This window comes from Scardinius erythrophthalmus, assembly GCF_964197995.2.
Source record: "Scardinius erythrophthalmus genome assembly, contig: HAP1_SCAFFOLD_232, whole genome shotgun sequence".
NCBI classification, from domain to species: Eukaryota; Metazoa; Chordata; class Actinopteri; order Cypriniformes; family Leuciscidae; genus Scardinius; species Scardinius erythrophthalmus.
In genome coordinates, this window is record NW_028296379.1 from 959 (window position 1) to 73047 (window position 72089).

The window sequence follows — 72089 nt, forward strand, 5'->3', positions numbered from 1 at the left end:
AAAGCATTTATTTTATGTTAAAATATACAGTCATGCTCAGAATTAATCATACCCCTGGTAAATATGATCAAAAATGGCTGTAAAAAAATGGGAAATCACATTATGAAATAAATGTTTTTCTCCAAAACACGTTGGCCACAATTATTGATACCCCTTGAACTTTTTATGAATAAAATATCTCTGGAGTATATTCCCATTAATATTGACCTTTTTAGCACACCAGGGTGACTAGGAACATGAAATTTTCCAGCTATGACTTCTTGTTTCACAGGAGTTTATATATGAGGAAACACAAAGGCCAAATCCCCTTAAACATTCATCACAATGTGTAAAACCAAATAATACAGTTCTGATTTGCAGCAAAAGATTGTTGAGCTTCTCAAAATAGAAAGTGACTGTAAGAAAACAGCTAAATAATTGAAAATCCCCATCTTGACCCTCAGGGCAATAATTAAGAAGTTATAATCAACTAAAGATGTTACGAATCTGCCAGGAAGTGGACGTGTGTCTATATTGTCTTATTGGACAGTGAGGAGGAAAGTTTGAGTGGCCAAAGAATCTCTAAGGATCATAGATGGAGAATTGCAGAGATTAGTTGAGTCTTGGGGTCAGAAAGCCTAAAAAAAATATCAAACAATCCCTACATCCCCACATGTTGTCTGGGAGGTTTTCAAGAAAAATGCTTCTTGCTCCTACAAAAACAAACTCTAGCATATTCAGTTGTCAGACACGACTGGAACTTCAAAAGGCACAGGCTTCTGTGGTCAGATGAAACTAAAAAAAGAGCTTTTTGGCAGCAAACACACTAGATGGGTTTGGTGCACACAAGGACAAAAAGTACCCCATGTGTACAATTTAATATACCATTGGATCTTTGATGTTTTGGGCCTATTTTTCTGCTGGAGGTCCTGGACTTCTTATTCAGATACATGGCATTGTGGATTCTATCAAATATCAACAGATAAAAAATCAAAACCTGACGCCTTCTGCTAGAAATCTTATAATGGGCCGTGGTTGGATCTTCCATCAGGACAACGGTCCAAAACAAACATCAAAATCAACACAAAAAATGTGTTAGGGAGCACAAAATGAAGCTTCTGCCATGACCGTCTCAGTCCCCTAACCTGATGAGTGGGCTGAACTGAAGAGGAGAAGCACAAACATGGATCTGTGAATCTGAAGGATCTGGAGAGATTCTGTGTGGAGGAATGGTCTCTGATCTCTTGTCAGGTGTTCTCCAAACTCATCAGGCATTATAGGAGAAGACTCAGAGCTGGTATCTTGTCAATAGGAGATTGCAAAAAGGTATTTAATAAAAGGGTGCCAATAATTGTGGCCAACGTGTTTTGGAGAAAAACATTTATTTCATAATGTGACCCCCCCACTTTCAATTCTTTTACTTAAATGAAAGGTAAGGATTTTGCCCATTTTTTGAATGAAAGATCAAAAGGATAAACGATGCAGATTTATTTTTTACAGCCATTTTTGATCATATTTACCAGAGGTATGATTAATTCTGAGCACGACTGTATATTAACCCTTAATCTGTAATAAATTCAATGTTCTTCAGGTGTGTGTGCTGACACAGATGCAGTGCAGTCAGTGTCAGTGATGGAGGGAGATTCAGTCATTCTAAACTCTGATCTTACTGAAATGATGAATGATGATCTGATTCTGTGGAGGTTTGAAAACACTTTAATAGCTCAAATCAATGTACTGGCCGGCAGCATGACTCTATATGAGGATGTTCTTGATGGGAGATTCAGAGACAGACTGAAGCTGGACGATCAAACTGGATCTCTGACCATCATGAACATCAGAGCTGAACATACTGGAGTTTATAAACTTCAGACCAACAGTGTGATCAAGAGTTTCAGTCTTACTGTCCATGGTGAGTTATCAGTTTCACATATTTTAAGTATTACACCATTGAAAGTGATGAATCGTAACATTTAGATTGTTTTGATCTTTACCTGTTGGTTTGGGTGCACACACACACACACACACACACACACACACACACACACACACACACACACACACACACACACACACACACACACAATCTAATTTTCAGTCATTGTAGATCATCTTATCTTTTATTTAACTTTAAAGAAGTATACACTATTGACTTTTTACCTTGACTAATGGTGATAACCTGTAGGTGTGTCCCAATTCGCCTACCTATACAATGCCCTAAATGTATCATCTTGTGAAGAAAAAGTACTTCCAAGAGGAGGCAATCTTTAGTAATGTGCATCCTGTCCCTTTTTTTAAATGTCCTGTAAATCATCTTGTCACAGTTAACCTCGTTAATTTATTTGAATTACCTGTATCAGAGAGAATAGTAGCTCGTTGATTTGCCAGTAGTATGTCTGTCATATGGAGAACTCTCCTCGTGTTTGCATAATGATGCATTTAAAAGGTAATGATCTTTATAAAAGTTATTAATGTTGTTGCTGATAAAATATAACATGGGTAACTGAATATATATTTTTTAAAACAGGTTATTTATTATTAATCATTCAAACCCCTTTATCTAAAACTCTCTACTTAACCACCAGTTGCTCACATGCGCCATGTTTGTAGTTTTTAAACACTTTTAACCAGACAGTTGATGTTAGCCAGGGCCGGAGTGGGGCCACTTTTCAGCCCGGGAGTTTCAGGCCCAAGACCGGCCCACTTTTTCCATGGTGGAATTCCAAATTAGCACTTTTTTAAAATTGGATAAATGAAGCAACAGTTCAGCTCGTACTATTGTGTAGTTAGTATTAATACCATGGGTTAACAAATAATGTAAAGGTTAAATAATAATTCACTTAGACTTTATAAGAAGCATAAGAAGCAATTGCAACTTTTTCACACAATTCTGACGTTATATTTCGCAATTCTGACTTTATATTTCGCAATTCTGACTTTATATTTCGCAATTCTGACTTTATAACACGCAATTGCTACTTTATATCACACAATTCTGACTTTATATCTTGCAGTTCTGACTTTATAAGCAATTGAATTTGCGACTTTATTTCACACAATTCTGACTTTATAATTTGCAATTCTGACTATAACACGTTTTATGATTTTATATCACACAATTCTGACTATATCTGGCAGTTCTGACTTTATAAGCAATTGCGACTTTATATCACACAATTCTGACTTTATATTTCGCAATTGTGACTTTATAACACGTTTTATGACTTTATATCACACAATTCTGACTCTATATCTTGCAGTTCTGACTTTATAAGCAATTGCGACTTTATTTCAGGCAGTTCTGATTTTATATCTTGCAATTCTGACTTTATAAGAAGCAATTGCGACTTTATATCACGCAATTCTGACTCTATATCTCACAATTCTTTATAACACGCAATTGCAACTTTATTTCAGGCAATTCTGACTTTATATCTCACAATTCTGACTTTTTAACACGCAATTGCGACTTTATTTCAGGCAATTCTGACTTTATATCTCGCAATTCTGAGAAAAAAAGTCTGAATTGCGAGATGTAAACTCGAGATAAAAAGTCGCAATTATCTTTTAAAATGTTTTATTCTTTGGCGGAAACAAGGCTTCCATAGCCTACCTCCTGGCCTCTTCCTCCCATCCATCCTCCCTGACGCGTACCGTTACGGCCGGCCCAGCTATCAGTAGGCGCCGGCGGAGCCGCGGTAGCCTCCCTGAGAAAACGTTTTGAAAAGACGGGCTATGGACCCAACCATTTCTATAGGAGGGGAGGGGAGAACTCCCTCACATGGTACAACCCATGCTGAGTTGCGCGCTGTGGTGGCAGAATGCGGAACGTGTGTATCCTAATGTAACTAATGTGACATTGAAATGTAAAAAAAAAAAAAAAAAAAAAAAAATTTCCTCGACCGGCCCAAAAGTGAAGCGGCCCACCGGGAATACTCCCGATTCTCCCGATTACCCACTCCGGGCCTGATGTTAGCCATTGATTTTGGAAGATGGTGCTGCCGTGTTCGGACACGGCCCTGGTCACTCCGCTTAGAATGTGTTTTTACTTACAACAACTCTCACGTTTTGCACACATGACATCTGCACTGATCCCCTGTGACAGCAGAACACTTTACCTATTCTGCAACGTTTTATCCACCGATCCAACGTGACCAACTGAGACACTTTGCGCAACGGACAGGAACAATGGCCATGAGAGAGAGCCTCCGAGGCGACAGAACAAAAAACACAGAGGGAAACGTGCTGGGGTTTGCAACAGACTGAGGACCAGAGCCCACAGTCAACCTCTGGCCAGGATCCTGCTAGCCAATGTCCAGTTGCTTGAGAACAAGATTTAGAGCCAGGATAAGATTCCAGCGGGACATACGGGACTGTAATATCCTCTGTTTTTTTTTTCCCTTTGTTTCAAACCCACTACCCCTGATTTGGCAGGCCTCCGCTGTCCTGTCCATCCGAAGAACAGAAAAGTGGGTCACCACCTGTGGGTTCCTGCTCGCCTCACCTGGAGCATCTAACGATCATGTGACATCTGTTCTATCTTTCTCGGGAGTTTACCTCGGTCATCACCACGACTTTATTTTTTTATCACGACTAGTATTATATATATATATATATTTTATACCACGACTAGTTTATTTCCCACTTTAGGAGGACCCTGTCTAAGGTCCATGATGTGCTCAGCGTATGTCTAAACAGTCATCCGGACTCTGCCTTCATTGTGACAGGAGACTTTAATAATGCAAATCTCAGACAAGTTATGCCGAACTTTTATCAACACATCTCCTGTTCAACCAGAGGGGAAAATTCACTGGGCCACTGCTAGTCTCAATTCAGGAATGCTACAAAGCCAACTCATTACCGGCTTTTGGAAAATAAGATTATGCCACTATCTTCCTCATACCAGAATATAAACAAAGGCTCATCTGTAAAGCTCTGAAGAGGTGGGAAGCTCCACCATCACGGTGAGAGCAGACTCTTCTCCGTCCAACAAATTGAACACTTTCTATGTATGTTTCGAGGCAAACTTCTCTAGTGCTTACTACCAGTCTGCTGTTGAGCACAGAGGGAAGAAACAGCTGTGTCAGAGATGAGCGCACGATCACTGTAATGGAGGACGAGGTTCATAAAGTGTGGGAACATCAGGAAAGCAGCCAGCCGGACAGCATCCCTGGTCGAGTTTTAAGATCCTGTGCTGATCGGTTGCCTGACTTATTTACAACCATCTTTAATGAGTCCCCCACTCAGTCAGGGGTCCACACGTTTGAAAAAATCTGTCATTGTTCCTGTGCCAAAAAAACAATAAGCCCTCTTGCCAAAATGATTATCGACCTGTGGCACTTACATCGCTAATGATGAAGGTCTTTGAAAGACTTACCCCTTATTTCCACCAACTGCGGAATGGCTGCGGATCCGCTCCGGAATGGCGGCGGAGTCAATAGGTTTCCATTAAAGTCAACGTGTGTATTTTCACTGACTGCGGAGCAGCTGATTTCCGACTCCGGCGATCCGCAGCCCTCTGGAGCAGATACGCAGAACTTCTATTTTTGCCGGATGCCGGAGAGCCTCCGCAGCAGTTCAGCACTTATATCGCGCGACCATTCGTGAATTCGCAAGATCTCGTGGGTCCTTGTGACTTCAGCTGTCAGTCATGGCCACAGCCGTTTCGCAACAAATCTGGACCTGGTGAGTATTGAAGGACGGCGGAGCACGGAGCCCACAATGCAATGGAGCCGATCCGCAGCCGTTCCACAGTTGGTGGAAATTCGGGGTTACTAAGAAAATCATGTGCTACTCATGCATCCCTAACAACACTGACCCACTCCAGTTTGCCTATCGCCCCAACAGGTGAGGCTGCTCTCTCCCATATTCTGCATGCCACTTTCACCAACACTGACAGCAATAAAGCAAATAATATGAGGCTACTGTTTATAAACTATAGCTCAGCCTTCAACACTATCGCCCCCCAGAGACTGATCTCCAAGCTCAGGGACCATGGACTAAATGCCCCTTTTTGTGACTGGGTTGATGAGCCTCATTTCTGACAACAATGAGGCTACCCTACCTTGATGAGATGGAGAAACTGACATGATGGTATCAATCAAAATCCTTAACATGGACATGAAACAAAAATCACTTTAAGGACTTACTTGTATGTGACAAATACAATTTGATCTTTTTATTTGTGTTTGAAGTTCAAATCGAATCGCTGTCTAACAGGCAATGGTTTGTGGGCAATATTAGCCCAATTTCATGCATTGATCTGCACTTCCAATATCCAACGGAAGAACTAAACCATCTGGGTATTTATGGAATACTCATTTCAACATACCATGATGTTGGAAACACTAATTTTGAATACTATGTAAGACGGATATAGTATGCAGATTGCGAAATCTTAAAAATGCTACCTTCAGATGATGCATTCTAATGTAGGAAGGCATCATGGCACGTCTGAATCCAACGTTCAATTCCTGTCTCCTGAGAAACCTTCATCTGATAAATTTTAGAAGGCAGCATAAATGTATCCTTCGCTGCCTTTGATATCCCACATTCCTGTGCATTCCATTGAGATAAAAAAATAAAGATGGCTTCTGAAAGTTGGAGGTCACTAAGTTCTTGGAAACTTAAAACTTGAAACTCATGAAACTCTAGATGGCGCAGGCTGATTGGTCCTTAACTCAATTTGGTAGCGATCACAATTTGGTAGTGTTTGGTAGTATTTGGAATACTCTGTTAGTCTTAATTATCTCAACGTTCTCTTCCCGAACTTTGTTAAACATCATTAAATGTGACACGCATAAAATCTTTGACGTGCATAAAAAATAAATAAATCATGTGACTAGGCGATGGGATGACATAACTGGACTAACCAGCGGACCAATCTTTTTGCAAAGCATCTGAAATGCTGTTTTGGTTGTTTTGAAATGCCTGAGCAAAGTCTGTCATCAAAGTGGTTCGGTGTAATTACCTGCCAGAACTCTCTTAACACATTTATTGTGTTTCGTCTGCGTGCACTGGGATGCAAGTGGCTTCTTCTGCTTTTCTTATAGTGAGATTTAGTGCCAGTTTATCAGGAAGTGACCATTTTACTCTCTTCGACTCACTGGATGGAAACGGTGCTTTATTTGCAAATGTTTTATGCAATATTCCAATTTTGTTATATTTGCAACTTTGGATGAAAGCTATTGCTATAGCTATAGCTAGCTCAGAAGTCCAATCAGTATTGACCTCATCGTTGAGTGTGTAATGACACACACACACATTGTCTGGCTGATGTTGGAATAAACACTTTATTCTGATTAATTCTTATTTCTCTCATGTTTTATTTTTTCTCATGATTATCCTCATCTTCATCATCAGGATCAACAAAATATGAACATCTTAACATCACTGAACTCTGTCAGGCACATGCAGGTACGTCAGTGGCGATATTAGTTTTTTTTTCCAAATATGTATGTTGCTTTTACCAGACTGAACCAGACTTACCAAACTTTTAAGATGCCATAATGTTTAAAGGCATAGTTCACCCTGAAATGAAAATCAAGTAATCATTTACTCACTCTGGTGTTGTTTTAATGTCATATGCCCTTCTTTCTTTTATGGATCACAAAAGGAGAATAAAAAAAAAAGAAAAAAAACAATTATTGTTTGTGTTCGTCCATATAATGTTAGTGCCATTATTCACTGCCATTATATGGACCAGTGCGAAGCAAGACATTTAAAAAAAGACGTTTAAGGAAATAGTTCACCTTAAATGTTCTCATTCAAAGTGAGAGTTGTTGTGTTCCTGACTAAAATCAGACAGTTGAAACACACGGTTATTTTTTTTATTTTTATTTTTTAATCTTTGCTCATTTGTTTTTTCAGTCCACATCTGTGGTTGTGATTCAGTTGAAGCTGTGCTCCGATTGGTCGCCACTGCGCTGATGGGCGTGGCTTCTGCGGCTGCTGCTGTTCTTCTGGTCAATGACGTCAGAGCTTCAGGAGGTAAAACGGAGAAAACAGAAGAGATGTCATGAATATTGTGGCATATATTGGTTTTAATATGTAAAGATGGATCTATGTGTGGTATAATTATTTAGTGATGGTAAAATGTAGCTTTGCTTAACTAGTCTCTCCTCAGAACTGGTGTATTGGGGCCATCTGGTGGTCAAAACGATAAATATTCTTTAATATTTCATCCTATTCTTTAATGCAATCCATTTAGCAATTTTAGTGAATTACATTGTTTTCATTATTTCTTAAATGATGTTGCTATTTTTATTTTGTTTCTTAATTGTATGCAGGAACCCCACAAATATGAATGTAATATTTGTCACACCAATAAATCCCTGTAGAATTGAACTAAAAACTGAATATTACCGAACTGATATATCCTATATATACTTATATTATAACTGAAGGGTTGTCATTATTAGAATAAACTATGAATTTAGATTCAGACTGAATGACGGTTGAATGAAAACACATTTAAAGCATTAAACAGTTTATTTAAAACACACACCGTGTAAATGTACACATCATAACACATGGGAGCAAATACAGTGTAAGAGACCATGTTTTCAGCAGACTTATTAATTCTGGATTATATTTTTTATTTTAGTTTTTTTTTTTTTTTTCATAAGTATTTCACCAAAATAGTTATAAGCCATTAACCAAACCACCAACCTTCAATATGAATCACAGCAGTACAAAGTGTGGATTAAAGTAAAAAAAATAAAATAATAAGAAATATATATATATATATATATATATATATATATATATATATATATATATAAGTAATATGCAAAATTTGCAATGATTCTATGTTTTGTTTTTTGTTTTGTTATTCAAGAAAATCAATATTTACATAGTATAATAGTAGAACATTGATCTCTCTCACATTGTCCTGCAAAATCACATCTACATCATGCAACTGAGCGATAACCAGTCGCTGTTCTTCTGATCAATGATAAATGAAAAAATAGAGCAGATAACACTGAATTTATCCATTTATGTTTGGATAGATTTAAACTCAATATTTCATATACCTGTGAATTTTGAACTATTTTGAATCTGTTTACCACATATTCATGATATTCATATTTGTGATAAAAATGTGTGTATTTGATGTTCTTCATGTATTTATTTTTTTCTCTTTCTGGCAGCTAATGTAAATAATGTGATTATGTTATCTTGTGGCATTGAATAATAAAACAGATGAGATATCATAAATATTGTGAGTTTTAATCTATATTAATGTATGCATTTTGAATGAATGAATGGCTTTATTTCAAACATATAAAAATGATAGAATAAAAGTCAACAGACGAAAACAAAGACAAAACTAAACAATATTAACTTATACATGTCCAAAAAGGACATGCATAACATGTATAAACTTGGCGCCATTCATTTTCACATGCTTTTCTCTAAAGAAACTATATAGGAACATCGCATTCCCTAGGCCATATAGATAAAAAAAAAAAAAAAAAAACCAGTACTTGACAAAAGAAGTGTGTCTGATTTCACTCAGTACTCATTAAACAGTAGGTAAAAGTACCAGGATGAGCTACTTCTTCTGATGACACTTTAATATCCCATGAGGCCACAGGAGAGGATTTATGAATGACAGTGAAGTGACGTAACTGACGCTGGTAAATCACATGATAATGTCAACATGATGACTGTTACAGTAGTACATTAGGATTACATTCATAATACACACATTCATGCTATCTAGAACATACTTTTTTTAGTGGTTGTGAAGTAATTACTTATTCAAAATACATACCTACTCTGTAGAAGCCAATGTGTATGTTGGGTCCATCTGGTGGTCAAAACTATAGGATATTTATAAATATTAAATTTCATTAAATGAATCCATTTTATATGTCTTTGCCAGTTACACAGTTTCTTAATTTATGTTTCGTTGCTTTGCACATTTTCACTTTGCTTTGTTTTAATTGTACGGAACAAATCTGCAAACGCTTTATAAACACAAATGTAGAACTATCTGTCATGCCAATAAAACACCATCAAATTTAAACTGAGAATGGAGTAGCACCCATCTGATACACATCATATAAGCCTATGTTTTTAATTGAAGAGTTTTTATAAAAAATTCAATATAAATTCAGACGGAAGTTTGCCTGTACCAACTGACAGTTATGAATTGAGATTTTTAAAATGTAAAACTATTACATAATAGCTCCATGAATTTGAATTACTGAATTAAATAGAAATACACTAAACACAATTCGATAATAAAAACACGAGCAACAATGCCACAGGAAATCTGAAGAGTCTTTTTATTATAGACATAACATTGTAGTTTTTCCTCATGAATAAATATGATAATACATGTGTAAACAGAGATCGAGTCACTTTTGTTCTGGAAGTATTTGTCCCATTAATTTTCATCATATTTCACATTCTCTAGCAGCAGCCGTCTTCATGAATAACAACATTGATAACTATGATTTGAAGCAAAAGAAAACAGAAAATCAAGACAGAAGTGAAACATGAGGGAATGAACCCATGATTCTCTGACTGATTTCTCTTCAGGATTATGGATATTGCAGTTCTTCATGTGGAATTTGTCAATTAAATACATTTTGTTACTGATAGATCTATGGTAGATTTATACAGAATCATTACAAGTTTCTTTATGGAGAAAATTAATGGGATTTTAACTTCTAGAACTGATTTCCAAACGTTCAGTAACATTATAGACATTACAATTTGTATAAGCTTGAAAGATCATTTCACCCTCTGAGGCCTGAAGACAGTAATATTTCTGAACAGTGACTTCATGTTTTTTTTCTGATGGTATAACCAGCTAAAGACAATGTGGAGTGAGTGTCACACAGTTAACATGTGGTTTATTAAATAATCTTAGTTGTTAAGTTTTATAATACCAAACCAAAAGCAATGGAAAATGACTGCTTCACAACATGATCCTGTGACGTCACAAACAGTAAATTACTGTTGTTCTATGGTTTGTTGCTGTAAATTACTGTTAAATTACATTTCACTCAGTTTTTCAACCCCACAAAAAAATCAACAATTCCTGAAAAACACATTGAAATATGTACATTTAATTTCTCTAACTTTACATTATTTAACTGCCACACAATTTTAGGAGTCATTTACCACCACAATGGCAACAAGAAATGTTTGATTTTGTCTCATGAAAATGGTAAAAGCTTAATTTTTTTTAAATATTCTGACACTGCAACTGAGAAGCTTCTGTTTTTATTTGCTCATTACAATTTACAATTGTTCTTCCATAGTATCATACATTAGTAGATCATGGTAACCCAGGTAATCATGCATGGCTCTTCACTACCACAATAAAAAAACAAACTGTAGGTTCTCTATAAACCTCTTCTATTGTGTTATCAAAAACGGTGTGTATACATGCAGTATAGTCTAAATATAAATACAAAATAAATAAACAAATGCAAAAAAATTAAAATAAAATAAACACATAGTGTAATTACATTGCAGTACTCCTCTATGACATTTAATACTATTATACATGAATATATTAATATAACAGCATTCATTATGAATACCGGCACCCTACTGTCAAAAAAGTTTGTTTTACTACAGTAAATTTATAAGTTGTGGAGTGAAATGTCTTCTACTGGATTGTATTTGGAACAATATTTCTACCAGAAAGACTCGGGAGACTAAATACCGTAACAATTATACATTTATTAACAGCCCAGCAAGCAAAATTATGATATTAAGTTCTTTGGTGTATAGGCCCCATCCATAGCTTGCAATCCGAGGGTCCGGACTCTGCAATGGAATTATAAAGCTTGGAAGATCCAGGACATTTTTTAATATAACTCCGATTGTATTTGTCTGACAGAAGAATGCCATATACACCTAGGATGGCTTCAGGGTGAGTAAATCATGGGCTCATTAATTTTTTTTGGTAAACTATCCCTTTAAAACAACCACCCCCCAAAAAAAGAACTGTTGCAAAACTGGACTACACCGTCAACACATTTCACACATGCTCACTCAGCCGAGACACAAAGACAGAAGTAGATGTAGATTTTTTTTTTTTTACATAACTTAACTAGAGTCCACATCACTCTCAGATAATCTTTCTAAACACGCATTTCAAACCTCAGAGCTGTTGGAAGAAAATGTTTAAAGGAAAAACATTAGTTTTTTTCTGGCTTTGCTTTTGCCATCTGGATGGTGAGTTACAAACATTATTTGGTGTTCTGGTAAGTTAGTAGAGATTAATAGTACATCAGTACACACAGTCAGAAGAAGTGCTCTCCTTTTTATTCTCAGATATTACTATGAGATGTGGACTGGATTCATGTTTCAGATACAGATTTACTGCATTAGTCTCATTAACATAATTTGTATTTGTATTAACAATTATTTGTATTGATCAAATCTAAGCTATAGGATACCAGACACAACATATGTTCTTTCAGTCAGTTATTCCTGTTTGAAGGAACTATTATGTTTATATAATTGAAGTAATTTCAGTTCCACCATCAATCAAAAAATAAATGGAGATTGACACTGTTGTACTTTCCTAATCTTACTGAAACTAAACTTAAAATGTAAAATACTGTATATGAAGATGAATTCAGATATCTGTATTTTGCACCCGACCATATATTTCCCACACTGTTGTTTCATTCTTTTACTGTTTCTATCTTTCTACCTTTCTAAAGTTTGTAATCATTTCAAAACTACTTCAAACTTTAGTTAAATAGTTATTAAACCTAACGTCAATATGTGTGTCTGAGAGACTGTTTGTGTGTGTTCTCCAGGTGTGTTTGCTGATGAACTGAAGTCAGTGTCAGTGATGGAGGGAGATTCTGTCACCCTAAACACTGATGTCACTGAAATACAGAGAGGTGATGTGATACTGTGGAGGTTTGGAACTAACAGGTCTCTTATAGCTAAAACTGATGGAGTGAACAATACGATCTATGATAATCTTGATGAGAGATTCAGAGACAGACTGAAGCTGGACAAGAAGACTGGATCTCTGACCATCATGAACATCAGAACTGAAGATGCTGGAGTTTATGAAGTTAAGATCAGGCGCAAAAGCCCATCGTCTACATACAGATTCAATGTTACTGTCTATGGTGAGTTAAGAATTACAGCTCACTCTATTATATATTTCAGAATATGCATATTTATTGACACAATTCTTCTTAATACTGCAAAAAAAGTTCTAAATAAGTTAATCTCTGACACTGTAATTCCATCTCAAAATGCCTGACAATGAGAAATGCCTCTTACTTCTGGAAGTGTCATTAATAATTCCTCACAAAATTCGTCTTACTTTTTTCATACTATCATCATTTTTTATATCAAACTCATTTTTTATGTCAAGTTAAGCTCACTCTAAATGAACCTGCAATGCAATAATGGTGAGGTGCATTTATGATAAACCATCTCCACACAAAAGAGTTTCTGCATACTGAAGCATCTCCTCCATTGACTTCCATTCAAACAGAAATACTTCTGGTCACTCTGCAGATCAGCTGACGGGGGTTATGGTCAGAATTTATCCTTAAGGGAGTCATGACAGGACACATCAGATCGTGCTTGATTCAGCACAAAAAACGCGTCGCATTCTTAGTGCATATCGGCACCTTTTGTCCTGTTTCCTGCCACTCCTTTGTTTCTATGGTTACTGTCATGTGTGTTTTTGGTTGTTAATTTGATCCCTTTCACCTGTTGTCTTGTTAATTACTCAATAGTCTTGTGACGCTTGTCAGCTGTGTCTCGTTTCCCTGATCTATTCTCTGTGTATTTAAGGCCTGTTTCAGTCTGTTTCTTATCTGTAGATTCATAGGTTGTTCTCTTTCTTTGATCCTGTTGGAGTTTTTAGTTTGTTTAAATAAACATTACTGCATATCAATCCTGCATCCGCTCTGCGCGTGACAAGGAGTCCATAAATGTTTTTTTGTGTTCAGAATTTATATAATGGGCGAGTACATCATGAATCCATTTTCCAAACCGTGTTTTTGTCTTATCTTGCATCATACGGTACGCCTATAATAAGTGTTTATATTCAGACTATTTTATACTGGTCAGGTCTCCACGGCTGCGGAGTAGTGGTTCTTTGTTTTTATAATTACAAAGAAAAAAAAGTTAGTTCTGAGAAAAGATTGTGCAGCACATGTCTTTAACAGTTAAACAGGAAGTCCACCAAAACTCAGATTGAAAGAAAATTAGTGCGAAGCCAAACCTCTTCCACAAGCACTTGAGAACAGTTTCTTGTGTGTATACCTTTGCTGAGTTCAGGATTTAGGCAATATAATCACAGAAAATGTATATGATGTGACCTCAGTCAAAGTTAATTAAATCAAAAAGCCTGAATGTATTAATTTTGCTGCCGGCTACATGTAATATGCAGTTGAGGCAAGTGTAACGGAGGCAAGCTACAGTAGTAAGAGTTGATCAGGTAAAGCTCAACCTCTTGACATCAAGATCAGCACTAGCGACTAATGCTACAGGCTTTAGCATTGTTGTTAGCATGCCCACTTCCCATGCTGGAAACACCAGTTTGAATCCTGATTGGTATGGTGTGAGTAGAACTGGACCCAGTCAGCCCAGACGGGTTTGACCACTACAGGCTGTTAAATGTAACATTGAATCAATGTTGGAGTTAATGAGATAATTAAGTGATTACTTGAGTGATGACTGAGCATTATTGAAGATAGCTGATGATAACAAGGAGAATCAGAAGAAGACAAGAACTAAAACTGACTTCCAGCCACAGCCTTAGATCCTGATCTTAGAAATCAGCTGAAGATAAAAGAAGATATTAAATCTCTCAAGATGATGGCTCCCAGAATGCATTGCGGCATGAAGCATGTCACCGTGCTGATACTTGATGTCTGTGTGTGAGTGAAACTCAAACAAAATTTGGAACATTAAAAATAGCATAACAGGGCACTTTAAGAAATACAATCTGCAGAATGACAGCACATTTAATTTCATGACATTTGTAATGTATTTTTACAGTATTGTATTCTACAGAAGGCCCCATTTTCATGGAATATGAATGTTGTTTCATATGATGTTTTATTAACAAGGTTCGGGAGGAGCACGTTCAGATAATTAACACAAGTGGAAAGCACTCAGCAATCAATGGTGAGAGGTATAAATATTCAGCAGTCTCACCTCATTCCATTGACAGTTTTTGCAGCATCCCTCCACCACCCCTTCTCCACGCTTCTAGTACTAAACACTTACATACGGGGGGAGTACTCTGGGTTCGGGCTGAATTCCGAGCTCGGAGCCCTCCCTCTGGACAGCACGCCATATACGCATTAAACTTACCCATTCAAATTATATGTAAGTGTGAACTCGTGAACTGTTGGTTAGAGAGTGTGTGCATGAGAATGTGTTTCATTACTGGACGTTTGTGGTTAATGTTAATTGTGTGGGGTTGAAGTGACTTCCACAATTTAACTTCATCTTTATGAGAAACAGTTTTACTGTGAAAAAAGTACAGAATCAGTGAATGATAATGTTTGACAAAAAAAAAGAAAGAAAAAAATCTCTCTGTGAGATCTGTGAATGTGAAATATTAATATACTGTGTATCATTTACTATGTGTATGTGAAGTATAAGATTGATGTTTTCCATGATTTGCATATTAATGCTGTGAGCTTGCAGATAAGCAAGTTTCAGTAGAAGTTATTTCCAGCTCTAGCGACTGTTAGAAATTATTTCTAAGAAGTTGAAAAATATATCATATGTTGGTCTGTCAATGACAAAAACAAGTGAATAATTTTAAGAATTTATTTATACACAAGTGAAGATTTTTTTCATCCATTTTGAGGGGGTTCTAACTAAATGTAATAACATTTTCTTTTAGCATATTTTTTTCTAAAACAGTGATGCTTTTCTAGTAACAAGCTTTGTTGCAACTGCTAGCGTGTATCATGACAAAAGCTAACCACCATCATCATGTCATGTGACTGATGCTCTATATTAAAACTTCCTTCAGCAGACTGTGAAAAACACATGATTATCTGACACTATTAAAACCCTCCAAGAAACTTTACCACTTTTATAAGTCATTAATGGAAAGAGATGCTTTTGCCTGCAAAAGTTTATAATTACAGTATTTTTTAAGGCTATGCTAACCAGCTAAACCGTGAGCCTCTGTTGATATGGACGATTCTTTGAGCCCTGGTCAGGGATTGACACAGTTGTGGTTAAAAGTGATGTCTGGAGGGGATGTTTGCACAATATTTGCTTTTAATAACACTTCAGGTTTGATTAAACTATCAAAATATGAGGAGTATGTGATTGTATTGTATTTTCTGCTAAGATAGAACATGAGATCAAACACCCTGCAATAAAACTATAATTAATCTGGAGAAAAGCTCCAACACAATCTCATGAAAGAGCACATAGGACACAGGCTTGCCCAAACTTCCCTTTTTGTATAATACAATTTATTTGTGTTATTTGTTAATAAAAAACACAACATGACATAACATTAAAATATTGTGAATTATTGCACTTGTATTATTCCCTGCCATTACAAATAATATAAAACTATGTATGTATAGCGTTCATTTTAAAATGTTATGGATATAGTCCTGTGACGTTTGTTTTTATTTACATTACATATTATCTGCATCCATCCACTAATCTTACTGACTAGTGCTGGCTACTTGACAATTCATAATTCATAATGATAGAACTGCTTTCCTGTCTCTTTTCGGGGGATGTTGCATGACTAAGAGTGGGCTCATTTTTTAACCTTGTAACCCAATCTCTGTGTAAAAATTAAATAATGATGCTGTTCTAAAGTCATTTTTATCTTTTTCTTCACAAAAAAAAAAGAAAAAAAAAGAGTACATACTTTTAGGGCGTAGTATAAGTAGGCGAAGTGTCACTGTAGAAGCTCTGGTTGCCATAGAAACATGAAAAGCTTTTTGAAATATGAGCTTTTTAACACAATTTAAACGTCATAGAATATCCACATATGCATGAAGGATGCCCAGACAGAAGGAGGTTTAAACTCTTTATACTCATTCTTTTTTGGTTTTCTTCTTACATCGCTAATGAAAGCGTTTATCACCATTATCGCTTGCATTAAAGGGACACTAAGTAACTTTTTAACCTTAAATGAACAGCTTCGGAGTCAGTGGAATGGTTATATTACTTATTTCGGGTTGAATGGTGGTGGTTTCGCACCCCCCTGGTGCCCGAGAGCGGAAAAAACTCACTTGCAACTTTGGGCCGGCGGCCTCGCCGTCAGGAAGTATCGCGTGATATCAGGTCTCGCGATGTAACGAATTGCTTGATGGTGTTACAATATATTCGGTTCCTGAAATATTTGGTTCCAATGGGTGGAGCTATCATGAATATTCACGAGACCAAATTGTGGGTGGGGCAAGCAATACTAACTACAGGCGAGTGGAACAGAAATTATTAGCGTGTGCGCCTCAGATCGCGTTTTGTCCTAAACTACTGCTAACTGTTCGTTTCTCATGATGAATGACTGAGATTAAGCTTTTTAAATGTGTATTATTGCATGTTTAAATAAATATTTACAAATATATTCTTGTGTATTTATTCTGTCTCACAAAGTTGTCTGTATATTATTAAAATAGCTTTTAAATTATAGGCTGATCAAGACAACATGTCATGAACTTGGAGTTGCATGCTGCATGCTTTGAATGTTGCTTTACACTCAACTGGAAATATTTTTGATATACAACTGTAGGCTACTTTATCATAAATGTTAAGCTTCAGTTGCTTCAGTTGTTTTCAGCAATGTTTTAGAACGTTGGTCAAATTAAGTGATAATTATTTAAATTGTATTTATACAAAGCAAGGTCCAACTAAAGTAATGTTGTAGCTACTTAGTTTGTGCAATTTGTAGTCTTGATAGTAGTTTATTGTTTGCCTTTCCTACTGTAGTAATATTTCCCTTTTCTGACCTCAGTAGTCACAGCAAAGTTTGGTGACACAATGGTTACTATATTACATAATGGGTTAGGATATGCTCCATTAATGTAGCTCTGAATTCAAACTGAGCTGTACGTATTTTCCCATAGGCTATATAGGACGTTGTGGTTGAAAATGAAAATTAGAGATGTTCCTTGAAGGCATGCTCTGTGCATTGAACAGCAATCGAAAACAAAGAAGAGCCCACTTTTATGTTGTAGGCCATAAGGCACCCAGGGCAAATAAAAACCTCACTGTATAATATAGTATAAGACCTCATCTAAAAGTAGTATGTTTTGATCATGAAGATACTATCAGAGAAATCACTAAGTGTTACTTAACTCACCTTTGATTGTGAAGTTCTGTGCCCTTCTAAGAAGGACTTTTTTTTTATATATTTACTATATTATATATATCTATATTGACAGCCAATATGACAAATTCAATAAGTATGGGTAGGTTTATTTTGATGAATTGTGGTTGAGACTCACACACCCACAATTCTTTTAAAACATCACCATAGCCAATTGAATGTGGATGTTGAATGCTCCACAAACTATGTAATGAACCAATTATTTATTGGCCAGAGGTGTGTACAATAGTTAATTGCAGGTCAGAAAAGAAGTTTCTCGGGTGTGGTGGGTCATGGACATATAATTAAAAAGTATTATCATTTAAAGAAGAGCATATATGTTTATAATATAATATATATAAAATTATCTACCTATCCTTAATACTATCTAGACTGTTTAAACTTGAAAAACAAAAACATCTGCCTCAACATATTTCTGTGTAAAATTTATTGAGGTTTTTTAAAGCCTTAAAAGTTTTTTAAATGAATTTTTAAAGAATTCATTAACTCAAAATTAGTGTCTTAAAATTAAATATTTTATTCATATTCATCATCTGTAAAAATGAGAATGTTAGACAATAGAAAAGCATGGGATCAAGGACAAAATTACTACAGCAAGACCAATAAAATATTTACTATAATATTATTTTTCACATAAGAATTTATAACTATACCTTTCCTTCATTTTTAGTAGACCCATGCCTACTTCACCAGTGTGTTTTTGTGTTAACTGATAAGATGTAGGCCTAATTTCTATGATTAATGGTTAGTCATTATTTTCACTTAATTTGACCAATGTTCTAAAGCATTGCTAGAAAAAAACAACTGTTAATTCATCTGAATCTTAACATTTATGATAACCTTTGATAATGATGGTTGTGATATAAAAAAAATATAAAGTATGACGGTATCAAAAAGATTTCCAGTTAAAGGTAAAGCAAGATTCAAAGCATGCAACATGCAACTCCAAGTTCGTATGTTGTCTTGATTATTTTAAAAATATGCAGACAACTTTGGGAGACAGAATAAAAACACAATAATATAATTGTAAAAATTTATTTAAACATGCAAAATTAAAAAGATTAATCTCAGTCATTCATGAGAAACGAACAGTTCTATAGCATAGAATGTCAACAACAAATCTGGGAGAAATTTGGAAAAATATGTCTTTATTGTAGGACTTCCAATGTAGGTCTTCCAAGGTCTGTAGCTACTAGTTCAGGTAAACAAAGTACTGAGAAACACATGCTACATGAATTATTTATAAAATATATAGTTCACGCTTAACTTCGTTCAACTTTATTACCTGTTTGAAATAAATAATCCATAAAACAAATCGTGATCTGAGGCGCTCACGCTAATAATTTCTGTTCCACTCGCCTGTTGGTATTCGTCGCCCCCGCCCACGATTTGGTCTCGTGAATATTCATGATAGCTCCACCCTTTGGAACCAAATATTTCAGGAACCGAATATATTGTAACACCGGCACTGCACACGTACACGCCCCCATTCAAGCACCGGCTATGTATAACGTTAAGCAAAGGGCAACGATAGATTGAGTTATGGCTGAGCCTGTAAAAAAAGAAGCAGAAAGCTAGGAAATCTTTGTCGGAGGACCAACAAAAGAGGAAACGGGAGACTGACCGAGCAAGAAGTCAGACTCGAGTAAATATATCGGACCGGCTTTTTCAGAATGGTGAGAACTGAGAGAAACAGAAGCCTGCAAAACGGATGCTGACCTGGCCTTCTTGCTGTTGCACTTATAAGTATCTTTGGAATAAACTGTGTTTAATATTTAAATTTCAAGTAATTGCGACCTCAGGTTTTTATTATGATCGCTGTCTGTTACGGGCTTACTAGTACGCTAGATACTATAACTTTGATGTTGGTTTGATTGTCATTAGCAAACACGTTTGATTTCTGTAGTTGTTTGGCCGTTCCTCTGTCGGTTTTATATGTGTAACTTACACTTTTATTTTATGTCACTAAGTCAACGCGTCTGATAATAGGCAATATCAGACGCGCAAAAATGTTGCACATATCATGATCGAGCTAGAAAAAACGTTCTGATGTTTTCTTAGACAAGCAAAGGTAAACCATCATTCTACCAGATGAACTTATAGACCTTGCTAATATAACTTTAGACAAATATTAGCCTCCGATATATATATATCAGACATGGGGACTTGTGACTTGGTGACTTGGACTCGAGTCGACTCGAGTCGCTATTTTTATGACTTGTGACTTGACTTGACAAAAAATAAAATACTTGAGACTTGACTCGGACTTGGAAGTTAAAGACTTGGGACTTGACTTGACTTGAGACACGATGACTTGAATGACTTGAGTGTTAATCACATAATTTTTTCAGTTTGAATATAAAATATATAAATTATTTTAAAAAAATAAAGTTGATTACCCAGCTGGAGCGCAGGCTGAGAATAGCGTTGTCATGACTGGATCACTACACTATCATCAGTCGCGCCCTCTCGTAACTTGCACACCACGCCCACTTAGATCAGATATCACAGCAACATGTCAGCCGGAGGGGTACTGAGGGTCATCGCTTTCGGCCTCGAGAATTATTCACAAGATGACAAAAGACGAACAGCGCTTTGCAAGACATGCACCATTAACATCGCGGGCGCGGCCAACTCTCACGCATTCACCGTGAGACACACGCGACACTGACTTTTCACACGCTCTCATTCATTTTCTCACGCACAGAAAAATCGTGACACAAGAGCAGGTTACGATATAAAAAAATCTCAGCTCTCAGATTCTGTCATTTTTATTACGAAATTCAAACAATAAATACCGTTTTGGCGCTTGTAAATGTGACGCAGATCCCTAGCGCGGCACGTGAACCGATCATCTCTAGCTAGTAAATAAACACGAATGAACAATGTTGAAAGATACAGTACAGCTGAACTTACCGAAATGTATATTCCTCATACATAATATCGACCAATCAATCAAACAAATGGGTCAATAAAACAGCTGGAGAACAATTATGTCACATAACATTTACCTCAGGAAAGCCATTTGATGACCATATAGGCTATAGCACGTTAGTTGGCTAGAAAAAGTATTTTGCTAAATATGTGTACTATATTACATATTTATTATATTGTTACTTATCATTAAATAAAGTTGTTATTGTAATAAAAAACGCATTATATCTCTCTGTATGATTACAGGCTGCATTAGGTGAGTTGTTTTTTTCTTGAGAAAAATTAGTGCCTATCTTGTGTAGCCTATACCTAATATTTATCCAAATGAGTCAATATTAAGTCAGATCATAATAATTGAATTGAAATAATAAAAAAGCGTAGCTTACCAGAAATTGTACCATGTAAACATTGTAACATGTTGTCACTAAACCGAATACAATTCAGTTTAGTTACTAAAATGTTTTGACAATCACAATACACTTATTGTAAACAGTTTACGTACAACATTAAACTTTGTTACATTTTAAACACTGTTGGCAGAAGTGAAAAATAATTAATTTTATGAAGTTACAATTTTGCTTGATTCCATGATGTATTTTACTGAACATGAGTATTTACAATGCAAATCCAAATTATTGTAATTTATTGACAGTAACTGATATCTTGTCTTATCACTTTATTAAGATCAGATTCTGCAGGTAAAATTACAATAATAAGGTGACTTGACTTGGACTTGACTTGACCTACTACAGGACTTGACTTGACTTGACTTGACATAGCCTGTGACTTGACTTGACTTGACTTGCCCAAGAAAAAAATACTTGGGACTTACTTGAGACTTGAAGGTTAAGACTTGAGACTTACTTGAGACTTGCATATGTATGACTTGGTCCCATCTCTGATATATATATATATATATATATATATATATATATATATATATATATATTTTTTTTTTTATGCTCATGCCCATTCTCCCAAAAACAAACAAACACGAAAGCAGTAGTTCGCCTCGTTCATTTCGTTCGTTCCCGGTTAAAAATACTAGTATGCATGACAACACAATAATAATAAAAAAAAAAGTCGCCATCAGATGGAAAGAAAGTATTGCTTTAGCCTACTTGCCTTGGTAGATATAACTGGTTTTGAAATAGCCGGTTCCTCTGCTCAGCTGGGTTGACAGCTGATCAGATGGGTTGCTCGTGGCGAGTGGGGAGGGACAACAGTTCGTTTTTACGAGAGAGAGGACGCTCGTGTTTTTGTTTGTTTTTTGTTTAAACCTTATTTCCCAGCTCACTCTTTTCTTAACCTAATTTTACCAGTTACAAAAAATACACAAGCAGTGCTGACTGACTGATCACGGGTCCGATCGACTAGGGTATGTATTACATTTACACACGATGTTAAACAGACCCGGGACCCGAAGTAATAGATTGGGGGGACCCGACCTGGACCCGACTGACCATTTAAAATATAGACCTGAACCCTACGGGTCCCGGGTGCTCCGTGTAGACCTCCGGATATTACATAATTGATATGCGACAGTGAAAAGGGACGAGCCATTATTTTAAACTGGAATTAATTTGGATTTACAAAATCCTTGGGAACTTTTGGGATAACGTACACAACTGCATGACATATATCACACTGTGCAAGTGGTTTTTGAATATTTTATTACAAAAAATCTTACATATTGTACCTTTAAGCTAATAATAGAACATTGCAGTTTAGTTTTTGGATTCTATCTATCAACCACTTAATTAAACTATACAGAGCAACAACATTTTCAAACATTGCAATATGTGCATGGGAGTGTGTGTCCCAAACAAAGAGCAAAAACAAATATAGACATCTTGCAGAGAATAAATGTGAACAAAACCAAAAGGTCATATAGATACAGTTTTTGATCATAGTCTTTTGGGGACATTTTCATACACAGCCTCCATCTTTGATTTCTGCAAGGAAACAAACTCAATCAGGAACATGCTGGTGCAACAGATAATTAATAACAGACCAACTGTTTCTCTCTAAAAGCTGAATCTACAAATACTGAGACTTTTGTTTGTTGAAGAATTAACAGATGCGAACATGGAGCAGCAACATAAAAATGACATCAGTTTATCACACTTTTTAAGCCGGTAAATAATCAGACAGATTAAGTTCTGAAGGTTTAATGTGATGTCAAAATACATCTGATTTGTCTTTGAATGTTATATTTCATTTTTTTTTTTTTTTTTTTTTATAGTGTAAAACAAGACTTCATTCTTTGTGGAACAGACTTCATTCTTTCTTATATGGTTGTGTGTAGATTGAACTACATGTTTGAAAGGAAGCTGACAAACAGAGGGGGTAGGCATATTTTTGGATACTGAAACAGCATGACATGCTTTGGAAGGAGGGGCTGTGAATGAGGTTGGAACAACTAGGATTGAAGGCAGAATTTTTAACTGGATAAAATATTTTTTTTTGCTTGATAAAACACTCCAAGGGCTGGATCATCATATTCCAAGATATATACAATCTCAAGGAAGTGTGAGCAGTCCAAGATTGTTTAATATCATGATAAATTATGTTTTCCAAAATGTCAAACAAGATATAGGAATCTCTCTATGCTGATGATGGAGCGATATGGAGGAGGGGCTGTAATGTCACATACAAACAGTGGAAAAATGGCCCAACAAATGAAGTTTCCGACTACTAAAACTCAACTACTGTTTTGCAAAGAGAAATCATATCCACGAAATAAAAAGTTAAATAGAGGGTATACTTAAACGAGTTAAAGCTATAAGATATATGGATGGATTTCTGGATGACGTTCAAGACACACATACATTGTTAGATAAGTGTAAAAAAGAAATATTATATTAAGATGTTTATCAGGAATGGAATGCAACTAATATATTGTGCATTGATCAGGTCAGTAATTGATTATGGATGTTTTATTTATGGATCTGCATCGAAATCCTTAATTAAGAAAGTTGAAACAGTTCAGGCACAATCATTAAGAATATGTTGTGGGGCTTTGAGATCCTCTCCAATATCAGCGTTACAGGTAGATGCACAAAAGTATAAATTAATTGAAATTAACAATGAATTATTGGATTAATATGAAAGGGCATTCAGAGACACAATCTAGTCAAGGAAATACTAAAAGAGTGAGTATGGGAACGATAACATCAACAGTTTTTGGTTGGACAGCAACTAAAGGTGCTATGATTTCAGTCAGTCCCACTATTGTAATAATATATGGTTGTTTTCCAAGTCGGAAACAAAGGACAGACACCTCTACAATATCCAAAATCTAGTTGGAAAAAGGGAGAGTATATGCTTCAATTGTAGGAAAGAAGATTTAATTATTCCATGACTCTGAATGAGACATTCTGGTTTAAATTATTGTTCACTATAGGAAAACATCAAAATGGTTTATCATGTAGTGAAGCAGAGACTATAGAGCGTACTTCTACATTGTGTTAACCAAGAAAAGAAAGGAGTTAGTTAAGAAATTGAAAGATAAAAGTGTAATCAATTTCAGTCTATCAATCCGTTAAATTGTGCCTCATGACAGTCAAGAATACAGAGATAAATACTTTCTCAAAATAACGGGATTCGCATTGATGCTTCACACTGCAGTCCAGTTGGTGGCGGTAATACACCATAAATTGTTTTCATAAACTGAAATCACGTGAGTCACTTTGATACGCGCTCCAAACCACTTATTTACAACAAATGATTCGCTCACGTTATGAAGCGTCACTAGTTGCAGGCAGCACAAAGCAAACAAGCTGAAAAAACAACAACAAACATTTCAACTCAGAATAATCATGAACCGCAGAGCAGCTGCTGCTATAGGCTTCAGAACAAGTGGCATGGCATGGCTTAACAACTTTGTGTCCTACTTTCCTTCCAATGAAAATCTAATGGTACGAAACTGACGTTTTTAGAATAACAAAAAATAATAGTTTCAATGTATTGATTGCTGCTGTCTGTTGTAGGCTAATATTGTTTTTTCATAGTAGCCGTTCTTTCTGTTTTCAAATATGGCGACGTTTATTTACTCTTGCTGCGTTGACCGTCACTGAAGGATAAACTGGATGTAATTTATTTAAGTTCTGTTGCTTTTATATGAAAATAAGTATAATGAAAAAAAAAACCTAAAGTAGCCTACTGTTTACTGTTTGTACCTATTTATTTCCATTCGAAAGACGTGTTTATCAATAATTTTTACTTTCAGGCATGTTATATTACAACATGTTTTATATTACAACAATCACATGACACATATAGAGATCGTAGTCCTACTGTCAGAGTTTGAGGATATTCACATTTAATTTATAGCCTACACATAAAAACATAATATCAGAGTTTCAAAAACAAACATTTTAAAAGAGAACAAATACATCACGGTTGTTTGAACCAATGAGCAAGAGTCAGCTTGTCGTTTCTCATCGTGCTTTCAACTGCGGACATATGTCGGATTCTGTAGTTGCTCTCCACCGACTGCGCTGATCAAAAATGTCTTGTTCATCATATTTACTTTCATATAAAATCAACAGAAATTAAGGGTGCTTTCACACTGGGCTCGTTTGCTTGCTGCGGTCCGAGCCCGAGCGCGAATGTCCCCGGTGCCCCCAGAGGCGTTGGTCTGGTTTCATACTCAACTTGGCTGCGTTCCAGTCCACTTTTAGACACGCACTTGTGAACTTCCCTAGCACTTCCCCTCGGGGGTATCCCTGCTGCCATTTTGAAGTGCGTTCCACTTCGCGAAGTGGACGAGGGAAGTTTATGGACAGACCCTCGTTCCCTCGATTTTGACCGAGGGAGAGAGTCTACTTCATAGCCTACACGTCAGGCAGCTATATGTCCCAAAATGCAGTATTGTGACGTCGCCACATATCTCGTCTAATCACCCCCACAACAAACAACTCTATGATTATGAATTATATATTTTTTTATTTATTTAAAGCAACACAAACACACCTATATACATTTGGATGCTGCATTAAACAAATTCTTAAAGGGGAAAAAATAAATAAATAATAAATCAACTCCATAGCTGAATCCAATGCTGCGTTCCAGTCCAAAATTGTCATGCCCTTCACTCTCAAACTTCCCTCCGTCTCGTTCACTCGGATGTACGTCATTGCGAGTGCCCACTACTGGCGGAAACTGCAATGGGCTGAATTGGAACGTCCTAAGCCCTGATCACTTGGAATCAGCTGTGGAGTTGATTTATTATTTACATTTTTTTTTTTCCTTTAAGAATTTGTTTAATGCAGCATCCAAATGTTTATATGTGTTTGGGTTGTTTTAAACAAAAAAAATATATATAATTAATATATCATAGAGTTGTCTGTTGTGGTGGTGATTAGATGAGATATGTGGTGACGTCACAATCGTACTGTATTGTGGGACATATAGGTGCCTGAAGTGTACATTTGAAGCAGACTCGCTCCCTCGGTCAAAATCGAGGGAACGAGGGTCTGTCCATATAAACTTCCCTCGTCCACTTCACGAAGTGGAACGCACTTCAAAATGGCGGCAGGGATTCCCCCAAGGGGAAGTGCTTAGGGAAGTTCGCAAGTGCGTGTCTAAAAGTGGACTGGAACGCAGCACTAGTGATCAGGGCTTAGATTCCAATTCAGCCCATTGCAGTTTCTGCCAGTAGTGGGCACTCGTGCAACGTAAGCAATGACGTACATCCGAGTGAACGAGACGGAGGGAAGTTAGCGAGTGAAGGGCATGACAATAGGTGTGTTCGACATCGGCTGCGGCTGGATGCAACCGATCGGCGAGAGTAGCCGCGTGCAGGCGGGGAGGAGCTGCAAATGGAGACGTGAAGTCGGACACTTTCTGGTTCCCGTAGTGACTGCTCACGTGGCGTTTGCATACTTTACCACAGCTGAAGTGAAATAAATGCAATTTTTGCCAAATAATGTTTCAGAGATATTTTGATTCAATACTTTATGTAGGCTGCTGCTTCACACAGCGTCTGTTTTAACAAGAATAAAGTTCAACATAAGCTACTATCAATGAAGTGGAGTCTACGTTTTTTAATCAGTTTTATTTTGATAAACATGACACAATATAACATCGCAACTACATGAAAAGAGTGTTTACTGTTATAAAAAACTGATTTGTGAGCTTTAGAGGAACTAAAGGGGTTCGAATAAACACGAAACACATGTGATCGTTGTCATGCAATGGATCTGGCCAATCGTAGAACAGCTGTGTCGTCATCAGCCCTCGTGCAGCCGCTCTTGAGAAGCTGCACTGGCTGAGTTCTCCGGCTACTCTCGAATTGCTCTCGTGGTACTTTGATGGCACACGTCACAGTCACGTGGCGTCGGCGCTGCATCAAGTCGGACAAAATTTCTAACCGGCATGCACTGCTTCAAGTCAACCGCCGATCGGTCTGCGCAGAGCTGCGTGAAGTCGAACAAGCCTAATTTTGGACTGGAATGCAGCACTAGTGCGACGCTCTATGCACGAACGCTTCTGACGTATTTCCGGTAGAATCTCAGCCAGCGTCTTTACTTCCGCATAGCACATTCTATAGCGAAGTGTACAAGCGGCAACACTTTCATAAAATTCATTTTCTCAGAAACGGAGACAAAGATTTTAAAAACCAATTCGCTGGTCGGATTTCGCATGATATAAGAGAATACTCACCCTCAAAGTTGTCAATGAAGCTCGAAATATATCATTTAAAGCCCTTCTCTGTCTTACTCTTAGGTGTGACAGCTAACTGCCTCACAATATTGTTAACATCATTCACGTTAACCGCTGGAAGTGCTTGTAAACAGTAAGTGTAATTTCCCATTATCTCCCCCGAATGCAAAAACGGTTTCCGACGCAGCACCGGATGTAACTGGGCGGGCTGAGACAAAACGCAGAAGCGATCATGCATAGAGCCTATTGCGTGCATCTTATGTAGGCTAATTGCAAAGGTGCACGGCTCATGATAGCAAACAGAACGCAGATCAATATGTTGTGTTTTTATTAATTTGCTGCTATTATGCAGAGCTGAGTGAACAACACAGGTTTACTGTGTGTGTTGCATAGGTGGCTTTCTGCTGCTTGCAACGTACTCTTTTGAAGAGACAGTGGATTTCCATTAACGTGTTGCCCTGATTACACGTGCTATGAGCACTGCAGACTCACTCTCGCTTGTATCCAAGGTAAATCATCAACACTATCATCCCTTACATGTGCTTAATTTAACTAAATACATCATAATCAGCTAAAACTCATGTGCAGATTACTTTACTTCCTGAACAAGTGCACACCCGAGTCTGTGTTGCTTTCACATTCACGTGAACCGCTGCATGGTTTGAGTGCAACCGAACTCAGAGCACCTTCTCCAGGTAGTCTTGCGTTCTGTACCCCAGTGCGCACCCGGCTCCGCATGACAGCGTCACATTAGCAATTTTTCAACTAAACTGCCAGTGTGAAAGCACCCTTAATTACAGTTTATTAGCAACACCGTGCATGAGTGCTTCAATCAGACTACTCCAGTGCAACAAACTCAGTCATGAAGTATCTTACCGTTTTTCGTGATTTTGGTTTACACAACGCCGGATCCATCCTGTTGTTTTCCCGTGTCTGGACTGCATTAATAAAAAAAAGATGTATTAAAAGGACAAAGCTTGTAATCTGTTATCTGTATATCTGATTCAAATACATTAATTGTAGTTAATGTTTGTAGTTCATATTTAAAATTCCTGACTGACCTGTTTTTCTACATTTCTTGCAGATGCAGCACATCACGACCACAGCAACAATCATCAGAGATCCAGCAGCAGCAGAGATCAACACTAATAAAGGCAGGCCCAGATCTGTAATAGACAAAAGGAATGTCAGTCTTACCACCAAGACGACTGAGATCTGTGATGTTTTATTTTTGAGTCAAAAACATAGATCATCTTAATAAATAATCGTACCTGAGTGATTCTGGTAGACATAGGCGGAGTGTGTAAGGATGGAACAGGCTTAGCCTTCTCCTGGCACACAGACTTGAGACTAGCATGAAATGTTCTTACTCAAACATCTGCTTCTGATTGCATTTAGATTAGAATGAAGAGCTGCCCATTATGCTCCGTAATAATTGCATATTGGCGAAACAGATTTGGTGTTTGTGCTCTTGAGAGTGTCAAAGCTTCTATTTACAATGTGTTTTGTGGCGTTGAGCAGTGTAGCCAATCACAAACATATCCGTTGATTTCTTGAATGCAATGGCCAATCAGAAATGATTAAGTTAGAATACACTCACCGCTCAAAACTCTAGAGTTTTTGTCCAGTGCTGAGTTCTGCATGCCCGCAAATCTTCTCTTTATAAGTTAACTAAGTAATAAACCAAGTGTAGACTTTTTATGTAGGCTAAATTAGAGATTAATTTTGCAGTCAGCTTCATTGACTATAGCAGAAATTTGTGAGATTGCATTGAATTGAGAATGAGATGAGTGACTGGTTTTTAGGGATTAAAAAGGAAGCACTCTTCTTTTGAGACAAAATAGAATCCATTCAGAATTTTAATAAAACGTTTGTTTCCTATTGATTTCGGTTCTCTCTACATTGCGTCTTCTGGGGCTATGGGGAAACACCTTTCACAGAGAAATACAGTGAAGCCTGATTCAATAATGCCTTTGTTCCACAACAGCCAATGGTGTTCAACTGTGCAAAATAGCCGTGGGCACGATCCCTAAGCCTCGTTGAGCGACATTGCCTCAGAACCTACTCTTTCAAAAGAATATATGCAAGAATATAATATAATGCAGTATATAATGTATAATATATGCAGCTCAAGCTGACCACACTGTGGCGGTCTGAGCATGTGGATTCCCTACCTTCAGATAGCCCTCATCATAGGCGACACTCAACTTAAAGGTAGGGTAGGTAATCCTTTTTCTAAAAAAAAAACATTCCAAATTTGTTTAAACTGTCTGTATATACCAATACATAATTAAAATGTAAGTACTCTGAAAAAGAAAATATAAAAATCGAGTGACTGTAGACCTTTTAATCTGCAATAAACACAGCTCATTATTTCCATTCACTCCCACCCCCTCCCTTCTGAGCTCCTTCCAAAGCCACGCCCCCAAAACACATGAACGCGCGACGCCAAACGCTCAGGCTGGAACAAGACGCATTTATTACCTGAGACGAGTGGAGAGGAAGGAGCGCAGTACATACAGTGACATCATGTCAGAATCACATGTAATAAAATACCTAACTTTATCACTATGAATATAAACAAATAAGATTTATTTTAGTACTCACTATCAAGCTAGCATATCGATAATGGTAAAGTTTCATTCGGTAACGAGCTATATTTATAAGGCAAAACTAAAAACAGGTTGCATTGATACACGTTTTTCCATTACCATCAGTTACACTGTGATGAAGGTGAATTTCGTGTAAGATTCATAACATATACGGTGTTTTGCATGTAAGAGTTTCCATGATGAAAACATTGTTGACTCTAATGAAGACTAACGTACACTCCGAGTCCGGAGACAAGTACCGCATCGTCGGTTCAAGGACAGGTCCGGGGTTGAGGGCGAAGCAGAGGAGGTCGTTCAAGAGTGCGGGCAGGGTCCGAGGAAGTAGTTTTTGCCTTGTTTGCCTTCGCTGACTGCATATGCAGGTGCTTTGAGCTGAATATTTCCGGGAACGGTGACATGTGATGAGTGCACGCAGGACAGCGCGCGCAGTGGGGCTCGGGCACGAGACATGAAGGCATCTGATTGGTTCTTTACATTCGCACCGAATGGCAGTGATTGGTCAGAGTTTTTACTGTCCTGCAGCTGCTACAGAGGTCTGATTTTTTTCATTCCTTTTTCTAAACACATAATGTATTGACTACTATCAGGATGGAAGGACCATTTCACCCAGTATAAAAAAAGTGTTTCTGAACAGGATTACCTACCCTACCTTTAAGTAACAAACCTGGATTCTTATGCTCCCCTCCTGCTATTAGAGCTGTGAGCAAAGCGAGAAAATTACAGCAAGGGATTTCATATTTTGACATGGAACCCACATACCCCCGCTCTCTGTGTGTGTTAGAGACACTGGGGAGTCCGCCGTCTTACTGTAAACGGCATAATCAGAAATCCCCTCATCACAGGCTCTTTCCAAGGTTTGCCTTTAAACTGAGAAAGTATATTGATTTGCAGTTCTGCCATCCGGTCTGTCACGCACATTCACAAAATGTCTTCACAAAGTGAGCTGTAGAGGTATTGCCTATCATGGAGCACAAAATAGGGTTTTACAGCTGTTATTTTCAGGTCCCCATTAAGGATGGCGGACTCCACCCAATTCTAGTCTTAAAGCTACATTGTGTAAGATTTTCTCCCATCTAGCGGTGAAATTGTATATGACTACTGTAGTGGGCTTTTCCCTAAAACCTGACTATCTAGCGTCTGCAAACCAACACTTAATAAATAAAATCTGTCGCGTCTACTGATCGACACAGAGCGTCTACAAATTGACACTTAATAACTTTTATACTCTAACTCTTTGCATCTACCGTCGACAACTGGCTGAGTCTCTTACTCTAACTTACTTGCTTCTCTAAACTGACCTGCTGCGCAGCAGAAATTAACAGACAGAGACAGACATCAGCAAATGTCCTCTAAATGCTCATAAATTTAAGTCTTTGAGAGCTTGTGTATCTCACAGAGTGTGGATCCTGTGAATTGTCGCATCTCTTGCAGGAGCATTTGGACGCCCTCCATGCTCAAAGTATTTTGCCGCTTTATTGTTCTTCCATAATTCGTTACATTTATATAGCGCTTTTCTAGGTACTCAAAGTGCTTTACATGGAAGGGGGGATACTGGCCTCACTAACACCTCTTCTAACAGCAATCTGGTTTTCTCAGGAGGTCTCCCATTCAGGTACTAACCAGGCTCAGCCCTGCTTAGCTTCAGTGGGCAACCAGTCTTGGGCTACAGGGTGTTATGGCTGCTGGCAATAGTGAAATAGATAATCCAAGTTTGTACGAATGACTTGGGCTGCATTTACACTGCAGGTCTTAATGCACAGATCCGATCTTTTGACCAGATCCGATTTTTTGGCCCGACTGTTTACACTCACTTTATACAGGACTGGTATCCGATATCTGTGTTTACATTAATTCCCGGTCAATATGATTTTCGGTGACCGTTTTACTATCCACATATAGACTCTGGTTTGGAATGGCCGTGCTATTAAAATTAATGTCAGGTGGTCATGATTATTTTCCAGCATGGACAAGATAACGATTCATGAATGTTTTGCAGCTCAAAATCTGACTGAATAGATGCATTTGTCCGGAAATAATATATATATATATATTACGTCTGCCTCATAATACAACATCAAAAAGCTATCTTTGTGAATAAACGTGTCGTCCTCGCCTTGTGGTGGCTTGGAATTCAAAGGGGAATCGGATATGCGTGTTTAGACGTAGATCGGATGTCCAGATATCGGATATGTATCTAATTTAAAACCATATTTGGAAGTGGCTCAGATGCGAAAAAATCGGATCTCATGCAGATTGTTGTGTTTACACGTGCAACCAATTCCGATCTGTGTCAGATGTGAGTAAAAGATCGGATTTGTTGTGCCAGTGTAAACACAGCCTTGGTGATTAAATTTCTATGTGGTGCGAGGAAAATTGTAACCTGCCGTGTCCTTATACTGCCCCAGAGACCTGGCTTTGGTGTTAAAAGGTTTCCCATTTGAGCAGCTCCATTTAGCATCATTGAAAGCACTCGCATTAGTCAAGCAAGTAGGTGACATTGCACCAGAGCCGTCGCTTAGACTGTGCGAACTGTGCAACCGCACAGGGCCTCGCGCCACTAGGGGGCCTCGCAACCCTGCTGTTGTCAATTCTACAAATAAATAAAACATCTCCAGTTAACTGGCAGAGCATTCATTTCGTTCGTTTTTTTAAATAAGAGACGATCTAGCGCTGAAAGGTTTTTTTTTTTTTTTTAATCAAGTGATCAAAGTGCACGTTGCCGCTGCGATCACACAGATACAGTGTTTTCTCCTGTGGCTCGCGCACACACCGCACTGTCTTCACTCGGACGCGTGCTTCAATCTGTTGCGGATAATCTCTATTCGTTCTGGTGAAATGACAAAACATCCCTGCTTGATATACAACCACTGATGAACATAATCGGTTTTGATGAGAGAAAAAAACTAAACGAAAAAAAAAAAAAAAAACCTATACGATATGGAATAGAACCTTGAACCTCTAACACGCTAATATAAGCGAATGTTCTACCACTGGACCATTCAGATACACGTTGGTAAAGTAGGCGGATCTATGTATTTATTCACACGAAAATTCTCGAGCTGACTTGAGTTGATGTAAAGCCACTCGTTGTTGCACAGTTGATTTTTTTCCCAATGAAATAAATAGCAAAAAGTCATAGCTGAGACTATGTGCATGATTATGCTGTATTATTCTACTTGATAAAAACGTATTGCAGCGAGATTATGCGTGCAATAGAACTAGAACAGCTACGTCCGTGTGACTGTAATTCATGCGCAATTGAGCATCCACATCAAAGAGCAGGGCCTCGCATTTCAAGTTCGTACAGGGCCTTGCACCCCACTAGAGTTCTCAACGGGTCGGGTCGGCCCGACAAACCCGACGGGACCCGCGGGTTCGGGTCGAAAATATAAGCAAATGACTCGGGTCGGACCTCGGGCTTAATATTTTCCGCTCAGTGAAAAAAAAAAAAAAAACATTTATTAATCATCGCTGCTATTCACCGTAAAGAAAGTCTGGCTGCTGCGTGCAACGTGCATCATGGAGAGGGGCGGGGGCAGACCTGACGCCGTTGCATGCACGCCTTTAGCCTGGAGAAGAAGATGGAGTTGGTGAAAAGTAAACTTGTCGCAGGTGAATTCACCGTCGCTACTACAGGAGTGGGAAAATCAGAGGTCTGGAAAGTTGTTTGTATTGTTTGTATTGTTATAAGGCGTGAACATTAAAGGTTGATTTGAATTCCCGTCTGCTGGTCATGATAATACTTGTAGCCTATGAGAGAAAAAAATAAAATTATCGTCGGGCCGCGGGCCGGGTTCGGGCAGATAATTCATGTTGAAGTGTCGGGTTACATCGGGTCCGGGCTTTAAAAGCCACGGGCCGGTTCGGGTCGGGTTGTAATTTTCAGGCCCGTTGAGCACTCTACACCCCACCTGCGACGGCACTGCATTGCACGCTCTGTCAGTTAACGAGTCTTGCAAGGAATTTGGCCCAAAAGACACTAGAGTGGTGCTCAAACCAAAAAAGGGTTATGGACCTAAAGTGTTCTCGGCCAGGTTATAACTTTGTCTACTTTTGCTCCAAGTGAGCCAGCTACGGTTAATCATCTGATAAATTGAGCAGTGCTTACTCTATTAACATTGCTTCCCTTCCCCAAAAGCGAAGTATGTATTCTGTTTAAATGCTGGCTTTTGATGCTTCCCTATAATTTTTTTAACTTAAAAGAGCACACCCATAGTTTTGTAAGGCTCACGCTCGATCGGCCCAAAGCCGGCATCCGACCAGCGCGGAAGGTCTCTACGTGTTACTGTCTTTTCTCGAGGCAAAGTATTTTTTGATTAAATGCAATACATTTGAATATGTATTTTCTCGTTATTTCATCTGACTCAATAGATGAAAAGGTTTTAATGACTTAATGAACCAATCATATTGAAGGTGACATGTTAGTCTTATTTGTTTTCTCAATTCTATAAAAACTGTTGTATCTGTGTTTTACGGTGGGATTCTCAATGGAATTTGTCTGAGATCCTCCGGCCTTGCTTCTTGGGAGAGATTCCCTGAGAACTGCTCGGGAAGATCTCCTGGCCGTGTTTAAAGCATTTAAAGGACATTTGCAGGTCTGCTTGTTGATTTATTCCTGCGCAGGAAGCTAGTTTAGGAAGTAAGTTAGTTTAGGGGAACAAGTTAGTTAGGTGACTATTATTGAATGGGGACGTCGATTTGTAGACGAGACGAGACCCAGATAGACTAAACGTCGACAGTAGACGTTCGGGGACGTCAATTTGTAGACGAGACCATTTGTCTAGGGACCACCTTCCTTTGTGTGCAAGTTAGCCCTAAACTCTTAAAAACCTTATTACCTTTTGTTTTACTTATTTGGACATTTGTACCAGTCGCACTGAGACATTTCAAATGATACTAAATATGTATAATACTCGATGTTAATCATTCTCATTAAACCATATTCTTGGGTGAGTTTTTGGTGATCTTCGCATGGGGGAGAAGGAGAGGGGGGATGAGGGAAAGGGATGTAGATTAGGATGACACAGATGTGAGACTTTCGTCTCAATAGTGCACGAGGGGGAGTTCAAATGTTAATTTCCATCGAGGTCCTTTGTCCTCTCAGGGTCTGGTCGCTCTTCAACCAGACTGTCCGGCATCTCCTAATTTCTCAATTCTTACAGTTTCCAGGCACGCACCGTCCCCTCTTCTGTGTTTCAACTAGGTCCACTAGACTTTTGTCACAACAGAGCCTCGCAAGTGCTACTGGAGCCTCACAGACCTCATTTTTGAACCTCTGATGGGCCTTCAATAGGCCTCACTGCTTACATCAGTGAAACTATTGTCGCTTAGGAAAGAGCTCTGTCTATACGACTCATTTCTAACATAATGCCATGTCTGTTTATGAAATACCTTCATTAGGCCCTATTTCAAAGATATACAAGATATCGCCTGAATATGGATTCTGTCCATATAACTTATTTGAGCTAAATGTGATGCTTTCCTGACTATGAAGCAGCTGTTTTGAACTAGGTCTGGTAGGGGCCTACCAAGATATATGGGTCTTTTATATGAAAGTGACACAACAATTATTCAAGATATGTACTGATTGTGCAACTTAAATAAATTAAAAGGTTTGTAAAGCAATTCATATTAGCCATTAGCTTTGCTTATACTAAGCAACTCTTCGCAAGTAACGCAGTAGTATTTTATAATTACCCATAGCGTCAGAAGAAGCAATGTCAAGAGAACCCAAATTGATAAGGGAATGTCTCGGTTATTAAACGTAAGTTTGGTTCCCTGAGATGAGGGAATGAGACATTGCATTTCATGCAGTGTTACTATTACTCAGTTTTTCTTTCTGAGTTTATGCTCATTTTCAGTCGAAAGATTCTGATGCAATGTAGCTTGGTGCCACTTTACAAAGGGATTGAGCCCTATTTTTGAAACTTTTTTATGACATTCTATTTAAATGTGTTTTTAAGAAGGAAGTGCATCTAGCCTTACCCTGGAGTTGGTTCACGCTCCGCCTATGCTGACAGAGTTGTGTGATGTTGAGATGTTTCATCTGCTTGCTGATGGGATTGTTCAGCACACAGCTGTAGGAGTTTTTATCCTGATATTCCACCTCCAGAGGTAGAGAGAGACTGATGCTGAGATCACACACACTGATGCTGGACAATACACTGATTCCTTTGTACCAGGAGAGAGTCGCATCACACACATTCGCCACTGAACACAACAATGAACAGTTCTGGCTTGATGACGATGTAAGATTTTGTGAATAATCTCTGATAATGACAGGAACAGGCAGATGAGCTAAAAAAAAAAGACAATAAAAAGAAATATGGATAAATCTACAGCAATCTCTATTTTTAGTGTAGTATGTTCTAGTGAATCGTAGTAAATTTTGTGCTGCGTTAGTGTTTAGTGTGTTGATGGTCAGCGAAAGTCATCTCAAACTATAATATAATCAAACCTTTAATATCTAAAGTTAAAGGAATATCCAGAGTTCAGTACAGCTCAATCTAAAGCATTTGAGCATTTATTTCCAGCACAAAAGCAAAAATGAGTGCTATATAGTGAAACACTTACAATGGCAGTGAATGGTTCTGATCTGTAAACATTACACTAACAACTGTAGTACAGCCACAAGATTTGGACAATATGCATAACATCATTTTAGCGTGATAAAATCACTTACTAACCTTTTCTGTGCTATATTTATGTTTATAACTTTGTCGCATTGAGTGACCCTGTATGAACCCTAAAACCGCTGTAGGGTCATTCCGTGTCACTCAATTAGAGGTCCCCGGCTAAAATAATTTATTTTGATTTTTTTTTTCTGGAGAAAGAAATACCTAAATGAAGAAGTCAGTCAAAATATTAAATGTTATGGATGTATATTTACTGAGTAATCCACTGTTTTGTAGAGGGGGTCAAGATGACAATTTTCACATGATTATTTTATACACAGAGATTAGTAGGTCTGTAAAAATCTGTTTACTTTAGCAATCTTTGTGGCATTATATGCCAACGGTGACAGTGCAGAAATGGCAAAAAGCTATTTTTTTTTTTTTTGTTTGCATGTAACTCAAGAAGTATTCAAGATACAGTATCTTTAGTATTCTTTAAGATTTTGATTTAACAAACATTTTTTTTGGTATCTTCATTTTAAAGGGCCCATATGGTTAAATTTTTGTGGTATATCTGAAGAACAAATAATGTTGAAACTAGAAACGCATCTCGTTTTTTTCTATCAACACAATTGCATAGAATGTAGTGCCATAAATACTTTTTTCTAAAGTTTGTGTGCCTGTCACTCAAAACGGATTGAAATTATCTCAATATGATTTTAGATGCTGGTTATTAACTATTGTTTTGAAATCATTATGGTTTAATCCCATAGATATGGAGATCTCAATGTTCAGTTTGTTGAATTTAATCCATTTTCAGTGATCGAAAACCGAATGTGGGTCACTTTGCACACAGCTGATACTTACTGCATTTAAAGGGGAATGTATAACAAATAAATAATGTTGAAACTAGATATTTATCTTATTTTCCTCTATGAAAACACTTACATACAACATACCTCTCTGAGTGAAAAATATAGAATTAATGTAAGTTAATATATTTATTTATAAAAAATGTCATATTTCTTCTTTTAAAACCTAAAAAATAAAACGAGGGACGAGCCAAAATATTTGTTTGTAGAAGCCTTTGCCACAAATGCTGTGAATTAAGCTTAATTTGTATTCAACTTAAACTATTTATTTAATAAAACAAGAATTGTTGACTGACCATAGACAGAAACACTGAATGTTTTTGATGACCACATAGCTCCATTTATCTCTACTTCATAATGTCCCTCATGTGCAGTTGTGATGTTTGTGATGATCAGAGATCCAGTTTGATTGTCCAGCTTCAGTCTGTCTCTGAATCTCCCATTAATACCATCATATGTGGAGAATTTTCCAGCAGCTCTACTGATTTCAGCTATCAGAGAGTTTTCAACTCCAGATTTCCACATTATCTCGTCGTCTTCATGTATTTCAGTAACATCAGAATTTAGAGTGACAGAATCTCCCTCCATCACTGACACTGAATCACCAAACACACCTGATGAACAAATACATGTAACATATTTTAAAGACTTTTGTTCTGTTTTGTTTATCTTGTTCTGTTTTATTTGATCTGGAAAGAACATTAAATCAAATTAAAGTAACCAATTGTTACAGTGATATGGAAAGAAATTGAATTGCTTTATAACTTACCTATCAGTCTCCACCAGCACAAACAGAACAGAACAAATATGTGAAACATTTTCTTCAATAGTTCAGTGAACAGTCTGTTCTAAAACCGTCTGCTGAAAACACTTTGTTCTTCTGATGTGTAAATCCCTCCCACAACAGAGTGTGACCTTATACACACACACACACACACACACACACACACACACACACACACACACACACACACACACACACACACACACACACACACACACTCACACACACTCACACTCTCACACTCGGTTTTGCTATCTTTGTGGGGACTCTCCATAGACATTATTTTTATACTATACAAACTATATATAACCCTATCTCTAAACCTACTGTATCATTACAGAAAACTTTCTGCATTTTTATCCATTTTTTTTACCATAATTTTGTATGTTTATTAATCCATTTCCCTCGTGGGGACGAAATTGTTTTTATACAGTAAAAACTATTATTTCGCCTTAAAACATCCCAGTTCTTGCATGGCCAGCATACTCACCAGACATGTCACCCATTGAGCATGTTTGGGATGCTCTGGATTGGCGTGTACGACGGTGTGTTCCAGGTCCTGCCAATATCCAGCAACTTCACACAGCCATTGAAGAGGAGTAGACCAACATACCACAGGCCACAATCCACAACCTGATCAACTCTATGCGAAGGAGATGTGTTGCATTGCGTGAGGCAAATGGCGGTCACACCACATACTGTTTGGTTTAAAGTCTTAGATCTTTGAGTTCAGCTCATGAAAAATGGGGGCAACTAAAAAGTATTGCATTTATATTTACAAATTCATGTATTTTAAAATGGTTTTATAATCATTCAGTGGTTGTGATTCTGAATGGCAAAACAAAAATCTTCCAGTCTTGTTGAGGTGTGACACTAGCAGCTCATCTGAGTCAAACTGAAACCTGCTGTGGTCGGCTGGATGGACAAACAGCTTTTGCATGACTGCGGGCATTTGTTTGATGTGTGTTTAGTTTGTAGGTGAAGAGCTTCTTCCTGCTCTGCGGTTATGAACCTCACAGTCTGACTTCCTCTGTAGATAAACCTGCTTTACACAGTAAGTACTGAATCAATCTGTCTACAGTTAAAGAGTCGTCAGAGCCAGAAGTGTGTAACACTGTGTGTTATACTTTTATTATTAAGCAGTTAGAATTAACTGGAACAATAATATGTAATATTTTGTAATATGTAATATAACTGTAATATTTTCAGGTAAAATTCACAGAATAAATCAAATATATGTAATTCTATTGAATTTTAATCATCAGTAGAATTTGGTCAGTGTAAGTTCAGATTAATCTATTCAAAGATTAGAATTAAAAAAGATTAAAATTCCAAAATTTTGTCAAATTATTGTGCCAACACGACACATTATCTATTAAAATAAAAAAATAAAAAAATAAAAAATCTGAAAGTTCTAAACATGCTCAAGTGCTGTTTTCTGAAAGTCATTTACAGACAGAATCATAGAGATGTTCCATTTGATGTTACATAAACATCAGTGGTTCTCAACCTTTTTTATTCCAAGGCCCCCTTCTTTACAAATCAAAACTGCATATATATTCTTAGTTTGTAGCCTAAGAGTATTTCACAAAGCATTTGAGGGCTAAAGGCAGCTACTAAATCTGTGAAAAGTTAGCTAAGTTACTAAAACAAAATCACAAACAATCCTAAAATCCATCACTGTACATGATTGAGGCAATAGCCTTCATAAATGCAATAGGCCTAAATATTTGCAGTTATAGATTTTAATCTGCAATGACATAGCATAAATTAATTTATGTACAGGCAATATGTATTGAATGATGGAGAATAAAAAATTGCGGTCATGTTGATGATAATGCCCTATCATTGGCACAGATGGCCTTGTGGGCAGCTTGGGTGACCCGAGTTCAGTTCCGGCTCATGGACCTTTTTCCGATCCCATCCCCCCTTTCTTTCTTCCACTGTCTACTCGCTGTCCTATCATAATAAAAAGGCAAAAACGAAGAGATGTAAAAGGCTGACAATTAGCTGAACATATACTTGTTTAATTAGTGACACCTAAGTCTACATTTTAAAATCTTTATTTGAATATGGCAATATTTTTATTTTAAAATCTTTATTTGAATATGTCAACATGATACCTCGTTCTACAATATTTCTTTGATTAAATCACTGACAGAGACCCCTCGCCATCAGCCAATCACTGTGGTCATAGTACAACCATGATGACTAGTGATGGCAAAATGTGGCTTCCTGAACCACTGAGACTCGCAGCCCATTGCTTCAGCCAAAGGTTCATTACTCGAAGCTTCATTCAGCATTGCTCACTAGTGACACCTAGCTACTGTGCAAAGAAATAGCAGACAAATTAATTCATTCTGAACCAGTGTTGAATCCAAAAATCCAAAGCAATCCAAATAATATTATCTAATTAATATAATAAGACTATAATATAGCTACTACAATTAATAGTAACAATATACTATAACTATTCTAACCTGATATAATGTAATAATATACAGTCCTAATACATATATGACACAATAACGACAATGACAATGATAGTTATCTAACTCTCTGACACTGTAACTGCTTCTACTACTCCTGCAACACACACAAGGTGGCGCGAGTTTCGAACCCCTTTTTCCGGAAGCGACACTCAGATCGAACCGATGACGTATCCACACAAACCGAGGCCTCATTTGTCATTAATCACGTGATTTTCACGTTAACAACACAATCGCGGCTTCATCCGCATAGCACGACCATTTTTTCTCGACACAAGCTCCGACGCCTCGGTTCAAATGTCACATCATCACTATGACATCATCCATAGCAACGAGGTCAACCCCACCTTGATTTCTTCCAGCTAGCTTCCTGTGGTGTCATTCTTTCAAGTTCACAGAATACAACTCCATACCTTGTAAATACAGCACGTCCAGCTCACTCCAACATTATAATCCCATAAGCATGGTCATGAAGCACGTATTACCACGACCCTGTATGGTCAAAAACTGTGTGCTTCCCTACTCCCAATACACACCTGTTGTTTCATGAACCAAGTGCCCTAATATACCATGCCAGAGCGCCACCCAATGGACAAATATATAATTGCATAAAAATGACTGCACAACCCTTTCTCTTAGCTTAAGACTTCTCTCTATTCCTTAGTAAAAGTTGGTCTTAGCATTTTCGTGAATAGTTTTTAAGTGGAAATGCTTACCTAAAAACATTTATTGCCATTTAGGAGAACTTTTAGATAATGTTTTGTGAATATGGCCCCAGGTCTTGACTACACCTCTGGATATACTGCATGTAAACATGGCTTTGTAACGTTTGAGTTACATAATTGCATCATACAGGCCTAAGTAGCTTTTGAATAAGTCTCAGCATGTTTGACAAAAGCGTGACTTATATTCTAGAAAATTTAGATAATTTAGATTTTTTTTTTCTGGGTAATTTTTGATTGATTTGATTATTGTGATCCTGCATTTTAAAGCATGTTAGTTAACTGAAGATCAAAAGGTCAAACATACAGTAATCACATACAGAGAAAGCTGAGCATCACGGATGGGTTTAACTGAGTTTTAATCATGTGACTTTAATTTGACAGATTATAGGCATTTATAGTTAATAGTGTCCTCATGTAACAGACATGTGCATACGTTTTGCATAAATTTAGAATGTAGCACAAATTCTGGTAAAAGCACAGTTACGTATTAAATTCAAACTTCTATCATCATTCTATTAAAATTGACTAATGAGAGAGAGCTTACATGGGGAACCTTGCTCAGATATTTGTTCACAAGTATTTATTTTTAGCATGATGTGTTTCAGTTTCACCCTGTGCATGTTCAAGAAATCCCAGCTGACTTTAACGCGTCAATTGGATTTTTCGAGAAAATAAGTCCTGTTAGAAAAGATATAAGCGAATCAGACCAGTCTGAAGTCATTACTTTCATAATTATAAATAATAATAATGTCCCCCAACTAAGCAAGCCAAAAGCCAAGGCAACAATGGCAAGGAACCAAAACTCCATCAGGTGACAGAATGGAGAAAAAAAAGTTAAAATATTTAAACATATTTAATGTGGCTTTCTCAAGTCAACATAATAAAGAAGCCTCAGAGAAACATCAACCAATTTAGTAATACAATTTTATTATTTTTATAATAAAACTAATACAATTTTAAGGCATGACATGCTCTATTTTTAATACATTAAATAAATCTACAATCTGTAATCCTTTTTTATCAATCAGATACATTATACATTTAAGGTGCATTATGAAAAATAGAGCTTTATGTCTAGGCTATACTTTTTATTACAATAATTAATATATTAATTATTATTATTATTATTATTATATATCAGCAGTTGGTAACACTTGCACTGTTGGTCTGTTTTTCTGTGTTTCCTGTAGATGAAGAAGATCACGACCACAGCAATGAGCAACAGAGATCCAGCAGCAGCAGCAGCAGAGATCAACACTATCAGAGAGACTGGGTCTGGAGAATCTGAAGTAGAACCTGAAGGACGTGAAGAAGAACCTAAAGTAGGATGTGTTGTAGGATGTGAAGCAGGATGTGATGTAGGTCTGGTGTTGTAGCGGCTGAAGTGGGACAGTTATTAGTGTGAGTGAGTAGGCGAAAGTAGTAGATCTGTTACAAACAGATGTTACTATGAAGCATCTGTACTATAAAATTGAATGTCAGTCAGTCAGAGTTTATTGGTATTAAAATATTGTTTATCATAAACTTAATATAGTTTATTTCAATAAGAATTTCATAATTCAAATGAAATGCTTGGTTTTAGTTCTTCAAAGTAAATGTGATTAATAACATCATGTCAAATACAGCCATATAAGGCACACCATGGCAAATAAAACAGTGAGATGTGTCCCCAAAGACCTCAGTCAGGTGTGTATTAACATAGACTAACAATTGTACTGATAGAAAATGGAGTAAATATGTCTTGTTTGAACAATGCAAAATAATAATATTTGGTGTGTACTGTGTGGGAATAGTGGCTGTCCTGTTCTTATCGCTTCATCTATCGGCTCTGAGGCCCAGTCGTATCTGTACCGGTCCATGTTTGCATGGCATGTATATATGGAATTAGCAATATTGGTTTGATATGAAAAAAATATTTTGTTGCACAATTATTTGACACTATCCATGGTCAGAAACAAGAGACCTGTTTCCTGGTCAGTTTTCAATCCCTCTAGACTTAAAGGATTAGTTCACTTCAAAACAAAAAAAATTGCCTGATAATTTACTCACCCCAATGCAATCCAAGATGTTCATGTCTTTCTTTCTTCAGTGGAAAAGAAATCAAGGTTTTTGAAGAAAACATTTCAGGATTTTTCTCCACACAATGGACTTCAACGGTAACCATTTTGTTGAAGTCCAAATCAGTGCCGTTTCATAGGGCTTTAAAGTGCTTCAAAGGGCTCTGCACGATCCCAGCTGAGGAATAGGGTCTTATCTAGCGAAACAATTGGCCATTTTCTAAATAAAAATAAATAAATATAAATATACTTTTTAACCACAAATGCCCGTCTTGTACCATCTCTGAGATGCGCCACGTACTACGTCATCACGTTGGAAAGGTCACAAAAAAAAAAAAAAATAAATAAATAAATTAAAACAAAGATGGACAAATTACAGGTCTTTTATGAAATTATGAGAAATTCACATTCTTCGTTTCAGAGGGCAGCCAAAGCTGCTAAGTGTAAATATCTTTCTGATCTGATTATGAAAAATAGGCATAACTCTCGTGTCCTCTTTTCCACTATTGACTCTGTGCTAAATCCACCTGTTAATCTTTTCCCTGAGCCTTCTGTCTCCCTTTGTGAAAGTTTTGGAAACTTTTTCACAAATAAGTTTTTGGCTATTAGATCTCAAATGGCTCAGACTGGATATACTATGTCAGAGATTCCTTTATACTCCTCCACATGGTCTGTGTTTGAGCCACTCAACTTGCACTCCTGTAAGGCAATTGTGGATTGCCTTAAGCCCACTTCATGCCCACATGATATATGATATTGTTCCTTCGCATTTCCTCAAACACACTATGGATGCAATTGGTCCAGGTCTATTATCTGCCATTAATAAATGCTTATATACGGGCACTGTTCCAGTCTGCCTTAAACATGCTGTGATAACACCATATATTAAAAAAAACTAATCTTGATTCTTCATCTCTTTCCAGTTTTCGACCTATTTCAAATCTTCCTTTTATATCAAAGATCATGGAGAAAGTTGTATTGGCTCAATTACAATCTTTCCTGTTAAATAGTTCTATCAATGAAGTTTTTCAATCAGGTTTTAAAGCATTACATAGCACTGAATTTGCTCTTTTAAGAGTCTTAAATGATATATATCTTGCCACTGGCTTTGGTCCTGTTAGATCTAAGTGCTGCTTTTGACTTAACATCCTTCTGTCACGCTTGAAGTCTTGTGTAGGACTTCGTGGTTCTGTTTTACAATGGTTTCACTCTTACCTGTCAGATAGATGTTTTACTGTTCATTTGGGACAATACTCATCCACTAACAAACCCCTTGGTTGTGGTGTTCCTCAGGGATCAATCCCTGGACCTGTGTTGTTTTCTCTGTATTTGCTCCCCATGGTCGCTATTTTTAAAAAACATGGTGTCTCTTTTAATCAAACTCCATTTTCCATTAATCAAAATTTTCCATTACAAGTCCATGCAGGAGGAGTAGCGTTTGGCACTGTGTTGCTTTTCAGCGCAAGCTGCGTTGGAGAAGAAATCCCAAGTAAAATGCAGGTTGCGCACTCCAGCTCTAGGTGGGAACTCACGGTCTTCCAGGCCAAGTGCATGCAACCACTGGCGCCTAATTTCCAAGTCAGCTGGAAAGCTATAGTCCAGAAGTGCTGTTGCAACCAGCAACACTACACCTACGTCCCCTCCTGACCACTGTACTAAATACATATAAATCTACGCTAGCTCGTACCAAGGGCGTGGTGAGCTGGAACCTGCTTACGTCACGCAGTACCGCAAACATCCAATAGGAAAATTCAACTGCAGTAGCCACCGTTCAACCTGAAGAGACACAAGTCAGACACAACCTACCAGCTTTGTGTACAAAAAAAATAACCAAAAAACTGCAGGGCTAAAAAAACATGAGATTAGAAAGCAACTAAACTAGACATGTGAAACTAAGACTCTTGAAACTAAGGAAAAAATAACTAAACCACAGGAATAGTGAAAACAGACACAATGTAACAAGATAAGCATCAAAATAAGAGTCGGTGTATGGCATGAACAAAACTAGCCACAACACTACACCAATCACAACAGACTGGACCATCTGACCAATTAGAGCAGAGTAGACCAATCACAACAGACAACAGACTAGACCATCTGACCAATCAGAGCAGAGTAGACCAATCACAACAGACTGGACCATCTGACCAATTAGAGCAGAGTAGACCAATCACAACAGACAACAGACTAGACCATCTGACCAATCAGAGCAGAGTTGGGTCACTATAAGGATGGGTTTAAAGAGACTGAATTTTTGAACAAACTGTTTCAGCCTCTTTGAGAAATGATGTTCAGTGTATATTATGAGAAAAGTAAAGTGTTTTTGACATTGGATGCATGTGAATCTATTGTAGGAGACTCAAACAAAATTTGGAGTGTTTAAAATAGCATAATAGGGCACTTTAAGCAATACAATCTCCAGAATGACAGCACATTTAATTACATAATGACATTTTTAATGTATTTTTACAGTATTGTATTCTACAGCTCAAACTACAGAAGGCCTCATTTTCAGATATGGAATATGAATGTAGTTTCATCTGTTGGTTAGAGAGTGTGTGCATGAGAACGTGTTTCATCACTGGACGTCTGTGGTTAATGTGCTTTTGTGTTTGCATGTCTCGAATCGTGTGGGGTTGAAGTGACTTCCACAATTTAACTTCATCTTTATGAGAACCAGTTTTACTGTGAAAAAAGTACAGAATCAGTGAATGCTAATGTTTGACAAAAAAATAAAGAAATTCTCTCTGTGAGATCTGTGAATGTGAAATATTAATATACTGTATCATTTACTATGTGTATGTGAAGTATAAGATTGATGTTTTCCATGATTTGCATATTAATGCTGTGAGCTTGCAGATAAGCAAGTTTCAGTAGAAGTTATTTCCAGCTCTGTTAGAAGTTATTTTTAAGAAGATTCCTCTATTCTTGTTATATATATATTTTTTAAATATATATATATATATATCAAATGTTGGTCTGTCAATGAAAAAAAACAAGTGAATAATTTTAAGAATTTATGTATGCTCAAGTGATGGTTTAATTAATAACCTTTTCTATAGCATAAGAGTAACAAGCTTTGTTGCAACCGCTAGCGTGTATCATGACAAATACTAACCACCATCATCATGTCATGTGACTGATGCTCTATATTAAAACTTCCTTCAGCAGACTGTGAAAAACACATGATTATCTGACACCATTCAAAGCCTCCAAGAAACTTTTTTAAGGCTATGCTAACCAGCTAAACCGTGAGTGTCTGTTGATATGGACGGTTCTTTGAGCCCTGCTCAGGGATTGATACAGTTGTGGTTAAAAGTGACGTCTGGAGGGGATGTTTGCACAATATTTTAATAACACTTCAAGATGTAGCCTTTGAATCTGGACAACACTAATGTGCTCATCAGCCCCGTTCACACCGCCAGCAACACGTAGCGACAAAGCAACATGATCTCATTCATTTCAGTGGAGAGCTGTCGATTTCTGGCTACACGAGCAAAGGATATAGGCGTGTCCAGAGATGGGATAAAGCTGAGATATGCTTAACTTTCTGCAAATTAAGAGCAACTGGCAGTTTAATGATAGTTACAAACAGCTTGAGGAAGCAAAAAGTAGTAGGCTATAAATCTTTAAAATGCTAAAGAGGTATTGGACTAATCTAAGAAATAACAGTCAACGATCAAACACAAAATAGACAAACACATACAAAAAAGAAAGTTTTTCAGAGCATGATTTTGTAAACGCTTGTTCCTGCTCTGGCTGCAGTAACTTACACCAAATGTTTCCTGTATTTGTAACAAAGTGGTCAGGCGGAATATTGCACCATTACTCTATGAAAAACTTTCAGGAATATTATTATATAGGCTAAAATAGGCAACTTCAGAAGGTGATTTTTTCTGTTTAATGTAAAAGTTAATTTACTCTCGTGCTTCGTCTGTCCACAGAATATCAACAGCTTCTTTTGTGGTGTCCTTCCGTGCTGTTTTAGTTTAGAAATAACCAGATTTTCCCTCAGAGATTAAGTCTTTCACTGACACTTTAGCTGAAGATTCTTCTTAACATTGAGCATTCACCACTATTTCATCATAAGAGCAGAAGCAGTGCTGAACTTTCTCCATTTATACACATATTACAGTGGAGGACTGATCAACATCAAGGTTTTTAGAGAAACGTCTCGAGAACTTCTTTAAAACTCCAGCTTTGTTTATGTTGAATAGAAAACTGAACTGTAACTTCTCCATTCTTGTTAGGACAGATTTCTGATCCAGTTAACTTTAAAGTCATGATACTTTTATCCCCATGTGGTGTAAACATTTACACAATATTTTCAGCAAAGTCATGAAATAAATGTATTTATTTATAACTGCAGATCAGATTAAATTCTGTGGCAAAGAACACAACCCCATCACCATCAATGGAGCACCGGTGGAGAGAGTCAGCAGCTTCAAGTTCCTCGGTGTCCACATCACAGAGGAACTCACATGGTCCGTCCACACCAAGGCCGTTGTGAAGAAGGCTCACCAGCGCCTCTTCTTCCTGAGACGGCTGAGGAAGTTTGGAATGAACCGCCATATCCTCACACGGTTCTACACCAGTACTGTAGAGAGCATCGTGACTGGCTGCATCACTGCCTGGTACGGCAATACCATCGCCCTCGACCGCAAAGCCCTGCAAAGGGTGGTGCACACTGCCAGTCGTATCATCGGAGGTGAGCTTCCCTCCCTCCAGGAAATATATGCCAGGCGGTGTGTGAAGAAAGCTCGGAGGATCATCAGAGACTCTAGCCACCCGAGCCATGGGCTGTTCTCACTGCTACCATCAGGTAGGCGGTACCGCAGCATCAGGACACGCACCAGCCGACTCCATGACAGCTTCTTCCCGCAAGCAATTCGATTTCTTAACTCCTGATCCCAAGTGATCAATAACCATAATCACACTGCATCTCAAAACACCTCAACTTAACCTACTGTATATTTACATTTATTTTCTTCGCATGTGTATTTATTGTATGTATAGATGTCTATATTGTATATTGTACATTATTTATTGTATATTGTATAGTATATATGGTGCTGTGAGTTATCGTGCGCACATTAGAGGTGTAATCTGTAAGTGTAAATTGTTTCGTCCATTGTGTCATGACTGCTATGCTGCTTGGAACTGCACCTAAGAATTTCACCACTGTTGCACTTGTGTATATGGTTGTGTGACAATAAAAGTGATTTGATTTGATTCTACTTCTGGTTTATGCTGAAATTGAGAAGTAAATGAGATTACTAAATTAATGTAGTCCAAACAATAGTGTGAGTGGTCATAAACCAATACAGTATCATCAATACGATGACACACAGCTCAACAAAAACACGATAGACTGTGGTTTAGGAGAAAATAACTCAGCAGAACTGAAGTACAACCCCCAACAGACACAGACTGACACAGACTGAAGCAGTTTCCACATCAGTACACTCTCTACACGACTATAAAACATTTCCTCTGTTCTGAACTGATGAAGAAAATGTTTTGCTCGTTTGTTTTTTGCTGTTTGTGCTTTTGGCGTCTGGTTGGTAAGTTAGAAAAGTTTTTTATAGTTTCAATTGTACCAGAATCATGAATCAAACTAAGATATCACTGTGTTTGCTTAGTTTTGTACTGGCATATTACTGTAATTATTGAAATCTGAAGTCTTAGTGTTAAAAAACGTCCCTCGGCTGTTTCCATCTGAAGGAACAAAGTTCTGCAATATAAATAACGGGATTCTGTCCCAATCAGAAAGGGCATAAATCTTAAACAGAAAATTACTTTTCTACTTTCCAAACGCTGTATATATAATGTAATATAATGTATAATGCAGGATAACTTGCTTTGATTTATATCGGTTTGATCAGGTAATGTACAGTATGTGTGTTTGTAATGGGACTGTATACTGTAATACTGTTCATTCAGAACCTCTAGAGATTCTATGAAACGTGTCTTACTTTGATTACTATAATAACTGATCATTATAAATGATATTCTGAAAGATCATTATTGTGTTTTGATGAACACTGAAAAAGGCTGTTAGCTCATGTGTTGATACAATAAATGTGAGAGATAAAACATGTTGTAATTTTAGAGATTTGAAATGTTGCCCCAGTGAAAAAGGTACAATTCAGAGATCTGTGTTTTGATTCAGTAAACGGATTTTTGCCCATCAAACACAAACGGTGTTCATATATATTATATAAGATCATGACTGATGATTACGGTAGGCCTATATTTTTGCAATGCCTCACAAAACTTTATATGTATGTCGTGAATGTCCGATCTGCTGATGTTAAGTTGAATGTAGCCTACTCAAAACAGTTCTGTCACCACTGTCGTATTTTGCCTTGTAATGGCTGCCTGTGGCTTGATTTCACTTCTGATGTTTAAGTTAAACAAGAGCCGATGCTAAAGGTCCTTCCAGCTTAAATACTCACTTTTATTTTAAAGGATCTCACTTCACAACAGTGTTTAGAGTCTCACTTTAATGTCAAAGCCGAAACAAATGTTTGTGATCATTTCAAAACTACAAGCTTAAAGTTAAAGCTTGATTAAACCAATGTTTAGATATTTATTCAAACATTAACAAGAACTTCAGTGTGTGACTGAGAAACTCTCTCTGTTCTCCAGTGTTTGCTGATGCTGATGCAGTGAAGAACGTTTCAGTTTCAGTGATGAAGGGAGATTCAGTCACTCTAGAATCTGGTGTTACTCAAATACAGACACAGGATCTGATAACATGGATATTTGAACCTTTAAAGACCAAAATAGCTGAAATTGATAAAGATAATAAAATCTTCAAGACATCTGATGTTCCTGATGGGAGATTCAGAGACAGACTGAAGCTGGATCATCAGACTGGATCTCTGACTATCACAAACACCACAAACACAGACTCTGGAGAATATAAAGTGACCATCAGTCGCAGCGGGGAAAAGACAACAATCAGATTCAATGTTACTGTATATGGTGAGTCACAATTACAGGTGTGCTTCTGTATACTATATATTAGTAAAACAAATTGTATACTCTCACTCTACTCTTATTTCCTCATAATGTAATATGGTTTAAAATAACTATTTACATAAGTTTTAGAATACTTTATGGAGTCATGAACTATATGTTTTATAATGTTGTCTGGGGTGCACTTATAATGTTAGTATTATTTTTACATAAAAGATGGTCATAATTAGCCTGATTTTAGCCTCTGATTTGAACTCTCTGTTTGAAGAAGTGTGTCTGCAGTGTGAGACTTCAGTGTAAACGCCCACTGCTCTGATTGGTTGACAGCTTTGCTTATGAAATATCTAAGTAATACATGTGGAACTCTCTCAAAAACTTTTAGCATGTTTTTTTTTTTTCTATTACAGCCATGGCTGGACTGGCCATTGGGCATACCGGGCATTTTCCCGGTGGGCCGACGTGCTTTTTGGGCCGATTTAGTGGGATGAAATTTTGCAGTGACGAGCATTTTAGCCGATCACCAGAGATAGAAAGAGTAATAAAATATTGTACTTAAGTAAAAGTGCAATTGCTTCAATTAAATTTGAAAATGCTCTTAGTTGTTCTCTCAGAGCAGCTCTGGAAAAGTCCATGTATTCATGTCCTCATATTGTTTGTGAGACTCCAGTGTGTATACGAAACGGCGGCTTTAGGCGACTTCACACTACAATGGGAGGGTTACTGTGTTAAGCACTTTTTCGTTAAGTATATAATGGCCTTTGACCTGAGCATCCTTAGTCTGCATTTCTCTTTAGCTTACATCTAATGATTGAAAAATACCCATTACATATTACACTAGTAACACTAGTAACAATGTCAAGTCAAGTCAAGTCATCTTCATTTATATAGCGCTTTTAACAATGTAGATTGTCTCAAAGCAGCTTTACAGAGATAAGCGTATAATTTAAGGTAACAGAGATTGTTTCGGCTTTACAGCAGAGTTAAGTTATTTCCATCTAAAGTTAGTTTTAATTGATTTGGTTCCGTCGCAATGATCATTTGTTATTAAATTAGGGGCCGCTAAGACGACACCATTCTCTCTACACAGACTTTAAACGCGAACCTGTGAGAAACGCTGATGGCGTTCACATGCGCATTTAGAATGGGTTCTATAGTTATGTGCGTTAGAATATACGCAGGTTTGGAATTCCCTACAAGCCAAGCCTAAACAAAATACTTGTCTTTCCTTATAAATTTTGATAAGGAATTTTATTTTATTTGTTGCTTTGGGGTAGGACCGCAAGACGAATTTTCCCGACAACGCCTTATCTGTAGAGTGGTAGTGGGATCCTCCATAGGGAGAGACTAGTTGGCACTTCAGCACTGCGTTGTCATCGGTCCAGGTGAAGGTCCTTCGTCAGATCTGGATACGGCCCGGATCCGGCAGGCTGCAGGAAAAACCTTGGGATAAACAAAGACACTAAAATTAGCGTAGATGCCATTCTTCTCATGATGTAACGAGTACATCAGGATTTTTGGGAAGTGTTCCCGGTTCCGGCTGACCTAATCTATGCAGCATAACATTAAATTATAGAAGTCTATAATTTAATGTAAATAATAGAAGTCTATAATTTAATGAAGTCTATAATTTAACTAAAACTTCTGATATCAGGAATTACATTTTCACTAGTACTAGTTAAAGGAGGGAGGGAGGATTGTAGTGGGAGCACTGGGGTGTCAGGTGTGACTGTGATGAAATGGTTTACATGGCTCACGGGTCAGGTAGGAGGGCCCCTTCACAGAATTTTGCATAGGGCCCATGCAGGGAGGTCAGGATCGGCTCTGTCAATGCCTAAAAGAACCGAGCGCACTCTCAGCATGACGTCTCCTCTGCACGCAATACAAGCCCACGTCTCATAGCACGCGCATGATCATTCCCCACGCTCTCACGTTTGATCTTCTCTCACCTGTCGCTTTTACTCGCTCGAACACTTAACCTCGAACCTCAAACGGCAAACTGGATATCTATCCTTGAGGACAACCACTCATTTTTCTTTATCCAAAGTAGGCCTATTCCCATACTGGCTACGGCTCACTTCATAAGAATTCAACGCATTTCGCTTTCAGCTGGGTCTGTTTGTCTGTCTCCATCTTTTATGGGATTTTTGCGCATTTGTTCTCCCGCCCTTCAATCAATCAATGAAGTAGTTTCTGGAGCGTGATTTATTCCACCCTTGTATTATTATTATTATTATTTTACTCAGTAACAGATATGATTTTAAAATGTAGCAAGGTACAATACTTCAAACTTAACATATTTAAGTAAAAGTAAAATTAGAAAAGTAAAATTAAAATTTAAGTAAAAGTAAAAGTAAAATTACAGATAAAAACTACTTGAAAAAAGCTGTACACAAAACAAAACTACTCAATTATGTAACACAAGTAAATGTAATTTGTTGTTACTTTCCACCTCTGCCGATCACAGACATGTTGAGTGCATGAATGCAGTGATCTCCTCATTGTTTCTGCACACTAACAAATGTTTTCATCATAACTAACAGTGTAAACATAATGTAAATAAGAGATTTGTTGATACTGTAACGGTCACCAGCTGGAGTGCCCTTGAGAGCCACCAGAGGGCACTCCACATCAGACTATCATTATTCAATCACTACTACATTTCCCATAATTCACTGCCCGGACTCATCATCCCTGATTATCACATTCACCTGTGTCTCATTATATTGTTTAGTTCACCCCATATAAGCCTGGTTCACTTCATCATTCCCTGCAAAGTCTTGTACGTTATTCCCCTGCATTTCTGAGCGTTTCAGTTGTTGTTGTTGTTGTTGTTGTTGTTGTTGTTGTTGTTGTTGTTCCTGGTTCTTGATCTCTGCCGAATTTCGTGTTTATTTTCACACCCTACAGTTCCACTAATGCACACAAATCAGTTTTTTTTATAACAGTAAAATCTCTTTTCATGTAGTCGCGATGTTATATTGTATCATGTTTATCAAAAATAAAATTGATACAATTTTGCACTGGCACTTATAGTGAGTGAGTTATAGGCTTGTGCGTTTGTGAACAGTTGTTCTGTACAGTTTAAACGTTGTTCCGATTAAAAAGTTCAGAAACAGATCCTCCCTGTTCTTGTCGTTCTTCAGACTTTACAATAGCATGAATGTTTGAAAAAACAAGTAATAAAAACTGAGTGTTTTAGCGCAATTTTCTCACGTCATGGGATCACAACACTAAGAGATAGTAAATCTTTTCCTGGATTTTTTTTTTGTGCGTTCCCGAGATTAGACCTTCCTTAACATAATGCCAGAGCCCGTCTACGGAGAGCCTTGGCACTTCCTATTATCCCCATTGTATCGATCTTGGTTGCAGTTCCATTAGAATTCCACTGGAGGTGATCGCGGGCGAGTGCAGAATGAATGGGAGTCTATGGGGCTAGACGGCTAAATGTGTCTCTTTCACCCGATTGCCGTTGAGAAATCTCAGATTTTATTGTAGGTTTTGCAAGTTCAACATGGGTTATAGGTCGAAAGTTGAATGAACGAGTACTTATTTCTTTTCGATTTCTTACAGGTTGAGTTGTTGTTGCCCATAACACGCTAGCATTCTGCTAATGACGTTAGCATTCTGACGTCATTGACATTTTAAAAGACTTTTTAAACCAAATAAGTGACTCTAAAAAATGTAACACCAAGCAATGTGTAATTTCTTTGCATCTCCTTTCGAATACAACATTAAAATTACTAGACAAAAAATTATATCCTGAGAAAAGTGGATTTTGAGGGGTATACCGCCATTGACCTCCATTCATTCTGCACTCGCCTGTGAGCGCCCCCACATGGACAGAGACGTGTTACTGCAGCCAGTCCAGAAACCGGAAGTAAGCAGAGAGTGCCAATTCTCTTCCTATTAGACATTCTCTGATAATGCCGAAAACCCGAAGTCTCTAGGTGGTCTGGTTGAGGAGTAGATAGAAGTGCAAGATTGGTGCGCACAGACAGAACAGAAATCATGAGTTAACAATCGCAATTTTGTCCGGTGGAAAATTGCGCTAAAAAGCTAATGCTGAAAGTTGAGTCTGTCCAGTCTTATTTCTGGCATATGTTTTAATTCGCTTTAGGGCTGAGAATGTCCGCTCATCAGAAGCAGTGGACACAGCGACAGTCACCGCAAAACATTAGGATGTGTAAAGCTGCCCCATGCTCTAACAGATTATTTGAAGGAAATCAATGAGATCAGCGGGACTTTTGCCTTCAAAATCAGTCATGGTATACATTACATTTAATTCTGTTTTTACCCAGACCGATCGAATAGAGTTCTGTGACTGGATAAGGCTGAATAAGGGATTTTTTTTCAGAGTAGGGAAAGAAACATTAAATTTGTGGGTTGAAAATCTATTAAATCTACAGAAAATATATTTTAGTTTATGCAGCGCATAAAGCAGTGCAACAAAGAGAAAAGCTTGAAATTAAGAGAATGGACTATTGGGAATAATTTAATACTCATTCATGGAAAAAATAAATTAAAGCGCAAGTCAGTGATTCTGATAGTGTTTAGGCCAGCAGAGAAGGCCTTTCTGGCCCTGTCGGCCCACAGTGTTAGCTATAAATACAAAATGGCTGATAACTGATGAGTGTATAACAGTAAGATCAGACCTTTTCATCATTTATCTTATTAACATGACTGATGAAAGATATAGAGATCCACATGCATGAGATTAGCCTTCCATTACTTACCAGACTGTTGTTAAACTAGAAACATGAGCATCATAGAGCAAGAACTGATCCCAAATTACTGTACAAAATATCAAGAAGTCAACAGTGTCTTGTCAGTTATTCCTTACATATTATTAATTCTCTTTATTTCAGCTCGTCTGCCTGTTCCTGTCCTCATCATCAGTAACTCTTCACAGTGTTCTTCATCATCATCATCATTTTCATTGATGTGTATAGTGTTGAATGTGAGTCATGTGACTCTCTCCTGGTATAAAGGAATCAGTGTATTGTCCAGCATCAGTGTGTGTGATCTCAGTATCAGCCTCTCTCTACCTCTGGAGGTGGAATATCAGGATAAAAACACCTACAGCTGTGTGCTGAACAATCCCATCAGCAACCAGACCACACATCTGGACATCAACACACTCTGTCACACATGTTCAGGTCCCACAGCTCTGATGATGATATTCACATTCATTCACTAATGTGTTGATTTTATCGAGACTTATAACTTAAGATGCCAGACATGATGAATGAGCTTGTCATCTAATTTTTTTAAAACTGTTTTTATTTTTTTTTAATTCTTGTGTGAAACAGAAAATTTGATCTTTTTAAATTCATGAAAGACTAAAGTCAACTTGTTGAAAATCTTAATTTAATTTATCATTTGTTTCTCCAGAAGGCCACGCCCCCTGTTGTGATTCAGTTGAAGCTGTGCTGCGATTGGTCGCCACTGTGCTGATGGGCGTGGCTTCTGCGGCTGCTGCTGTTCTTCTGGTCAATGACGTCAGAGCTTCAAGAGGTCAAATGAAGAAACCAGAAGAGATGTCATAAATATTGTGGCATATATTGGATTTTTAATTGTAAAGATGAAAGTATGTCTGGTCTAATTGTTTAGTGATGGTAAAACGAAGCTTTGCTTTCCTACTCTCTCCATCTGAGGCTAAAACTATAAATATTCTTGAATATTTCATTTTATTCTTTAATGCATCCCATTTCACAAATTTTTTTTTTGTAAATTATATTGTTTTACTTTTAATGTATGTTATGTTGCTATTCTTTAATAAATGTGTATGCAGCAACTCCATAAATACAAATGTAAAAATATTTTGTCACACCAATAAATCACATACATTACCTGTACTATATTATAACTGAAGGTGAGTCATAATAAGAATAAACTATGAATTCAGATTCAGATTGAATGACGGTTGAATGAAAACACATTTGAAGCACTAAACAGTTTATTTAAAACACAAACAGTGTAAATGTACACATCATAACACATGGAGGAAATACAGTTTAAAAGACCAAGTTTTGAGCAGACTCTTTTTTTCTCTAAGGATTTCACTAAAATAGTTATAAGCCATTAAACAAACCACAAACATTCAATATTAATCACATATTGTTTATGAATCACATACATTTATGAAAATAAGGGAAAAAGACAGGTTAATGACTGCTTGACGTATTTTTTCAATATTTACATAGTATAATATTAGTAAATGTATCTCTCTCACACGTGTCCCACATTGTCCTGCAAAATCACATCAACATGCAGTAACAGCAAGCAGCCGCTGTTCTTCTGGTCAATGATGATCAATAACAGATAACACTGAATTTGTCCAGTTATTTTAAATCTGTTTTATTTTGTCTACTGTAAGTCTATTAGTCTACTATAAGACTATCCTGGAATAATGATATTCATATTCATGATAGAAATGTGTGCATTTTATGTGCTTTATGTATTTTTTTCTCTCTTTCTGGCAGCTAATGTAAATAATGTGATTATGTTATCTTGTGGCATTGAATTATAATAATAATAAAAATAAAAAATAAAACATCCATCAGATATCACAATATTGTGAGTTTTAATCTATAATAGTGATTTACATGTATGAATTTTAGATGCTTTTCTCCAAAGTGACTGTATTGTTTATGTTGGGTCCATCTGGTGGACAAAACTAGAATTTTCATCAATATTTCATTTAATTGAATGAATCCATTTTATATGTCTTTGCCAGTTACACAGTTTCTTAATTTATGTTTCTTTGGTTTGCACATTTTCGCTTTACTTTGTTTTAATTGTACGGAACAAATCTGCAAATGCTTTATAAACACAAATGTAGAAATATCTGTCATGCCAATAAAACACCATCAAATTTAAACTGTCTTCACCATCTTAATGAATCACAACATTACAAACTATGATTTGAAGCAAAATAAAACAGAAAATAAGACTGAGGTAAAAGGCCACATATGAAGGAATTAACCCATGATTCTCTGACTTTTTTTTTTCAGGATTATGGATATTGTAGTTCTTCATGTGGAATTTCTCAATTAAATACATTTTGTTACTGATAGATCTGTGTTAGTTTTATACAGAATTATTACAAATAACAAGTTTATTTATGGAGAAAATGAATGGGATTTTTACTTTCAGAACTGATTTCCAAACATTCAGTAACATTATAGACATTACAATTTTTATAAGCTTGAAAGATCATTTCACCCTCTGAGACCCAAAGTCTTTTTCTGATGGTATAAACAGTAACTGCATTCATTAATATTCATCTGACACTTATTATTATAAATCCAGTGATAAAGTAAAACACTGGACAATTACTGCTCAAAACATCATCCTGATGTTACAAACATTTAAATTAGAGAGAGACAAATAATTCATTCATTAATTAATTAATTAAATATATATATATATATATATATATATATAGAGAGAGAGAGAGAGAGAGAGAGAGAGAGAGAGAGAGAGAGAGAGAGAGAGAGAGAGAGATTAACAGTGCTGTTTATAATTGTGTCCAAATAAATAAGTTTAACAAAATAATTGTGTGTAAAACACACAGCGCCAGATTTACTAAATGCCTTCGTCAGTGCAAAGCTTTTGGCGTTAAAGGATTTACTAAAGACTCAAACAATAAAACAAACAAGGAAATGATTTGTATTATTCATCAACGACAAAATACACATGTATTGAAGTCTTTAAAGGCCATTTATTTAGTAATAGGCCTACAACATTTGAATGTGCTGAAACGGTGCAGGTGACGCTGAGGTGAATCTGGCCTGTGGGTTTTTTTAAAAAAATGATTTTCTGAATGTAGCCTATAGCCAAATCAGCGCATTAATGAATTTTGGAGGGCTCTTATTTATAGATAGATAGATAGATAGATAGATAGATAGATAGATAGATAGATAGATAGATAGATAGATAGATAGATAGATAGATAGATAGATAGACTGAATGTGAAATCGCCTTCGCTGGATTTCAATTGTTTTCAAGTCGGATAACGGTCTGACGGTCTTTACCGTAGGCTACTAGCTAGTGTATGCGCGAACCGTGAAATATAACACAGTCTCACCCCAAAACGTCACATACTGACGGGTCTTGACCATACGTCAACATACGACGAAAAGGGTACCCCTTTAACGTCCATGTGTGACGATTCGGGTTATGGGTAGGTTTAGGTATGCGTTAGGGTACCGCTAGGAGGCGCTGCTGCTGCGCTTATGTCTGCGTCTCATATTGACGTTATAGGGGTACCCTTTTCGTCGTATGTTGATTTTTTTTTACCGATTGTAATCAAACCTTTTAATGGAAAAAAAAACAGTGTGGCGCTTCGGTATATTGATGATATTTTTATGATTACTAAGGCCACACCTGCAGAGATGTTGACGTTTTTGGGTCAAAATCACCATAAAGTGCCTTTGAGACTTCACAATTTCCACAAAAAAATCTGAGATTTTCCATTTAACTTCATATGTGTTGTATTAAGGAGACATTAGGCTGTTAGAAATGCATATTGGTCAAGCTCCAGCACTTTTTATAAATTAACTGCAAGCTGACAATATACGAGCAAACCATAAAATATGTCCACCCTGTCATGGACAAACTCAGTAGAATAAATGCATTTTCATTGCATAGTGATTATAAAATGTAGATCTGAGGAAAGAGAATGTGTCCCTTTCCCAACAAAACATTTTAGTTAATGGTAAAAGTATTTTGATAATAATGAAGTTACTGCTTAAATATGTATTGCCCAATAAAATATGCGATAGTTGCACATTCTATTCTAAATAAAATCTAACAACAAAGATATTTAGTCAAAATTTAAAACCATACTAACTGGCCCTCATTTGTTTATTATAAAATCACACACAAGGTTTTGTTAACTTGTTAAAATAATTAGTTTATTTTCATCATAAAAGTTGAACATGACAGGGTGGACAACAAAATGACAGGGTGGAACTTGGCATGACAGGGTGGACAAATGCTTTAATGGGTGAACTAGAACGGGGGAACATTTTAAAAACAACATGCAGGACCTTCAAGAAACCCTTAACCAATATAGAAGAAGGAGGGGCCTGGCTCAGGCTGATTTTCAGGAGTTGCAAATGTACACCCTGTCATGAACCATGTCCACCCTGTCATGGAACAGGGTGGACATTTTTTGGCTAAAGTTAGTTTTTAATGAGCACATGGTGTGCAGCAGTAAGCAAAGTGATTCACTGTTGAAGCTGACTGCGCACTGTTTAAAATGTATATTTAGAATTTCTGAAAAGTTTTTATATTAATTAACATTTCACAATGACAGGGTGGACATGTTAAGCTTGACAACACGCTACTACAAACACAATATGATGAAAATTTGGAAATATAAGTGTAGATTCTTTCTGTGTGTGTTGCAGATGTTTTAACCTCCACTGAAGAAAGACCGAATGGGGGAGGGGATGTCACTGACTGAGTACATCAACTGGTTTCTTAAAGGGGAGTTTACCCCATAATGACAGGGTGGACAGCAATTTCAGGGACACATGCAAACTGCTTAATATTATTATGAAAATAAAATATAAATAATCAAAATGACTTGTTTTATTAAATAACTTGCTGAGGACAATAAGTACATTAAAAAAGTATTATAATTGTATGTAATTTAACCACTTTTTACACTCACTGAAGTTAGCTGAGCAGCGTGCGGGACATGCCAAAATCACATACATCCAATCAAAGAAAATGGTATAAAATCAGAAAAACACATTTCAAGAGACGTATCATTGTACTTGTATGTGTGTAAGTGTTTGGCCATTTATAATAAAACCTCAGAATTTCATTATTTTGCATTATGTTCATGATGACTGAGCGATTCTGATGAGGACACCAAAGGCACTTTATAGTGATATTGACGGCTGGATTGACAGTGCATTCGGGGTGGTGCTGGCTTGACCTCAGTTTGAGACTGCGGCTTAGAAACGGGTCTCTGACGAGCACTCTGAGGACTTTAATAACTCTAGTCTACGGATCATCTATATTCACGCGACTCTACATCAAGATGAAGAACGCACTTAAACTTGTTCTTTTACCATTAATCGCGATTGGTAAGTGGTTTTTTTTTTTTTTTTTTTTTTTACATAGTTGCAGCACTTTCGGGTTCGTAGCCTATTTCTATGCGCGTTTTCTTTTCCATACTTTATTTTTTTCTGCCGAATATATACATATAATAACCGTGATCACTTTTACCAAGATATAGGCTACTGCATCTTTTTGTATATTGTTCAACAACAATGGTTACATATTTGTAAGTCACGCTCATATTGAATGTAGACAGTGGCCATGTCTTCAACACTGTTGCATGGTCACAGTTGTTGAAGCCAGATTCAACAATATTATTTGCTTTAGGCTATTTTGTAATTGTATCATATAACATGCATTCATTTTAATGTAGTCTACAGCATACCACACGAGATTTCCACTGATCAATAAACAAGACTCGTGATTTCAGAGTGTTTTATAAGTTTCAGTAACTGTGTTTGTTCTTCAGGTGTGTATGGTGCCGATGAAGTGAAGACAGTGACGGAGGGAGATTCTGTCACTCTAAACTCTGGTGTTACTGAAATACAGCGTAGTGATGAGATGGAGTGGAGGTTAAATAATAATCTTTTATTCAGAATCAGTAGTGACAGCAACAATGAGATCACAGTATTTGATAATACTGAAGGGGCATACGGAGGCAGACTGCAGCCGAACAATCAGACTGGAGATCTCAAGATCACAGACATCAAAACCACTGACTCTGGAGAATATAAACTACAGATCAGCAGTACCAGAGGGTCCTCTCAGAAGACATTCAGTGTCAGTGGTGAGTGTTTTTAATAATGTTATTTACATAGTTATCTCTCTATGAACAATTTAAAATCTCTGAAATTTGCATTTTTACAGATGCAAAATTGTACGGTCAAGTGCTGTAATTTATAGTTTGTCAGCAAAGTTTTACAACATATTTCAGTAAAAAATCCAACATTTAATTAAAATAATGATGTTATCATCTGTTTGTCAAGAAAATTGACAAATCGATAATTTGATATTCATTTAAACTGCTGCATTACTATAGGAAAAATCAACAGATTTCAGATTTATATTCTGTGGTAAAAAAAAAAAAGATATATGATTTTTGGTTTGTTGGTAAATTATTCATCAATCAGTGAATGGTGTCCCTCAAAACAACTGTGAGACGTGAATTTATGAATTAATGAATTTAGACATGGGTGCAGAGGTTATCCTATAGTGAATTTGACTTATATAGACAACTGAGAATGTATGTATTTCATTGGCTCTGTGATGCACTCAGTATACTATTATATACAATACAGTTGAATCTGAACTAAGGTGGAGAAAAATCAGGTTTCCAAATAATAGTCATTCAGTTGTTTTTCAATAGTGAGCTTGTTAAAGTTCTTTTTTTTTATGAGACCAGCGGCCCAGACAAGCCAGCTGGGAGTCAAAATTGTATATGACATCTCAGATACAGTTTATTTATTAACAAACATCTTAATAATAATCAGTAAAAAAAAAAAAAAGATTATGTGTATAGGACCAGACTTTTAACTGTAAATAAGCCCCAAACACCCCAGGGACTCTCAAACAGATAAGATTGACAAAAACATGACTGATTCATTTAATTTTACATTACATTTCATTTTAAATCGGAAGCAGATTTGTTACGTGACAGCAATAATTAAAGTTTGACAGCGCAGCTGCCACAAACGGATTATTGTTCCTGGTTCATTATTAAGATACTCTTGTAAGACAGTAGCAGTGTCTAGGACAGACTTCAAGTATCACCTCAGCTTAAAAAGATGAAAACTGATATCTTGTTTCCGTGAAATAATTAAGCTGCTCCAGAGCAGGTTTGAGTTTACTGACCTGTTTCTATATGATAGAACCCAACAATCCGGGATCATGTCAAATGAAATCCAGCTAATTAAGTTATCCACGAACAAAGAACAGGCCCCGGGTGGTGATAGCCAATGAGAACGCAGAACGTGATCCCTCACCTGACCACATTGGGGAAAAAAACATTTTTCACTCAGAAATTCCTTGTAATTTCAGAAATGAAATGGCAAGAAACATTTACGTGTGAAATTTTGTGGTAGAAAATCTGAAATTGTATTTTCTTGTAAAACACACTTCAGTAATCTTTGTTTTATGAAAAAAAAAATGTTTTATACAGTTTAGAATCTTCTGTTACAAACCAACAGCTCTGTGATCTCCTTCACTGTGGGTTTACAGTAATGACTCTCTGTCTTTAGTTGATTCAGGTCTGTGTTCAGGTGTGAAAGCAGGGATTGTTATTGTGGTGTAACATTAATGTCTGTCTCTTTTCAGTGGTTCCAAAACCAGTTCCAGAACCAGGTCCAGAACCAGTTCCAGAACCAGGTCTGTGTTCAGATGTGAAAGCAGAGATTGTTATTGTGGTGTAACATTAATGTCTGTCTCTCTTCATTGGTTCTAGAATCAGTTCAAGAATCAGGTCTGTCTCCAGGTGCGATAGCAGGGATTGTTATTGGTGTTATTGCGGCGGTGGCTGGAGCTGTTGGTGGTGGCGTTGCCTATGGCTGATGGAAAAAGGGACAAATGTGTAAGTATTACAGCGAGAAATAATTACTGTGCTGTAGATTGTAAAAATGTAGTGATGTTCATTCAGGTTTAAAACATTTTGTGCCTTTGTGTTTGTGATTGTATGTGGTTTTTGATCAGGTTGTTTTTTTCCAGCAGCATTATAAATAACTATCATTAATACTCAAATATTAAAGATGACAGTGATAATGACAGATTATGAAGATTTAATGAACAGAAACCAGGAGGAAGATATGGAGCATTAATTTTTTTTTTTTTTTTTCATTTAAATTTTTTTATTGTTCTTGTTAAAATGTATCTTCAATATTTCTCTGTTTTTATAGTATGAGCTTTTGTGGCAGATGTTGACTGTCGGTGGTAACTCAAATATTTTACTTAAAGGGATAGTTCACCCAAAAATGAAAATTAGCCCATGATGTACTCACCCTCAAGTCATCCTGTGTGTATATGACATTCTTCTTTCAGACAAATACAATCTGAGTTATATTAAAAAATGTCCTGGATCTTCCACGGCTCCGAGGGGTTATTAAAGGCCTTCTGAAGCGAAGCGAAGCGTTGCGTTCGTGTAAGAAAAAATCCATATTTAAAACTTATCGACTAAAATCACTAGCTTCCGGCCGTACGCATCAATTTACGCCAAAAGAGTAACACTTGAACTTGACTTACAACGTAATGGTGAATGTGGTTGCCCAGCCCTGTTTGTTTGAACCGCAAGAGGAGCCAAAGCTCACGCTACTCCTACATCCTACGTCACACATTGTCAAGTGTTAGTCTTGTGGCGTAAGTCGACTGCGACTGCCTGTGTAAGCCGTCTGCCAGAAGCTAGTTGTTTTAGCCGATAAAGTTTTAAATATGGATATTTTTCTTACACCAACGCATTGGCCTCACTTCAGAAGGCCTTTATTAACCCCTCAGAGCAGTTTGGGACACTTTAATGATGGATAGATGCACTTTTATGATGAAATTATATGCACTTTTATTATGATATATGCACTTTTATGATGATATATGCACTTTTATGATGGATAGATGCACTTTGATGGACTTCCAAAAAAATATACCCATTGCCTTCTATTATAAAGCTTGGAAGAGCCAGGACATAAAAAAAAAATCTATATCTATCTATCTATCTACATTTATTCTAATTTTAGCAATGTGTGAATTGTTTTGAATTGTGTGTTATATAAATAAACATGTTTTACTGTAATGAGCTTTACTGCAGTGAACTTACATGTAAGTGTCTTGAGTGCCAGAAATCTTTTATCATATATATAAATCTCAATCTTCGTGATGCTGTGAAATCACACATCGGTGAAGTTTTCAAAAACAGCTTTCATTTGAAGAGATCGGATCTATTTTAAAACATCTGCTCATTTTAAATTGATTTAAAAAATCTAAATGAAATTATTTGATCTTGAAGATCAAAATCTGTTTCCTAAAAAAGACACTAACTTGAGATATTTAGAAAGTGTTTTTAACATAAGTAATATTGTATTGATATGGTATTTATGTCTAATATATCTGATCTTCCCATTTGAGTGGATTCTTCACTGTTCTGAACAAACGCTTTTGTGTGACACACATTTAACTGGTCAAAACTCTTTACTCCCGACTGTACATCCAAAACACTTCTCTTTTGTGTCATGTTTATTTTTAATCGGTCTGTCTCTTCATATCTTGTTTTTGTCAGATTCCACTAAACACAGAAGAAATGCGGAATCAGCCTTTGATCAAGAAGACCAGCCTTTGATAAAGTAAAACTCTCCCAACAGCTTCGGTACAAAACCAATGTGACATTTTCATTATTCAAAATCAGTCATATTTCTCCTCATTAGAGCCTCTGAAATCCTCTGTGTGCAGACACATCTAATCAAAATTCACATTTCATATCTGTCACTCAGTGCATAAAATTAATACTGGATAAACCACTTACTATTTTGCAATTATTAGACAAAATATCTGATGAGAAATGTCATGTATGGACTATATAGGAATGACATGTGATGCTTTAGTTTTAACATCTATAAGTTTCTAGAAACGTGTGTTTGTGCCACACTGACAGTTTTTCTCTGTGTACCAAATTTGATGTGACTTTTCTTTTATTGCAGTAATAATCTGCACTTTTACTTATATTTGCTTACATTATACACTGTGCCTTAATTTCATCTCTGTTTTGTGGTATCTCTGATTGTAAATGCAAATTTAAATGATCTGAAATGGGTGATGATTTATCATAGTTGTGTGAGCTTATTGATTTTTTTAAATTTGATTAGTAATAAAAAAAAACAATCATTTTATTAGAGAATGTTCAACTCTGTATTTTGTGTATTGCTGTTTTAAGCCTAATGCAAAACATTTGCTTCACTTCACTGAATAAAATAATAATAAAAAAATTACCAAAAAATTACCAAAAAATATCTTTGTTTCTATTGTTGGGTTTGTTCTGTCTGTAAAAATGAGACGACCAGAGCAGAATCGGCCAACAGCTTCAGTAATATGAGGTGATGGATGTGGACTTTTGACAAACAGATCAATGTCCAACGCCCTGCTAGATTCAACTCATGTACTCTAGAGACACATTTACTAAACACGACAGATTAACATGAGAGCTCAGTCCCATTAAACGCTAATGGGAGTGGAACGTTCTAGTAATGCAAAAATCAAAGAATACTGTTAATTTTCCATGACCAACACATTTTACCAAGTGTTGAGATGCAGTTAATTAAACATGTTAGTAAGTGCTGAGCTCACGTACACTACTGTATAATGCTGTTAAAAAAAAAAAAAAAAGTTAAATCATTTATCAGATAAATCAATATCATTCCACTGACGATCAGGGGTGTGTTTCCTGAAAGCATCGCTAGCCAACTATGGTCGCCAAGTTCTGTCGTTATCAGCATAGTTCAACGTGTCGGTGTTTCCCGAAACTATAGTTCCAACAAACATTCACAAACAGCATGGCAAAGTTGTGTGGTTGGAACGACAGCTAACGAGACAAATAAAAGAAAACTGCTGTGAAAACAGTGAAACTGCTGACTGCTGTCCAGTTCTTCACAACGCACAAAACACAACGCAGACAACAGACCAGTTACACTACCCCTCTCATCGCACGGGCTCTTCAGTTAAATGAGCAGTATCTGAGGCTACGTTTACACGTGGCCGGGTATTTTCATAAACAAATTTCATAAATAACATTGTGCACACCTGTCAGTTTTCAGAAAAGTGTTCGTTTACACAAACCCCTGTATATATGTCGTCAAGAACATGGCAAACCTGTAGGTGGCAGTGTAACGAGAAGCTCAAGCCCACGTTAGCCAATCAGAATCCCGAAAATAGTCACATACTGCGACGTCGGCTGCCTAAAACTCTCAGTTTTTCTCAGTTTACATGCAAACAAAGTTTTCCAAAATCTCCACTCTGGACGGAGTTTTTAGAAAGAATCGTTTGACACGAATTCTCAATTTGCGTGTAAACGAAGGGCACAAACGAAGGGAAATATCTCAGTTTTTCAAAATAACCATGTACGTGTAATAAACGGGGCCTGAGGGAGCCCCAGGGCATGCTGCTTTAGGACAGTCTTTCTTAAAGTGGCCAGGACTGAGACAGTGATGACATAGCCTCTGACGTCTACAACGTTTGTAATTGGTGTGTTCCTTGGATCTACAGACCTACATGCAGAGCTTGAGTTGGTTTTGAAATCTGAAGTTTTGCCTGTATGAACCTGACTGGATGAAGGTTAAGAGGCAGTGCACAATGACAGGACTCGAAGGCTGGTGTCTGGAGAGAAAGGAACAGCATTAGGATTAAGATGACTTACAGGAGGCAGCGACTGGGCTGGCATGGAAACAGGCTGCTGAGGAAAACGGGACACAGAATTGGGGTCTGCCATAACAGTGCACTGGTTGCAAGCTGATGAAGGACATTGTGTGCTGCATCTGAGAAGAGACTCTCTTTAGTTCCCTCTGATGACTATCCAATCGCTCCTGGACCTCAGATGCACTCCACTTCTCAGCTGGCTTAAACTGAAAAGACATAGCAAGACTCGGGTCTGGGCAAATATACATAATGACAGCTTCAGCAACAGGATCCTCAACACTCTTATTACGTCTGCGCAAGCACTCATCAGCAACATCTATGGCCTTGCTCTAGGGACGGTGTTATAGAAGTCAGCCAAAGGCATCAGCATTGTGTTTCAGCATGTCAAACACTGCACTTGGGAGCTCACTAGCACTCAGTTCAGGGCAGCTTCGCAGGGGCACCTTAACCACATCTCTCACTCTGCCAGCCAATCTGGGGTGCATTTCCCAAAAGCATCGTTAGCCAACTATGGTTGCAAGATCCGTCGTCATCAGCATAGTTCAACGAGTTGGTGTTTCCCGAAACTATAGATCTAATTAACATTCGCCAACAGCATCGCTAAGTCGCTAACAGCTCTTGACCTGTGTTTAGAAGCATCGTTTCTAGTTTGCATGACATGTGGACTCAATAAATCCTTATTTTAAGCCAAATAAGCAAGCTGACATTCAGTACAATCTATATCTTTAATTTAGAATAAATAAATAATGTAATTTACGTCTTTTAGTTTGTCAAGAGATTTAAAGCACCGTTTTTGAAGACGGATGTGTGAACGTGCTCGATTATGTCAGAACGAGCCTATGATTGAATCTGGAAATAAAGCAAAATAACTGAGAAAAATGAGAAATAGTCCTCAGGCGCCATGTCTGTAATTTATAGCAAAACATCTAGCAATAATTCGAACTCAAACAGTTTAATTAAACGAAGGTATTACTCCATCACGTGCGTGATATCATTAACCAACGTGGTTTAACAACCAATTTTCGACAATTCAGTTTCGGGAAACAGTCGTGACTAGCTAGTTGATTTCTTCAAAGATGCATCGCACTACGGTAGTTAAGCAGCGAGTTACGTCGTTTTCCGGGAACCGCACCCCTGCTCAGGATGAGATCAGAGACATCAGTTTGCATTCTGCATTTCATTCTGTTCAAATGACTGTACATCATATCTTCCCACTCGTGCACAGTAAATGAATCATTATCGCCCCTGAAGAATGGTGGAGTTGCTGAATCCTGATCACCTTCAGGCTTGATTCATCAGTCTGGAGTGCTGAGACTGGCACGGTGGATTAGGCTGTACTGGACTGGGCTGGTGCGCAATGTTAAGACTGGCTGAAATACTTTCCTATTTTCTGAGCCAGATCTGAAATGATGACCCCTAACGACTCAGGAGTAATGACACGTTCAATATCAGGGTGTATGATTGGGGTGGAGCTGCTGGATCTACAGACACACCAATCGCTGAATCAGCTGTGTGCACATGGTCAAGTCCCAAATTAGCTAATGCTCTCCCGCTCCCATAACAACGTGTAAATTCAGACACCCTCTCATTGCGATACATTTCAGGTCCACCACCTCTGCCCAATGGAAAAGTGACATTAGATTGTTTCACAGGACTGAACACGTCTTTGCTAGAATCCTCAAACATGTCTCAATTTGTAAAGTGAAACAGACAAAACATGTAAAAATGACAACAAATGATAGGCCACGAACAGCAAAACCTTAACTGATGAAAAGTTAAAGCATACTTCAAATATTCAAGGAAATTTTTTCGGTTCCTTGCCACTGTTGCCTTTGGCTTGCTCAGTTGGGGATATTTTGGGGATATTTAATTTTATTCTATCAATCAATAAATTCCACTAGAAACAAACTTTGGTGTATTATTTTATTTTAATACTGTGAAGCTGCTTTGATACAATCTGTATTGTAAAAAGCGCTATACAAATATACTTGAAATATATTAAATCAAATGATTCAAAACAGTTCGATATCAAAAAAAGACGATCAGGAAGTCAATAAAACTCTTTAACGTTCCTTTAAGATGTAACAGCCCGGACCGCTATGTCACTGAGGTCAAGCCAGCACCATCCCAAAATGCACTGTCAATCTAGCCACCAATATATTTTGTGGTTCGCTCATACATTAGCTATTACGGTAAGACCGTCAGACCGTCATCTGACATGAAAACGATTGATCATCCGGCGAAGGCGATTATCTATCTTATCTATCATTCTGATCTATCTATCTATCTATCTATCTATCTATCTATCTATCTATCTATCTATCTATCTATCTATCTATCTATCTATCTATCTATCTATCTATCTATCTATCTATCTATCTATCTATCTATCTATCTATCTATCTATCTAAAATCCTAGTTTCCACAGGCCAGATTCACCTCAGCTGGAGAGTACACCTTCTCACAGTGTCACCTGCATAGTTTCAGCACATTCAAATGTTGTATTACAAAATAAGAGCACAGTGTCACTTACAAAATGACAACACGTTCTGATGTTGAATTTCACATGTTGTTTAAATGACATTAATATTTACAAATTATTTTCAAAAACGTGTATACTCATTCTTACACAAATTCTTTAAAAGGACAGACTGGAATTAGCAACAATATATATATATATATATATATATATATATATATATATATATATATATATATATATATATATATAAAAAATCAGATAGCAGAATTTAAATAAAAATAAAATCACACAGATTTAAGAGCACAAAATGCAGTCCCAATTGTTGACTCTGGCCTGTTCCAGCTCCTCTTCAGTCATACCACCTTTCGCAGTCGTCACACTGGATCTAGAGAGTAAGAAGTTGGAAATATCACTGATCTGCTACAAACACAGATCCACGGTTTAATATTGCTACTGCTTTTTACTTTCCAATTTACCTTTCACAAGTGAACAAAAATTTTGTACCCATCTTGTCATAGAAGGCCGACTTCCACTTGACTTTTTCAATGAGCACAATGCAGTTATTGGCCTCATCAAACACTAAAATATAAGTATAAACAGAAATAACATAAGTGACAAAAACATAAGGTGTTTACAGTTCAAGGTCAATGTCCTTTCAACATTACATACTGCAAAGACAGCATACATTTCAGCTGTTCTGTTGTAAACCACAACCAACCAGATATTCAGGTAATTACTAAATGCAGCCTTTAAAGCAGGCTTTAAAATAGTGTATAACATGCAGTGAAAATAACAATGTGTGTAACTGGTGTCAAGACATTAACGGTACCATTAATAAACAGTCCATTTACATCCCATTCATTTTTGTGAACGTCTCATGTCACTGTATATCTATGACCAGATTACATCAGTATTACTGTGCTGCTGTGTCTGTGTTTTGCCTGTTATTAACATTCTGCTTAACGCTGTTAAAGAACCACACTCTTTGGTGAAAGAGTTATTATTTGTAAGCAATTAAAAATAGGATTTTTGTTTCTGTATGTTTTATGAAATCTTTACAGCTTTTTGTAGTTTTTTTTTATAACAGCTGAGTCTAATTTGTAAAGCTGTGTTTTATTTTGTATAACTCTACATAACAGACAAACACTTTCTTTACAAACAAAGTATCTGGAGAGCCATCATTTTTCGCTCTTGTGGAATTTCCTTTTTTGATGTTCCAAAATGTAAAACTTGAACAGCCAGAAATGCCCTCATTATTTCCTTAGCCATCTAAACTAACAATAATATTTAAAAACATCATGTGGACTGTGTCAGACTCCAGCATATGTTAGCATTTAAAATACCCCCAATTATTTTGTATTCTGTCATTTTGTACTGTCAATGTGTATAAAATGTTGACACATAAACATTAACTTAATTAACAGAAGAAAACAGAGAGATAGTGCAAGATCAATCTAATCAGCCTGAATTTTCTGTCTCTGTTTCACCCTGTTTTCTTCCTCTGTGGTCTTTGACGCTGAAGTTCTTGCTTCTCTGCACACATCTGTTGTAATGTACAATCTGTGTACGAGTGTGTTTCTTGGAAAGCAGCCTAGAAAGGGTCCCTCTTTCTTTGTTTAGGAGAGAGGGTCCGAAAGGGCTGCTTTCAGCCGGAAAGTGGCCATAAATGGACTTGTCTCACATTCTATAAGAATTTAATGAATATTCTCATTGGTTGGCTGTTACACCCCCTGAACCCTGTATAAATACTGATGTTTGCAAGTAAAAGCAGAGTATTACACAATATTACACAATGCCCATGAAAAAGATTACAAAGTAATAAAACCCTGTGGGCATTAACATGCACCATGCATGATAAATAAACACATACGGATACTAACAGTATAAACACCTTTAATAAAGTAAAAACAACTGAAATGGAGAGAGGTGGACCCCTCATTAGTAGGGAGGAAACGAAATTCTACAGTGCAGCAAAACTACATGCAAATAGCCATTGGACGTTAAATAATAATTATGATAAATAATAAGTATGGTTTAAAATATAAAGATAATAAAGTACATTTACCTTTTTAAAGCAATATGGGTAAGCAGGCAAA

The 72089-nt window shown here is 37.0% G+C and overlaps 2 protein-coding genes across 2 annotated transcripts; one reads left to right on the plus strand and one right to left on the minus strand.

The window, feature by feature from the left end:
* Positions 1-22911: 22911 nt before the first annotated feature.
* LOC308686393 (hepatic and glial cell adhesion molecule-like) lies at positions 22912-38903 on the minus strand. The gene is made up of 6 exons (XM_081394817.1): positions 38784-38903; positions 38311-38628; positions 36514-36825; positions 28978-29082; positions 28793-28854; positions 22912-23202 (listed from the first exon to the last, which is right to left on the minus strand). Exons 1-6 carry the CDS (start codon positions 38830-38832, stop codon positions 23155-23157), a joined length of 894 nt encoding a protein of 297 aa, XP_081250943.1. The 5' UTR covers positions 38833-38903; the 3' UTR covers positions 22912-23154.
* Positions 38904-60962: 22059 nt separating this feature from the next.
* Positions 60963-66067, plus strand: LOC308686394 (uncharacterized protein). Its single transcript, XM_081394818.1, has 5 exons — positions 60963-61156; positions 61600-61917; positions 63444-63494; positions 63571-63696; positions 65386-66067. Exons 1-4 carry the CDS (start codon positions 61111-61113, stop codon positions 63675-63677), a joined length of 522 nt encoding a protein of 173 aa, XP_081250944.1. The 5' UTR covers positions 60963-61110; the 3' UTR covers positions 63678-63696; positions 65386-66067.
* The last annotated feature ends 6022 nt before the right edge of the window (positions 66068-72089 follow it).

What these genes read in the sequence shown, in the direction of transcription:
- LOC308686393 (XM_081394817.1), bottom strand. Translation starts at nt 38,832, where the DNA reads ATGTTTCACATATTTGTTCTGTTCTGTTTGTGCTGGTGGAGACTGATA. An exon ending in GAGCGTGAACCAACTCCAGG is followed by an intron (nt 29,083 to 36,513) that starts GTAAGGCTAGAT and finishes TGTCTATTACAG; the next exon opens with ATCTGGGCCTGCCTTTATTA. An exon ending in AACCAAAATCACGAAAAACG is followed by an intron (nt 23,203 to 28,792) that starts GTAAGATACTTC and finishes GTTTCCTTGCAG; the next exon opens with AAATCAAAGATGGAGGCTGT.
- LOC308686394 (XM_081394818.1), top strand. Translation starts at nt 61,111, where the DNA reads ATGAAGAACGCACTTAAACTTGTTCTTTTACCATTAATCGCGATTG. An exon ending in GAAGACATTCAGTGTCAGTG is followed by an intron (nt 61,918 to 63,443) that starts GTGAGTGTTTTT and finishes GTCTCTTTTCAG; the next exon opens with TGGTTCCAAAACCAGTTCCA. An exon ending in AGAACCAGTTCCAGAACCAG is followed by an intron (nt 63,495 to 63,570) that starts GTCTGTGTTCAG and finishes CATTGGTTCTAG; the next exon opens with AATCAGTTCAAGAATCAGGT.